The sequence below is a fragment of the Pristiophorus japonicus genome, chromosome 23 (genome assembly GCF_044704955.1).
Source record: "Pristiophorus japonicus isolate sPriJap1 chromosome 23, sPriJap1.hap1, whole genome shotgun sequence".
NCBI classification, from domain to species: Eukaryota; Metazoa; Chordata; class Chondrichthyes; family Pristiophoridae; genus Pristiophorus; species Pristiophorus japonicus.
Genome location: NC_091999.1, coordinates 26738558 through 26810646, shown reverse-complemented (window position 1 = coordinate 26810646; position 72089 = coordinate 26738558). Strand labels below are relative to the sequence as shown.

Here is a 72089-nt window from a genome sequence, read left to right as displayed (position 1 = left end):
TTTCATCTATCTTCCCTCCACTTGGGGTCTTCACTGTTCTGCCGAATTTCTGCCCCGCCTGGAGTACCCTCTATGTTGTCGAATGGTGTCCAATTCAGTCGAGTTTGTTTCTCTTTCAATTCGAGTATTGGTTTTCCTTGTGGCCCGCTGGTCTTCGCAAAACCTCCTCAGGCAATGTCCATCATTGTCCCATCGATCATTCCTCCTTTAGCTCAGGGGTTATAATAAACCCATTTATATCTGTCTCATCAAGTGGAGTAAAGCAGAAGTCAATATCCATAATGGTGCATGAGGTGTTCCTTTCTTCATTTCAGTTGCCGTGGTGGTCACACATCAATCTCCATATCCTCGTGAAACAGCGATAATTTTGTAGTCCTGTGTTAGTGGGGGTGATGCTCAAGGTGCACCCGTCCAATTGGTTATATCCACAGTCATCTTTGATCATTCGTAGTGGATCTCGACATAAAGCAACTTGGTTATTTTTATAACAATCTACATATGCTGAGACTCTTAGGACTGTTGTTCTCCTCAGTTACATTTCTGGTTTGTCATCACACCACACGCGAGTTTGAATCCTTATTTCTCCTACATTGTTTGGTATGAAGGATCTCCTGTTGTCACATAATACTGTGGTAGAGATAATAAAAAATCTATTTAAATGTCCGGTAACACAGCTGGCCTTTGAAACCCAAGCATGACTGTTTCTCTGCACCTCGCAGGCATGAGTCATGTTTTTGTCTAAGGTCCAGTTTGTAAATATATCGAGTGTTATCCAATCCGACACCTTTCTCTTCTGAAGCTACTCTCTGTTATGTTGTATTCCAGTGAGCAACCATGCTCCATATCCTGCACGTACTTGTTCTGTCTGTATGGTTTTACTTAAGTTGCGTTATGCTTTATTCATTTAGAGTTCTGGTGTGGTCTCGCAATGTGTGGGCCACTGTAATAATTCGCTTTATGCGCCATTACCCAGCTGTGCCTGTATCTTTTCATTATCCTTATCGCTTTCCAGCAATCCCAGTCAGGTTCATGCGAAGGCGTTAACTCAATCATCTATCGTGTGTAGGTCTATAGTTTCGCAACTCCCGCCACATACACGTATTCCGCCGTGTATTCTGCAGTGTATCCTGCCACGTATCCTGCCGTGTATCCTGCCTCGTACCATTTCGAGTATCCCTCTTTTTCCCCTGTCCCGTTTTTTTTTACCTGACTCTCTTTCCACATTAAACTTCATGGTTTTGGATTCAGCGCCTTTAAGTGCTCGAAGGATCATGTTTCTATACAGGCTTATACTGTTTAACCCGCAGATGTTGGGGTAGTTTTATTGTTTAAATTTAGGAATACAGTAATTATTCGCTGACGTACCCTGAAGTGTATCTTACCCTTGGTCTGCCTTATCAATTTCTCTTTTGCCCCAGTGTTCACAGTTGGACAGGTTTGTGGCGCTGGGGGTGTGATGGTCGAGGCCCTGGTAGTGCTCACTGTTGCTAAACTAGTGGATGGGGCCGTGTTGGTGGGTCTATCTCTGGAGATATCACTCCACCACCATTCATAGATGTTGAGTGAAATCTGCACCCCCTTCCCCTGGTGCAGTATGTTTGTCTTTCCTGATTAAAAACACACCGCGGTCTTATTCCCATTAATTATGGTTCTATATTATTGGCTCATCCCCAATGTTGTTTCGTTTCCTTGTAACGTTGTTTTATGCCCGTTATTTAACTCTACTGTTGCTCCGTCCGACACCATCAGTGTTTTTGATGTTTTATTAAACTAATGTCGCCCAAGTCCCTGTAATACAGGCCTTGCCATCCCTCAGTCTGTTGTCACTGATATGAGGCTGCATTACTCCACGTTATTTCCACGAGCTCTCGAGTCCTGCAAAAAGCAATATTTTCCGGTCGTCACTGGTTAGTTAGTGACCATGCTTTTTTAACTGGGTCCAGTGTTTCCACTTGCCGATACTCCTTATAAGTACCATAACTTACCATGATTACCTGATAGAGACCGATCTATTTGGATGCGATCCCGAACCTCTCTGTGGTCATCTCTTGACTGCCTATTTGGGGTGTTTGGAACTTCTGCTTCTTAGTGTCGTTCTCTAAATCCTTGATTTGCTGATCTCTAATCTTTGCCTCTATATCATGTAACTGCTTACAGAGTTCCATTACAGATTTCCATATTATTTTAGTTAAAAGGGTATCATTCCTATCGTTCGACTAGGGGTTGCCTTGAGCTTTATTTATACTCGGTGTATCCTGTCAACCCATCCCTTTCCAGTCTCGTTGATGTGGGATAGTTTTTGCCTAATCCCTAAGCGCACGCCTGTTTCATGATCTTCCCTGTGAAGTCTGAACTTTGATCTGAGTTCAGCTGCAGTGCCGTTATTTTGTTTGCTAGGATCCTGGCCATGGTTTCTACTGAACAATTCCTAGTGGCGACAGCTTCTACCCACTTCATAAACGTGTCTATTATATCTAAGCAGTATGTTTTCCCCTTGTTGCTGGATAAAGGTCCAGTAAAATCTACCTGCAAATTTTCCCAGAGTCCCTTCGGTGGGGGCTGATGTCCCATTTTGACCTTTACTTTCCCCCCTGGGTTGTATTTTGCGTATATCACTCACCTTCTGCAGAGGTCCTCTATATCTCTAGATATTCCCTTCCACCACCAGCATCTGGACATCAAGTTTATCATGTTTGTTCTACCTGTATGGACATACCCGTGGTATAAATTTAATAGGCTCCCCTGGATGCATTCCGGGGCCACCACATTCCCATCTTTTCTCCATATCCCGTCGGTCCCTTGTTTGGCCTTCTCTGCTTCCACCCCTCCTGTTCCTGCGGAGTGGCCTCTCCCTGTACCTCAAGCATAGAAATATAGAAACATAGAAACATAGAAAATAGGTGCAGGAGTAGGCCATTCGGCCCTTCTAGCCTGCACCGCCATTCAATGAGTTCATGGCTGAACATTAAAGTTTAGTACCCCATTCCTGCTTTCTCGCCATACCCCTTCATCCCCCTAGTAGTAAGGACCTCATCTAACTCCTTTTTGAATATATTTAGTGAATTGGCCTCAACAACTTTCTGTGGTAGAGAATTCCACAGGTTCACCACTCTCTGGGTAAAGAAGTTCCTCCGCATCTCGGTCCTCAATGGCTTACCCCTTATCTTTAGACTGTGACCTCTGGTTCTGGAATTCCCCAACATTGGGAACATTCTTCCTGCAGCTAACCTGTCTAACCCCGTCAGAATTTTAAATGTTTCTATGAGGTCCCCTCTCATTCTTCTGAACTCCAGTGAAGACAAGCCCAGTTGATCCAGTCTTTCTTGATAGGTCAGTCCCGCCATCCCGGGAATCAGTCTGGTGAAACTTCGCTGCACTCCCTCAATAGCAAGAATGTCCTTCCTCAGGTTAGGAGACCAAAACTGTACACAATATTTACTTCCTCAGGCCCAATTGTACATGCTCTGCCTTGGGCTTCCCCGGCCAGTGTACCTGCCACTCGCTTTGCTGCTTCATCTGTCCATGCATTCCCCTGTTCATACTGATCATTATTTTTTACGTGTGCTTTGATCTTTATTATCGCACACTCCTGGGGTAGGAAGGAGGCTTCCACTAGATGTTTCCCAATCTCCTCATGTTTAATCGGTCCTCCTCCTGAGGTCGTGTATCACCGTCTGCTCCAGGCTATCATATAATCAAGCTCTACTCCGAAAGCATATCGACTGTCTGTATAGATATTTACTCATTTTCCCCTCGCAAGCCTCAGAACCTCAGTGAGAACCACAAATTCAACCACTTGAGCTGATAGATTCTCTTCTAACCGTCCTTCCCCTTTGACCTGACAGCTGCTATCTACCACGACCCATCCTGTCTGTGGTGTCCCATTGATATAGCGCCGAAACTCATCTACATATAGATCCAAGTCTGCCTCCTCAAGCAGGGTTTCACTAGCCTGACTACTTCCCTCATCTTCTGTTGTGCTATAATGATGCTCCTCTCCCTTTGTAATGATCCACCCTGCAGGCGTCTTTTATTATTGTTACCATACCGTTGAGTGGTGTGGGGGGCGGGGTGGGGGGTGGCGGGAGAGGAGGGGGAGAGCATTATTTACCACCTCGCCATTTGTGCATCGAATACATTTTTAGCCTTCCAGTGTTAAGTAATTCTACTAAGGTACGCTGGGTTTGTAGAATAATGCACCCTGACATTATTATTGTTTCGTTAACTCTGATGGCCCAAGCCGCACAGTCGAGGGCAGCAACGCTCCTGGACCGTCCTGCAGCTACAGGTTGCGGTTTGTCTGAGTAATATGCCACGGTCTATGCCTGTCGCCATGTAATTGAATCACTACCGCGTTATTATGATGGTTAATGTGGTAGGTATAGACGTAAAAGGGCCTATTCTGGTCTGGTAGTCCCAGGGTTGGAGCACTTGTGAGAGTTTGTTTTAACCGCACACATGCAGTTTCTTGATCTAGGCCCCAGTTTACTGGCTCTTAGGAGGGTTCCCACCCTTTGACCTGTTTCTGAATAGGTTAGGCCACCTTGGCATATTCGGGAATAACATTTCTGCAGTAGTTTAATAGCCCAAGTACCTGCCTGACCCCTTTCACGGTTCCTGGTCTGGGGATTGATTGAATTGCTTCCTTACTGTCCTCGGGCATCTGTCTCTTCCCTTACGATATTATGTATCCCAGATTGGTTACTTCGCTCCTTCTTTCTCCTAAGTCTACTGGTTCCAAAATCCCTGACAATATTCGATGAAATATCCTGCAGCTGTTATTGAATCCCAGTGGTACCTTCGCCCATGTGTATTGTTATCCATTTACCTTGAAGACAAATTTTCCTTGAGACTCTTTGGCTAAGGGAATGGTCCAAGTTCCATTCACTATACCAGCATGGTGAATATCTTATGATCTGGATCCAGGCCATTAAATATTGTGGCTGGACTTACCACTATTGGGTGTTCTCCGGAAGTCACCTTATTCAGGGTGGTATAATCGATAGTCAATCGGTAAGACCTGTCGGGTTTCTTCATCAGCCACACAGGTGAATTAATGGAGGCTATTACATGTTTCAATATACTTTGCTCCTCTAATTCATGCACTATCTGACAGACCGCTACCTCAGCTTCGGGTGTTAATTGGAACTGTCGGTGAGCTTTGTGTTCGGGTCCAGGAATTTTGATGGGTAATATCTCTGCTAATCCATAATCTTGTTTGCATTGTGCCCACAGAGTCGGGTATAATTGGCACACGCTACCCCATACACCCTTTGTTTCCCACTCGGGTTGGATTATGGTTGTTCCTACCACGCGTTGCTGCTGGTGTCCCGGGTTTTCGAACTTAATTCGGTTTCTTGCTTATCTCCCAAAATTATCCGATTACGCTGAAGAGCTATCAATACCCCTATCTCCCTTAATGTATCGCTGCCTTCTGTATGCCTTCTTTATGTTGCCTTCTCTATTCTGACGGCACCAAAACTGAGCAGGTTGCATAACCCCTGTACTTCGACAACACCATCTCACTTCGGGTTGCTTTCTGATATCCCCCACTCTCTCCTTGTATGTTGATGGTCCTATGGGTCAGAGGCAAATCTAAGTTGGTTATTGGGTGTTCTCTGGTTGGGGCGGTGGTGGCAGTGGTACCAGTGGTGCTGGTATCTGTCTGAGCATGTCCATCAGATCTTCCCTGGTTAATGGTATTTCCATCTTTGCCTGTTTGTGATCTCGCCATCCAGCGCCTTCCTCATAACTCCAGCAATCTTTGGCCAAATGTCCAAGTTTACCACAATTTTGACATGTCCCTTTAGAATTGCTGTAACGTCTGCTTTTCTGCAGGCAATCCCTACTGAAGTTGCAAGCCTCTGGTGGTCTCCACTAAACCACCAGGACAGCGTGGTACCGGCCCTGCAGCCCGGCACCCAAAAGAGATTAACGGGCTCCACGATTGTGGCTCGGACCATAAGAACATAAGACCATAAAAAATAGGAACAGAAGTAGGTTATACGGCCCCTCGAGCTTGCTTTGTCATTCAATAAGTTCATGGCTGATCTGATCATGGACTCAACTCCACATCCCCGCCCGCTCCACACAACCCCTTATCCCGTTATCGTTTAAGAAACTGTCTATTTCTGACTTAAAATTATTCAGCATCCCAACTTCCACAGCTCTCTGAGTCAGCGAAGTCCATAGATTTACAATCCTCTGAGAGAATAAATTCCTCCTCATCTTTGTTTTAAATGGGCGGCCCCTTATTCTAAGATCATACCCCCTAGTTCGAGTCTCCCCCATCAGTGGAAACAGTCTCTCTCCATGCATTTTGTCAAACACGCTCATAATCTTATACGTTTCGATAAGATCACCTCTCCTTCTTTTGAACTCCATAGAATATAGGGCCAACCTTCTCAGCCTTTCCTCATAAATCAACTCCAGAATTATCGGAATCGACCTAGTGAACCTTCTCTGAACTGCCTGCAAAGCAATGATACCCTTGCGTATATATGGAAACCAAATCTGCACACAGTATTCCAGGAGAGGCCTCACCAAAACTTTTTATAGCTGTAGCAAGCCTTCACTGTTTTTATACTCCATCCCCTTTGCAATAAAGGCCAAGATACCATTGGCCTTACTGATCACTTGCTGTACCTGCGTACTATCCTTTTGTATTTCATGTTCAATTATGCCCAGGTCCCGCTGTACTGCGGCACTTTGCAATCTTTTGCCATTCAAATAATGACTTGCTCTTTGATTTTTTTCTGCCAAACTGTCTCACACTTTCGAACATTTAACTCCATCTGCCAAATTTTTTGCCCACTCACTTAGCCTTTCAATGTTCTTTTGCAGATTTTTTGTGTCCCACTCACACATTTGTTTTCCTCCCATCTTTTTATCGTCAGCAAACGTGGCTAGGTTACACTCAGTCCTTTCTTTCAAGTCATTAATATAGATTGTAAATAGTTGGGGTCCCAGCCTGATCCCTGCGGCACACCACTAGTTACTGGTTGCCAACCAGAGAATGAACCATTCATCCCGGCACTCTTTTCTCTGCTGGTTAGCCAATCCTCTTTACATGTCACAACCAAGTGAACTTTATCTTGTGCAGTACCCTTTGACCATGCCAGAGGGGGACATGAAGAGCTAACCCGAGAGTCGGCAAAACGAGGAAGATGATGTCGCCGGGCTCTGGCGACATTACCTTTAACTTCTGGCTGCAGCGGATGTCAGAAGCTGGTGTTGGCACCCACCCGCGCCAGCCTTGCGGGAAGCGTTCTCCAAATTCCCGTGCAATTTACCAGGAGCCAGGAGAGCCCCACACCCCTTGCTAAAATTGTCTTTTGCCCCGTTGGCAGCCCTGGAGGCACTAACGGGCCTCTAAAAATGGGCAATTTGGTCCCATCAGTTATGCTTTGGCACTCCGTGCTGAAAATTATCCTGGGTTGATCCATAGTTCTTATAAACCGGTGGGTATCCTACTAGTAAGTGTAGAAGTATGACATACTTGTACGTTCTGTCAATATTAATAAAGTAAACAAGTTCGAGAATACATGTGGTTATAGATTTTCGATATATATATATGTAGATAGAGAAATGGGATGGGAATGTGTGCGCGAATGCTCTGTTGAAGAGATGATGGATCCTTATACTTTATTAAGCGTGTAGCATCGGCTGCGTTTCATTTCGATTTACTTCAATGTTTAACACAAACAGCGATCTTTATAATGGGCAAAGTCGATGAAAATAGATTGGTGTGCAAAAGGGACTGGGATTGCCTGCGACACATTTTTTGCCTGGCAGCAAAAGTAGGAATTTACCCCAGTCCTACAATACTGATTCAGTATTATTATTCCTAGTTAAATAGAAACCGTTACTGAATTTGAGGAAAATAGATGGTTGAAGATTTGGCGATTTTTTATAGTGTAAAGTGAGCAGCTGTGTCACATCAAACTAAAGCGCTATAACGCCCTTTATGCCGGAATTGTGTAAGTAAATAGCAATGATTACAGTTAGCAGTTTCTATTAATGTAATGAAATAAATTCGCACAAACATTTGCCAAAACGTAAAAATGGAAAGTCACTTTCCTTTAGTCACCAAGAGCAAGCATAAATATGTTTAGCATATTATTATTCAATATTGCAATCGATAGATTTTTCATATTGGAGGTATCAAGGGATATGGTGATAGTACGGGAAGGTCGAGTTGAAGTCGAAGATCAGTGCTGTCCCTGTGATTTTGAAGCAACGGCCTCATTTACGCCAGGCCGGCAATTCGGGTCACCAAACGGGTGTCCCGATGCTGCTCCTGGATTGAGATCTCCCAATATCCGGACCCTACATTCCACGTGAATTTCCTGTTCATCACTCTTTCTATCTCAATGTTTTCTCAGAGTTTTTTATCACACTCAATTAGATGCGAGCATATTTTAGATGGAAATTTCATGCAGCTTATTGTTTTATATCAAACGTTCATCTATCACTAAAATATTATAGCTTCTCTTTGCAACTAAATATAAAATTTACAAGAAAAAACATCAAACTTATTCACAGTTTATTTAATTACGTGTGGCTACTAATGTACACTTTTTAAATAAATCTTAGCCAAAACTTGTTTTGTTCTACTGGCCTTTGACTAGGCCCTGTGCCCAACTCTCAACCTAACGACCGTTTCAAGACCTGTTCCAGCTTCCCCGATGAATGCCGACCCCACCGACTCCCTCCACGTTCATTATGTCTTAAACACTGGTCCTATGATACATGTTAAATTCTAATTCTGTCTACTCAGCCTCAACGATTTTCCTGTCAAACACATCACTCCTCGGTCTACTAGCCCGGTTTTATGCTGAACGTGCAAGCAGCATGTCTTCCCTGCCACCTTCCTTGCTCATCAACTTCTGGCCATCAGGTGTGTCTCAGAATCGAGCATCGCGAAATTACCCATTAACACTAAGCAGCCATACCTGAACAACGTTCTATCGAGTCAATAAACTATTCACCTTATTTGACAGTGATACTGACTCTCTCAATTAATAATTATTGTATAAATTAAACATAATCACTTAAGTTAACTTACTCGATAAATGTAATCATTGATTGAATAATTGATTTAACAACCTCACTTTTTAAAAATTCTATCCGATGCATGTGATCGTTCTCGTCTGATATCTTCATTGGTTTACAAAATGTTGTCTGTATTCAGTTTATATTCAGTCTTTCATTATCAGCAACGCAATCATTTCTGCTAGGAAACCCACTAGAAGCCGACGAAAGATCCAATTAAAAGGCCAAAATTAGCGCATTATGAGAAATAACAATAAAAAGTGGGTAACAAAAATGAACCAAAACCCTCTGAAATGAAACTGCAAATATTGCAGCTCTGAAAATAAACCATTGAGATGGAAATGCACAACAACTCAATCAGCATCTGTAAAGAACACAGAAGGAATCTGGCTTCGGTTGCAGGCCCTTCACCAGAAATGATAAATTCCTCACCAATGACCTACACATCAACCCTTACATGTCGAATGCTCCTTACAAACGGGGACCCACCTGTTATTCATGTGCAACTTTTCCATGTTGTCTTTTCATGCACACTGTACGACAACGAAAATATTGGAGATTGCAATCCCCAATAATTGTAGCAACTAATTAAATGGGGATAAATCCCGAGATTTTATCTCTAGTGGAATAGAAAATAAAAGCCAAGAGATAATAATGAAACTATATAATACAAGAAATTGCATTTATATTGCGCATTCAATGTAGTAAAGCGTCCCAAGACGCTTCACAGGAGCATCATACTGAGCCAAATATTCGGAACGATAACCAAATGCTGGATCAGAGGTAGATAGGTTTAAGGAGCGTCTTTCATGACGAGAGAGAGATAGCACGGTTCGAGAGAGAATTCCAGAGCTTAACGACTAGGGAGCTGAAGGCATGGCCACCAATGGTGGAATGAAGAACATTGGGGATGGGGGATAGGCCATAATTGAAGGAATGCATTCATGATCCAAGATGGTAGGGCTGAAGGAGGTTATAAAGGTCTGGAGGTGTGGTGCAATGGAAGGATTTGACCAACGGTGAGAACGTTCAAATCAAAGCGTTGTTCGACCAGGAACTCGTGTAGGTCAGCAAGCACAGGGCATGATGGATGAAACGGATGGTGGGAGTTAGCATACGGAAAGCATGGTTAACGAGATTTAGTTAAGAATACGGTATAAAGTATTGCAGTATAGGAAGGATAGTGAGGGAATAGAGAGAGAAAATCACGCGATGCTGATTGGCATGATGAGATACAAATATCAATAAATCTTCCAAAAATGTTTTTTAATTGATTAGAACCCTAATTATGGGACGATGTGATAGAAATGTTTCAAATTATGAAAAGATAGGACAAGGGAGCGAGAAACAGACTGCTTGCATTGATTGAGATATGTAGAACATGGAACACAAAAGGTCGATCCCAACTGAGCAGCTTGGTGTTGGAGCTGGAAATGAAAATCGACCAGCTTCCATAAGGACAAGTGATCAGCGATGCCAGTTTTAGGTAATAGCTGCAAATTGCAATCCTACCTCAATATTGAAAGTCAGGGCCGAAGAATTAATCTCAGGTGTTAGACACTGAATGTCAGGCACTGCGTATACCGGGCGATATATACACCTGGATGTTGTAAATTGCCTCCGTCCTTAGCAACACGGGAATATAAAAATCCGAAGGAACACACGGGTGCAATTAATGACGGGCTGTAGCGAATAGGCCACCTGTTATATGCTCAGTCGTAATTTCTTCTCCTTCGATGTCAATGGGCAGATAACCGGGAGAATTGTAAAACTGTTTACTGATTCCCTCTACCATGCAAGACGAATTTCACCCATAATCATTTCAAGCAGGCACATCTTCACTTCAAGAGGTAGTGTAAAGCGGCTGATAATGAACCTGCAGCTCGTTTTATGGCCGCATTTTCGCCTACCTCAGTGGCTCCGTGCAGGTTCCGATCTCGCTGCTGGCTCCAGCCAGTTATATAGATAAGATTATCCATTGATTAAGCTTGTTAAGCCCGCCCAGAGCATTGCTCGGGCGGTTTGAAGGAAGGGGGCCTGATGACGTCATTTGGAGACGCTTCATCAGACGGTTTCCTGAAAGGGACCTTTTCGAAATTGAATTTAATAGTTGTGCTCTGAGAGTTCCACAGCATTGAATTGCTACAAACAGTGACACGCACTGCAGAAAGGTGCACGGCTTCACCCAGGCTCTCCTATGCAGCACAGAGAGACGTTTTCGTTACTTACTATGGGCAGGGGCGACCTCCCCAGGAAACCAAATCAATACGGTTGCACATTGCAGTGGAATCAAAGGCAGTGATATCGTCAGCAGGACCAGACTGCAGTGGTGAAAATCTTTCCATGATCTAAGTGGATCACACACTTTATTGCAAAGCCATTCTCAACCTTATCCTGTTGTGCCACTCACCACAGCCCCATCACTTCCTGCACATTCTTACGCACATCAACTTTCCTTGCACATCCACCTATCCCTCTCTATCTACATTATAACTTCTCCATCTCGCTAGCCACGCCCCATACTCACCCTCATCCTGTTGCAATTATACCAACTAACAACACACAAGGATAGGCATGTGTGGTTTAGCCAATGATCATACAAGATTTCTTTTAATGTGCTGTCAAATATTGACACCTGTAATTTCATCACTTTGTGTTCTTGGACAGATTTATGCGCATCTTCAGATGTGATGCTCTGAGCTGTGTGAATGTTGAAACATAACGGTACCCCCCCGCAATGGCAACGATTGTGAAAGCTGTGGCTTGGGCACTGTAACGACGCTGTATGATGTTCTTTTGGAGTGGTGTCAAAATAGCGCATTATGTGACAGGCAGGATGTACAGCGTCTGCTGAAGTAAATCATGGTCAGGCCATCCCTCCCGTCCTGGTCAGCAATGTGGCCGAGTTCTGATGCCCTCTCTCCTGTGCAGCATCAGTTGATTGCGGAGAAGGATGTTGTTGTTGGTGCTGCTAGTGTTAATTGTGATTATGGTGCTGGCGCTAATCGTGATGTGATTCAGAGGAGCAAAGTGAGAAAGCTTAAATTTCCAAAGGCTAATGTAATAGATGGCAAATGACCTTGAGAGGACAGAAGTGATCTATCAATGGTGAGAGATTGTTCCAATGAGGTGAAACTTCCAATGAGAGATTGTTCCAAGGACGTGCAACGTCCACAAAGTTCAATGTGCCTCCCAAACCCAGTAAGCATGACGTTTTAATCTTGAAATGCAAACAGCTGTGAGATGGGAGTATTTATAACATATTTGTAGCTAGCAGGTAAAGAAATGAATTCATGGTAACAGATGGCCCGATGTCCTGCTTCCCGAGCCGTGTGAATCTCATTGAAAACCTGGCAAAATGGGAAGTTCAGCTCAACATTATTTTTAATAAACTCTTAACAAGGTCACAGTGACCTAAATTGCCTCGCCTGCTGCAGCGTGGCGGGTCTGTTGAGAGTTTACAGACACGACATCTGGGAAAGTAGCATGGCGCTCGGTCCCAACCCACTGTCAATGTTTTTATTTTGATAGCTGACTCTCCACCGATCCCGTCCTCTGAGCGCTGGCAAAACTCCAGCATCCCAATTAGTATTTCTATTGAAGTCAATGAAATAAAATTCGGGAGAGATGTAACACGGACTGCCAACTCACTTTCACCTTTTTCACAATGACACATATTAAAATTCTATCTAAGGTGATCTTGCTGAAAATTTGTCCTCAGATGTTCACATGTAGAATTATCCACACACAATCATTGGTGTTAAAAAAGTGGACAAAACATTATTTAAAAAATATAATTCAGTACAATGAACAAGCCGAACATAATGCTTGCTATTTGCAATAATCGCAGAGTACTGTGTGTATTTGAGACTCAACCACTGCAGCTTGTGTAAAACAATACATATAAATTAAAGAATGATGGAAAACTAGGATACCACTCACGAAGTGACTTTCTAACAAACAACTGGAGATGAATATGTCACATTTTAAATTGTCAGTAACAGCTGTAAGTTCATTCAACAATCATTTACAATTTAATGATTTAGTGCAATGACTCACCCGGAACTCCAATAGCTGCGAGAATAGGATAGTAAATGGCATAAAGTAGACCAGTTATCCGACCGTGCATATTCTATGAGAAGCGATGGTCTCTGCTTGTGAGAGTCAATCAAACAGATTCTCCATGACAGGCTCAAAGGGTCCTCATTTATATGTGTTGGAAATCCACAGGTAGACAATTAGTTTTCACAATTATTTACAGTTATTTGAACAAACAAATTCAGCACTTACTTTCCATTTTCATTGTGGGAGGAGGAACAATTTTGTTCGGACTCTTGGGATATGACTCCCAAGGCTCGAGATATCATGTGGCCCAGCTTAGCATCTAAAGTAATATCCCAGCAGTTTTTGCAAAACTAAGTACGGCTGACTCATATGGAATGTTCAATTCTGTGAAGCAGCAAAGGAACAACACTTCTAATGAGGCGGAACCAATCACAGCTCAAGGACATCTAGAACAGGCACGAATCAGAGCAACAGTGACAGTCACATGCTGCCGTATGTAGTTATGTAATGGAAGTTATACCCACACAATGCAAGTTACACCCCAGAATATGAGACGTACCCACACAATAAAAGGTGTACTCGCACAATACTAGGTGTACTCACAGAATACAAGATGCACAAATAAACAAAACATGTACTCACATAATAGAAAGCGTACTTTCAATATACAATTTGCAATAAAATAGTCCAAGTTGCACACACACAGTACAACGTGTACTTAGAAAATAGAAGTTGTACTTACCCATTACAAGGATCGCTCACACAATACAAGTTGTACTAATACAAAATAATGTGTCGGTAGACAATACAAGGTGTACTCACACAATATCAGCACTACTCATACAATACAAGGTGAAATCACACAATACAATGTATCCTCACAAAATACATGGTGTACTCACACAACACAAGATGCACAAACTGACAATGCAAGTTGCAGTCACACATTACAATGGATTCTCACACAATACATGATGTACGCACACAATAGAAGCTGTACTCACACAATAGATAATATATTCACACAATACAAGATGTACTCGCACAATAGAAGATGTGCGAACACAATACAATGTGTACTTATACAATGTGTACTCACATGCTTTAAAGTGTACTGCCACAATACAATATATATTCACACAATACAAGATGTACTCTCACAATACAAGGTGTACTCACACAATACAAGATGTACTCGCACAATACAAGATGTACTCGTTCTATAAAATGTGTACTCACACAATACAATGTGTACTCAAATATTCCAAGTTATTCTCACACAATAAAACGTGAACTGGCAGATTACGGGGTGTACCCACACAATACAGGCGTATTCACATAATGCAAAGTGTCATCACGCAATACAAGGTGTACACTAACAATACAAGGTGTATTCACACAATACAAGGGGTAATCACCATACAAGGTGTAATCACACAATACAAGGTGTATTCACATAATGCAAAGTGTAATCACACAATACAAGCTGTACACTCACAATACAAGGGTAATCAAAATACAAGTTGTAATCACACAATACAAGGTGTAATCACACAATACAAGGTCTATTCACAATACAAGATGTAATCACACAATTCAAGGTGTATTCACAATACAAGGTGTAATCACACAATACAAGCTGTAATCACACAATACAAGATGTATTCACACGATACAATGTTTACTCACATGATACAAGGCATACGCACAAAATGCGAGGTGTACTCACAAAGTGCAAAGTGCTCACAAAATACAAAATGTACTCACGAAATACAAGGATTACTCACACAGTACAACGTGTACGTACACAATACAAGATGTACTCATGCAACTCTGATTGTCCTCGCAAAATACAAGGTGTGCACACACAATACAATGTGTAGAAACATAGAAACCATAGAAAATAGGTGCAGGAGCAGCCCATTCGGACCTTCGAGACTGCACCACCATTCAATATGATCAGGGCTGATAATGCAATTTCAGTACCCCATTACTGCCCTCTCTCCATACCCCCTGATCCCTTTAGCCGTAATGGTCAAATCTAACTCCCTTTTGAATATATCCAACGAACTGGACTCAAAAGCTTTCTGTGGTAGAGAATTCCATAGGTTCACGATATTCTGGGTGAAAAAGCTTCTCCTCATCACGGTCCTATTTGGCTTACCCCTTATCATTAGCATGTGACACCTGGTTCTGGACTTCCCCAATATCGGGAACAATGTTCCTGCATCCGACCTGACCAATCTCGTCATAATTTTATATACTTCGATGAGATCCCCTCTCATTCTCCTAAATTCCAGGGAATATAAGCCAATTGAATCAACCTTTCTTCATATGTCAGTCCTGCCATCCCGGGAATCAGTCCGGTTAACCTTCGCTTCACTCCCTCAAAAGCAAGAAGGTCCTTTCTCAGATTAGGAGACAAAACTGCACACAATACTCAGGGTGTGGTCTCACCAAGGCCCTGTACAACTGCAGCAAGACCGTCCTGCTCCCATACTCAAATCCTCATGCTATGAAGGCCAACATGCCATTTGTTTTCTTTACTGTCTGCTGTACATGCCTGCCTATTTTAATGACTGATGTACCATGATGCCCAGGTTTCGTTGCACCTCCCATTTTACTAATATTTCACCATTCAGATAATAATTTGCCTTCCTATGTTTGCCACCAAAGTGGATAAGCTCACACTTCTCCATATTTTACTCAATCTGCCATGCATTTTTCCACTCACTTATCCGGCGAATTCAACCTGCAGCCTCTTAGTATCCTCCTCACAGCTCACACTGCCACCCAGCTTAGTGTTATCTGCAAAGTTGGAGATATTACATTCAATTCCTTCGTCTAAATCATTAATATATATTGTAAATAGTTGGGGTCCCAGCACTGAAACTTGCGGTATCCCACTACCCTTCATAATTAAACCCTTTGTCTTTCTCTACTGAATTCTAAATTTCTTCCAGTCCTCATGTTTGCTACTTTTTCTGGCCAATTTATATGCCTCTTCCTTGGATTTAATAATATCCACAAGTCCCCTTGTTAACCACGGCTGAGCCTCCATCCCCGTTTTATTTTAATGCCAGACAGGGATGTACAATTGTTGTAGTTCATCACTGTGATCTTTAAATGTCTGCCATTGCCTATCTACCAGCAACCCTTTAAGTATAATCCGCCACTCTATCCTAGCCAATTCATGTCTCATACCATCGAAGTTACCTTTCTTTAAGTTCAGGACACTAGACTCTGGATTAACTGTGACATTATCCTTCTTAATGAAGAATTATACCATATTATGGTCGCCCATCCCCTCGCATGACAAGATTGCTAATTAATCCACCCTCATTACACAAGACCCAGTCTAGGATGGACTGCTCTTTAGTTGATTCATCGACATATTGGTACAGAAAACCATCCCAAATACACTCCAGGAAATCCTCCTCCACAGTACTGCTACCAGATTGGTTACCCAGACAATATGTAGATTTAAGTCATCAATGATAACTGCTGTACCTTTATTGCACGCATCCCTAATTTCCTGTTTCTTGCCATCCCCACGCTCACTACTACTGTTTGGTGGTCTGTACATAATTCCCGAAAACATTTTCTGACATTTGGTGTTTCGCAGCTCTATCCATATAGATTCCACATCAGTCAAGGTAATGCCTTCCTTACTATTGTGTTAATCTCCTCTTTAATCAGTAACGCTACTCCACCTGCTTTTCCTTTCTGTCTATCCTTCCTGAATATTGAATACCAATGGATGTTGTGTTCCCAGCCTTGGTTACCCTGGAGCCATGTCTCCGAAATTCCCAATTACATTATATCCGTTAAAAGCTATCTGCGCTGTTAATTCATCCACCTTATTATGAATGCTCCTCGCATTGAGACTCAAAGCCTTCAGGCTTGTTTTTTTTAAACTTTTTGTCCTTTTAGAATTATATTTTAATATGCCGCTTTTTGATTCCTCTGCCCTCCACTCTTACTTTTCTCCTTCCTATCTTTTGCTTCTGCAGCCTTTTTACTTCCCTCTGCCTCCCTACATATATCCCCATCCGCCTGCCATATTCGTTTAAACACTCGCCAACAGCACTAGCAAACACACCACCAAGGACCTCGGTCCCGGTCCTGCCCAGGTGCAGACCATCCGGTTTGTACTGGTCCCATCTCCCACAGAACCTGTTCCAATGTCCCAGGAATTTGAATACCTCCCCCTTGCCCCAAACCTCAAGCCACGTATTCATTTGAACTATCCTGCTGTTCCAACTCTGAATAGCACGTGGCACTGATTGCAATCCTGAGATTCTACCTTTGAGGCCCGACTTTTAAATTTAACTCCTAGCTCCCGAAATTCATCTTGTAGAATGTCATCCAGTTTTTTACCTATATTGTTGGTACCTACATGCACCACGATAGTTGGCTGTTCACCCTCCCCCTCCACAATGCCCTGCACCCGCTCCAAGACACCCTTGACCCTTGCACCAGGGAGGCAACATACCACTCTGGAGTCTCGTTTGCGGCCGCAGAAACGCCTATCTCTTCCCCTTTTAATAGAATCTCCTCTCACTATATACCTTCCACTCTTTTTCCAGCCCACCTGCGCAGCACAGTTACCCCTGCTGCCATGAACTTAGCTGCTGCTCCCTTTCCCTGATGAGCCACCATCCTCAGCAGTATCCAAAACTGTATATCTGCCCTACCTTCCTTCCCCTGCTCTTCCTGATGGTCACCCATTCCCTATCTGTCTGTGTCACCTTTACCTGCTGTGTGACCAACTCACTAAACATGCTATCCAAGACATCTTCAGCATCGCGGATGCTCCAGAGTGAATCCATGCACAGCTCCAGTGCCTCAATGCGACCTGACAGGAGCTGCAGCTCGACACACTTCACGCACACATAGTAGCCAGTGTCCCTGACTTCCCACATACCACAGGAGGAGCAGGACACGGCTCTGGGCTCTCCTGCCATGACTTAACCTTTAGATTAACATAATTTGGCAACAATGCCAAAGGTTTCCTACTGATAAGAAAAGAAAAAAAAAAGAAAAAATGCTTACCAATCAACCAGCCAAAAACTTACCCGCTTGGCTGTGACATTACTCTTCGATTTCTTTTTAATTCTATTTTGCTTTTTGATTTTTGACGCTACAGCAGCTGTTCCTGCGACTGCTCTTCCTCCCGATCTGCTGCAGTACTTTTATCCGCCTCGATCCTCCCGCTCCCTCTACCTCCTCCAACTGATGCTCCTCCCGATCAGAGACAAAGGTTTACTCACATAATACATGGTGTACTTATACAATACAAGCTGAAATTACGCAATACAAACTATTCTCACACAATACAAGGTGTACATACACATTACAAGGTTTACGCACACAACCCCAAGGTGTACTCACATAATAAAATATGTACACATACAGTAAAAGGGGTGCTCATACAATACAAGGTGTACACATACAACAAAAGCTTTACTTTCACAATACAAGATGTACTTACACGATAAAACGTGTGCTCACACCATAAAAACTATACTCACACGATATAAAATGTGAACTCACACCATAATATCAGTACTCACAATATATAAGCTGTATTTATGCAACAAAGTCAGTACTCACACAATACAAGGTGTACTCACACAATAAAAGCTTTACTTATAAATACATGGTGCACTCCCACAATACAAGATGTAGTCACGCAACACAAGCTGTACTCATGCAACACAAGTTCTACTCACACAATATATCGTGACTTCACACAATACAAGGTGTCCCCACACAAAACAACATATACGGACAAATGTCAATCTGTACTCACACAACACATTGCATACTCACCCGATACAAAGTATCATCATTGGCAGTGCGTCGAAACGAGGATGACTTGCTTCCACGCCAAAAAGAAGGATGAGTTCACAGATGTTTCAATGAAGGACCTAATATTCCATGTTCCAAACTACATCCTGACGGGTGGAAGATGCTTGTGCATGGATTTTTTTAACGTGTGCTGGCCGTTACACACCAGCCGCCACGCGGGCTTGACAGAGCTAGGTCTTATTCCAGTGGCAAGGGTTATCCTAGATGTGCTCTGCTGCACGGACCTAGTGTGCACACTTATCACTGTGTGGTCTGGCCCGCGCTGCCCAATGGCCCCGAACTCACGCCTCTGTAAGCTACAAGGCTACGGACTAAGAGCTGGAAAGTGGGATTAGAATGGATAGCTCTCTATCAGTCTGCACAAACAAGATGGGCCTAAATGGCCTCCTTCCGTGCTGTAAATTTGTATGGTTATATAATGAGAAATAATTTACAGTTTCGGGGGTCGATAACCAGGTGTTTAAAGGCCATTCATTTCTCTCTTTCCATTTCGCTGTTAGTTAAAGATACACAGATTGATTTCCCCTCATTATGCATCTTTAGTTGTGAAACAAAAATCCTTCCTGTTAATAGAGAGCCACATTCTGCACTGGGGGAGACGGCGGGTAGCTTCAGCCTTTAAAATTCTCCTCCTCTTGTTCAAATCCCGCCAAGACCTCGCCACTCCCGATCTCTGTAACCTCCTCCAGCCCACCAACCCTCTTAATGAGGGAAAACATTTTCAGTGTCAGACGGCTCGGTAGCCAGAGGACACTTATTTAAGATGATTGGCAAATGAACCAGATGCCACACGAGCGAAAAACATTCAGTAGCGAAATGTTATGGCCTGGAACGCACTGCCTGTAAGGGTGGTGGAGGCAGATTCACTCTTTAAGTGCAAAAGAGATAAATATTTGAGTTGCAAAGATTTGCAGGGTTATGAGGCAGAGCAGTGGAGTGGACTAATTATACAGCTTAGGATGAGCAAGAGAGGAAAAAATGTTCCAGAGAAACTAGAACTGTCTGTAGAGAATGTATATCTTGGGCAGGCAGCTCAGTCCCATGGAATGCACATCCTGGGCAGGCAGCTCAGTCCCATGGAATGCACATCCTGGGCAGGCAGCTCAGTCCCATGGAATGTACATACTGGGCAGGGAAGCTCAGTCCCACGGAATGCACATCCTGGGCAGGCAGCTCAGTCCCATGGAATGCGCATCCTGGGCAGGCAGCTCAGTCCCATGGAATGTACATCCTGGTCAGGCAGCAAAGTCCCATGGAATACACATACTGGGCCATGTGGGAACATCTGGATGACCACGTTGCGGGAAGTGTCGCCAGCTCCCTAATTACCTGTAAGATGCCCTCCCCAACATCACTACTACGGTTTATATGTCTGTACAAAACTCCCACTAACGTGTATTGCCATTTGGTGTTCTGCAGCTCTACCCATATCGATTCCATATCATAAGGGTGCATTTTGAGCTCCGGGTTTCGCAGCTTGACCGGTTGCTAGCGTCAATGCAGTCTATCCGTGAAGCTGAGAGCTTTGAGGACACCACATTTCAGGAGGTAGTCACCCAGCAGTTTAAATTGTGCAGGCATAGAGGGAATGGAAGATCGTCAGACAGGCAAGGAGGAACTGACATGTAGGACAGGAATCCCCTGACTCATTAACCGCTTTTCAGTTCAGGTTAATGAGGAGCACGATGGTTGCTCTGGGGAGTGAAGCCAGTGCCAAGTCCACGGAACCATGTTTGGCTCAGCTGCACAGAAGGGAAGGAAGAAGAGTGGAAGAGCAATAGTGGTAGGTCACTTGATACATGGGGAATAGACAGACATAGAAACATAGAAAATAGTTGCAGGACTAGGCCATTCGGCCCTTCTAGCCTGCACCGCCATTCAATGAGTTAATAGCTGAACATGCAACTTCAGTACCCCATTCCTGCGTTCTCGCCATACACCTTGATCCCCCTAGTAATAAGGACGTTTGGCGGCTGCAGACGTGACTCCAAGATAGTTATTGCCTCCCTGGTGCCAGGGTCAAGGTTTGTCGTTAAAAGGTTGCAGGACATTGTGAGGGAACCGGGGGGAGGGGTGTGAATAGCCAGAAGTCGTGGTCTATATTGTCAGCAATGACAAAGGTCGAAAGAGGGATGACGTCCTTCAGGCAGTTTTAAGGGAGCTGGGAAGGAGACTAAAAAACAGGACCTCAAAAGTAGTAATCGCCAGATTACTCCCAGTACCACGTGCTAGTGAGTATAGAAATAGGAGGATCGAGCAGGTGAATATGTGGCTTGAGACGATGCAGGAGGGAAGACTTTAAATTTATGTGGTATTGCGACTGTTTCTGGGGGCGGTGGGACCTGGACAAGCCAGTCGGGTTGCACCTGAACAAAGCTGGGACCTAGTTCCTCTACAAGCTGGGGAGAGCCTCAGCTCGTTGGTGGGAACATTTTTGGACAAAATTTTGAGGGATAGGATAAATCTTCATTTGGGAAGACACGGATTAATCAAGGACATTCAGCATGGATTTGTTAAGGGAAAGTCGGGTCTGTCTACCGATTGACTCTCCTGTATATCCCCTCAAAAAATTTAATGAGGGCAGTGCATTTGATGTAGCGTATATGAATTCTAGCAACTATTTTGATAAAGTCCCACAAGGCAGACTGGTCACAAAATTATAAGCAATTGGGATACAAGGCAAAGTGGCAAGTTGGATCCAAAATTGGCTCAGAGTCAGGAAGCAAAGGTTAATGGTTGATGGGTGTTTTTGAGACTGGAAGGCTGTCTCCAGTGGGGAATCCATAGGGCTCACTACCAGGTCCCTTTTTTATCAATAATTTGGACTTGAATCTATAGGGTATGATTAGGAAGTATGCAGATGACACACAAATTGGCCTTGTGGTTGATAATGAAGAAGAAAGCTCTAGACTGCAGGAAGATAGCAATGGACTGATCAGGTGGGCAGAATAGTAGCAAGTGGACTTCAATCCGCGGTAGTGTGAGGTCTTGCATTTGGGGAGGGCTAACAAGGCAAGGGAATACATAATGAATCGTAGATTACTGAGAAGTGTAGATGAATAAAGAGACCTAGGAGTGCATATCCACAGACCCATGAAGGTTTCAGGACAGGTAGACATTATAAATACCTTAAGAGGATAACTAGAGAAAGAATGCGGCCTATTAGAGACCACAAAGGAAATCTGTGTGGAAGCAGAAGATGTGACTATCATTCTTAATCAATACCCTGCATTTGTTTTCACAAAAGAGAGGGGCGTTGCAGATTTTGCAATGAGGGAGGAGTGTGAAATATTGGACGAGGTAAACATAGTTAGAGAAGAAGTATTAAGGGACTTAGCAGCTTTGAAAGTGGATAAATCCCCAGGCCCAGATGAAATGTATTTCAGGCTGTTAAGAGAAGCAAAAGAGGAAATAGCAGAGGCTCTGACCATCATTTTCCAATCCGCACTGGCTACAGGTGTGGTGCCAGAGGACTGGAGGACCTCTAATGTTTAACCTTTGTTTAAAAAGGGAGCAAGGATGGATCGATTTATTAAAGGCCTGTCAGCCTAACCTCAGTGGTGGGAATTTGTTTTGGAAAAATCCTGAATGACAGGAAAAATCTTCATTTGGAAAGACATGGATTAATCAGGAACAGTCCGCGCGGATTTGTTAAGGGAAGGTCATGTCTGACTAACTTGATTGAATCTGTCCCCTCTTCCAGGTCATCTATGTATATTGTAAACAGTTGTGGTCCCAGCACCGATCCCTGTGGCACACCACTAACCACCGGTTTCCAACGCGAAAAGGACCCATTTATCCCGACTCTCTGCTTTCTGTTATCCAGCCAATTCTCTATCCATGCTAATACATTTCCTCTGACCCCACGTACCTTTATCTTCTGCAGTAACCTTTTGTGTGGCACCTTATCGAATGCCTTTTGGAAATCTAAATACACCACATTCATCGGTATATCTCTATCCACCATGCTCATTATATCCTCAAAGAATTCCAGTAAATTAGTTAAACATGATTTCCCCTTCATGAATCCATGTTGCGTCTGCTTTATTGCACTATTCCTATCTAGATGTCCCGCTATTTCTTCCTTAATGATAGCTTCAAGCATTTTCCCCACTACAGATGTTAAACTAACCGGCCTATAGTTATTTGCCTTTTGTCTGCCCCCTTTGTTAAACAGAGGCGTTACATTAGCTGCTTTCCAATCCGCTGGACCTCACCAGAGTCCAGAGAATTTTGGTAGATAATAACGAATGCATATGCTATAACTTCCGCCATGTCTTTTAATACCCTGGGATGCATTTTATCAGGACATGGGGACTTGTCTACCTTGAGTCCCATTAGCCTATCCAGCACTATCCCCGTTGTGATAGTGATTATCTCAAGGTCCTCCCTTCTCACATTCCCGTGACCAGTAATTTCTGCAATGATTTTTGTGTCTTCCACTGAGACGACCGAAGCAAAATAATTGTTTAGGGTCTCAGCCATTTCCACATTTCCCATTATTAAATCCACCTTCTCATCGTCTGAGGGACCAACATTTACTTTAGTCATTCTTTTCCGTTTTATATATCGGTAAAAGCTTTTACTATCTGTTTTTATGTGTTGCACAAATTTACTTTCGTAATCTACCTTTCCTTTCTTTATTGCTCTCTTAATCATTCTTTGCTGTCGATTAAAATTTTCGCAATCTTCTAGTTTCCCACTAACATTGGCCACCTTACACGCATTGGTTTTTAATTTGATACTCTCCTTTATTTCCTTGGTTATCCACGGCTGGTTATCCCTTCTCTTACCGCCCTTAATTTTCACTGGAATATATTTTTGTTGAGCATTATGAAATAGCTCCTTAAAAGTCCTCCACTGTTCCTCAATTGTGCCACCGTTTAGTCTGCCTTTCCAGTGTACTTTAGACAACTCTGCCATCATCCCACTGTAGTCCCCTTTGTTTAAGCGACTGTAATATAAATAGAGACAGGGTCTCGTGTAATAAAAATAGGGACAGGGTCTCGTGTAATATAAACAGAGACAGGGTCTAGTGCAATGTAAGCAGGGACAGGGTCGATTGTAATCTCAGCAGAGACAGGGTCTAGTGCAGTAATACATTTTAAATCTCTGGCTTGTGGTTACTGTCCGTCCTACCAGTGGTAAAGGTTTCTAACTATTTACTTGATTAAAACTCCTCATAATTTTGATCGCCACTATTAAATCTGCCTTAACATTCTCGGATATAAGGAGCACCGTCCCAGTTTCCAGCTGTTCTACTGATGCACCTCATGAACATCCAGATGAGGAGTCGCTAAGATTTGATCCCATTTTACAACAGTGCCAGAATATCATCCCAGGCAAGATAAGAGCATTATCCCCGGGAATTAAACCGATTGTGTAAGACTCGTCTCAGGCACTAAATTTTGGACACTCTGAACTAAATGACAAAGTCTACAAAATTAAGCTGTGACGTGCTAAAGCCCCGGTACAATGGGATCACTCTCACCTCTGAGTGAGAAGGCTGTGGGTTCTCAACCCCTCTCCAGAGGCTGAGCACCTAATCTCGGCTGGCACTCCCGGTACCAGTACCGAAGGAGAAGGGGAGGGGGGGCTATATTGACGGTGGAGCAGTCTTTCGGATGAGACGTTACATCTGCTGAGTCTTCACTCACAGTTGGATGTAAGAGATTGAATGGCACTATTTTAAATAGCAGGGGAGTTCACCCCGAAGTCCATTACACATATTTATCCATTAACCAGCATCGCTAAAGCACAGATTCTGTGGTTATTATCACATTATGTTTGTGGGAGCTTGCTGTGTGCAATTTGACTCCATGTTTCCTACATTATAAAAGTGACTACACTTCAAACATACTTCATTATAAAGCACTTTTGGACATTCTGAGGACGTGAAAGTCGTGAAAGTTATTTCTAAACGTCAACATTTAAAATACACGTTGCAATGGGTGACTCCTCTGGTCGCTGTTTTAACTTGTTTAGTTTAAGTGGCTGGATTCTTAAGCTAAATGGACATTCAGTGAATTACTGATCTGTTCAGCGAGGTTCCATTGACATTGGTAGCAGAATTTTCAGAATTGAATTATTAATTTTAATATGTTCCCTTTGATATAAATCACATCTCTTCTAATTGAACAAACCAAAAACCGATGTCACAGCTGGAGATATTTCCATTTCTTTGTACCAACTACCAATATTCATAAAATAAACCCGTGCTGTGAGTTAAAACTAATCAATAAATGACTTTGTGGATCTGCTTTTGCTGCCATGAACACTTCATGGAAACCTGTGAGGTGTTTATGTAAATAAACGCAGAAATAGAAGACCCAGATTAGAATAGTGAACGACAGAATAGAAATAAACAGATAAAGAAACGCTAATGTCTCAACGGATTCCAGCAACAATTGATGTTTGTGATATTTTTTTCAGTTATTGGTGAACAAATCAACGATGTTATCTGCGGCCAGAATGGGGCAAGATTCTAGTCACCGTATATAGTAACAGCTCAAATGTATTCGTGGCAATTCTCTGTATCCCCTCCCTCTCTGCCTCTCTCTACTATCCCCACCTTTTGACTTGCCTCTAAAGAATGCGTCATTATTTTTACCTCACAATAAGAAGTCAATGTCTAACAAAAATGTTCTCTAAGGTCTATTTCCAGGCCTCAAACCAAATTGGTGGGTGTGCGGAGAGGCAGCTTTATAATAAAATATGTCGTGTGAACTCAATGATCTTGGGTGTTTGATGTGACTCTGTAGCGGGAACTTTACTCTGCATCTAACTCCGTGCTGTACCTGCCCTGTGAGTGTTTAATGGGACTGTTTCGATGGAGCTTTGCTCTGCATAGACGAGTGATGTACCTGCTCTGGAAGAGTTTGATGGGACGGTGTAGAGGGTGCTTTACTCCATAGCTTACCCGTGCTGTACCTGCCCTGGGAGTCTTTGCTGGGACAGTGTGGAGGGAGCTTTACTCTGCATAGACCAGAGCTGTACCTGCCCTGGGAGAGTTTGATGGGACGGTGTAGAGCAAGATTTACTCTCTATCTAAACCGTGCTGTACCTGCCCTGGGAGTGTTTGATGTGACGGTGTAGAGGGAGCTTTATTGTTTTTCGACTCGTGCTGTACCTGAGCTGGGAGTGTTTGATGGGACAGCATCGACGGAGCTTTTCTTTGCATAGGCCCGCGCTGTACCTGCCCTGGGAATGTTTGATGGCACAGTGTGACATCACTATCGCAGAAAATTGATTTTGTCAGTGCAACTTCCTGTATATTGCATTTCGTGTTTACCTGTTTGACATCATCACGTCAGCAACACGTAAACAATGGGTGACGTAATTGTTTACAACAAAGCAACGTCATCAACGTGATTTGGTCGCCATAGCTACATCAGTGCGACGTCTGACCCTCAGCCAAATGGATTGCTCGATTTAACCTATATAGACACATCTATACCCCAGGGTCTAGTGCAGTAATAACCGAGACACGTCCAAGTGTAACATAGACAGAGAGATGATATAGTGTAATATCTACAATGACAGGGACCAGTGTAAAATAAAAAGACACAGCGTCTAGTGTAATATAAACAGAGACAGGGCCTAGTGTAATATAAACAGAGACAGTGTCTAGTGTAATATAGAAAATAAAGGCTCTAGTGTAATATAAACAGAGACAATGTCTAGTGTAATATAAAAAATACAGGGTCTAGTGTAATATAAACAGAGACAGTGTCTAGTGTAATATAAACAGAGACCGTGTCTAGTGTAATGTAAAAAATACAGAGTCTAGTATAATATAAACAGAGACAGGGTCGAGTGTAATATAAACAGAGACAGGGTCTAGTGTAATATAACCAGAGACAGGACCAATCTATTATAAAGAGACAGGGGATAGTATAATATAAATAGTGACAGGGTCCAACATAATATAACAAAGAATAACGTGCTCTAATACTAACTAATACATGAGCTCTTTAGTAGAAACATTGACATTTTCTAGTGCAATATAAACTGAGACATGTCGAGTGTAATATAAAGAGAGACAGGAACTAGTGAAATATTGACAAAAACATGGTGTACGGTCATATAAACAGAGACAGCGTCTAGTTCAGTAGTAACTGAGAATGGGTCTAATGTAATATAACGGAGGGTCCAGTACTGTGATAACTGATACAGAGCCGAGAATAATATAAACAGAGACAGGGTCTAGTGCAGTGTAACTGAGACAGTATCCACAGAAATAAAATTGATCCCGAGACTAGTGCAGTAATAACTGAGACAGGGCCTTGTGCAATCCGAAAAGAGAGATGATCAGATGTAGTTATAATTAAACAGGGTCCAGAGTAATTTAAACATATAGAATGCCTGGAATAATTTGATAGTAACATTCCAGCCATGCGAATCTTCATGTCTGTCTGACTGTCTATCTGTCTGTCATTCGGTCGGTCGGTCCATTCGTCTGTCCGTCCGACCGTCGATTCGTACTTCTATCCATCTATCTGTACTTCTATCTAATATTACACTAGAACCTGTCTCTCTTAAGACCCTGTCCCTGTTAATATTACACGAGACGCTGTCTCTGTTTATATTACCCGTGTCCCTGTCTCTGCTTATATTGTACTAGACCCTGTCTCTGTTTATATTACACTCAACTCTGTCCCAGTTTATATTACACTAGACACTGTCTCTGTTATATTAGTCTACACCCTGTCTCTGTTTATATTACAGTAGACACTGTCTCTGTTTTTATTACACTGGACCCTGTCTCTGTTTCTATTACACTAGACCCTGTCCCAGTTTATATTACACTAGACCCTGTCTCTGTTTATATTGTACTAGACCCTGTCTCTGTTTATATTATACTAGACTCTGCCTCTGTTTACATTACGTTAGACCCGCTCCCAGTTCATATAACACTAGAGACTGTCTCTGTTTATATTAGTCTAGACCCTGTCTCTGTTTATATTCTACTAGACCCTGTCTCTGTTTAAATTACACTGGACCCTGTTTCTGTTTATATTAAACTAGACCCTGTCTCTGTTTATATTACACTAGACACTGTCTCTGTTTATATTCTTCCAGACACTATCCCTGTTTATATTACACTAGACTCTGTCTCTGTTTATATTACACTAGACCCTGTCTCTGTTTATTTTGTACTAGACACTGTCTCTGTTTATATTAAACTAGACCTTGCCTCTGTTTACATTACACTAGACCCTCTTCCAGTTCATATTATATTGGACCCTGTCTCTGTTTATATTAAACTGGATCCTGTCTCTGTTTATTTTACACTAGACCCTGTCTCTCTTCATATTACACTAGACACTGACTCTGTCTATATTCTTCTTAACACTATCCCTGTTTATATTGGACTCGAACCAGTCTCTGTTTATATTAAACAAGACCCTGTCTCTGTTTTTATTACACTAGACCATGTCGCTGTTTATATTACACCAGACACTGCCTCTGTTTATATTCTTTCTGACACTATCCCTGTTTATATTACACTAGACCCTGTCTCTGTTTGCATTACACAAGACCCTGTCTCTGTTTATATTACACTAGACCCTGTCTTTGTTTATATTCTTCCAGACACTATCCCTGTTTATATTACACTACACCTTGTCTCTGTTTATAATACACTAGACCCTGTCTCTGTTTATATTACACTAGGCACTGTCTCTGTCTATATTCTTCTTAACACTATCCCTGTTTATATTGGACTCGACCCTATATCTCTGCTTATATTAAACTAGACCCTGTCTCTGTTTATATTACACTAGACCATGTCTCTGTTTATATTACACCAGACATTGCCTCTGTTTATATTCTTTCTGACACTATCCCTGTTTATATTACACTAGACCCTGTCTCTGTTTGTATTACACTAGACCCTGTCTATGTTTATATTACACTAGACCATGTCTCTGTTTATATTACACCAGACACTGCCTCTTTTTATATTCTTTCTGACACTATCCGTCTTTATATTAAACTAGACCCTGTCTCTATTTATATTACACTGGACCCTGTCTCTGTTCATATCACACAAGACCCTGTCGCTGTTTATATTCTTCCAGACACTATCCCTGTTTATATTACACTAGACGCTGTCTCTGTTTATAATACACTAGACCTTGTCTCTTTTTATAATATACTAGACACTATCCCTGTTTATATTACACTACACCCTGTCTCTGTTTATAATACACTAGACCCTGTCTCTGTTTATATTACACTAGGCACTGTCTCTGTCTATATTCTTCTTAACACTATCCCTGTTTATATTGGACTCGACCCTATATCTCTGTTTATATTAAACTAGACCCTGTCTCTGTTTATATTACACTAGACCATGTCTCTGTTTATATTACACCAGACATTGCATCTGTTTATATTCTTTCTGACACTATCCCTGTTTATATTACACTAGACCCTGTCTCTGTTTGTATTACACTAGATCCTGTCTATGTTTATATTACACTAGACCATGTCTCTGTTTATATTACACCAGACACTGCCTCTTTTTATATTCTTTCTGACACTATCCGTCTTTATATTAAACTAGACCCTGTCTCTATTTATATTACACTGGACCCTGTCTCTGTTCATATCACACAAGACCCAGTCGCTGTTTATATTCTTCCAGACACTATCCCTGTTTATATTACACTAGACGCTGTCTCTGTTTATAATACACTAGACCTTGTCTCTTTTTATAAAATACTAGACACTGTCTCTGTTTATACTACATTAGACCCTCTCTATGTTTATATTACACTAGACCCTGTCTCTGTTTATATTACACTAGACCATGTCTCTGTTTACATTACACCAGACACTATCTTTGTTTATATTCCTTCTGACACTATCCCTGTTTATATTACACTAGACCCTGTCTTTGTTTGTATTACACTAGACCCTGTCTCTGTTTATATTCCAGTAGACACTGTCTCAGTTTATGTCACACGACACCCTGTCTCTTTTTATAATACGCCAGGCATTGTCACTGTTTATATTATCCTCGACACTGTCTCTCTCTTTATTACACCAGATCATCTTTCCTTTTCAAATATATATTGATTTCCCTATTTGAAAGTTATAATTAAATTTGCTGCCATCACCCTTTCAGAGAGTACATTCCAGGTTATTACAACTCGCTGCATAAAAAATCTCCTTATCTCCCGTCTGGATTTATTTTTTCATTCATCTTAATCTTTGTGTTCTGGTTACCGATAGACCTGCCGATAGAATCCCCACCTTACTATCAACTCAATGAAACCCCTTCACAATTTTGAAAACATCTGTTAATTCTCCCCTAAGCATTCCCTGCTATAATAAGAATGAACCCATCCTCTCTCGTCTCCACAAAACTGAACTCCCTCATGCCTTGCACCAATCTCCTCTGCATCCTCGACAAGAGGCTGACAATCTTCTTAAAATGTGGATTGAAAAAAATGCAATCTTTATTTGCCCTTCAGATTATTTCTAAGGATACATGCTCCCTTTAAATTTGACTGACTGAGAAGCATTAATTATATTGTTTTACTTGTTTTGACAAAACGGACGGTGACTGAAATGCTCAGCAATATCCGTCTCCACATGACTCATGTATCAATATGATCACTGTCGCCACCTTCTGATAAAAGACATCTACTGCAAGCTCCAGAGCTTACTTTAAACATGATTCATAACACCCACTACAATAACTTGTTTGAACGTTTACCCAGAGGATTTTTTAGAACAAACCACAAGAGGTGCAGATGATCAGGAAGTATCAAGGGCGGAATTAGCAAAATTATTATTGCAAATTCACCTTCAGCTCATCATACAGAGCCGTCAGATTAGATAAACTTCCACAATGAATAAAAACCTCACAGGAACAATGGTGCAACCGTGGCTAACAAGGGAAGTTAAAGATAGTATTAGATTAAATTAACAGCCATGGAATGTTGACAAAAAGAGTAGTAAGCCCGAAAATTGGGAAGATTTTGGAATTCTGCAAAAGATGCACATGCAACTGATAATATGGGAGAAAATATAAAATTAAATAAGCTATCAAAAATCTACAAACAGATTGTTAGAGCTTCTACACGTGTATAGAAAGATGACTTAAATTAGCGTAATTTACAATACAAAGGTAGGTGGGACAGTAAACAGTGAGGAAGAAGTAAGGAGGCTGCAAAGGGATATTGACAGGTTAAGTGAGTGGGCATGAACATGGCAGATTGAGTATAATAGGAGAAGTGTGAAGTTCCGCACCTTGGTAGGACAAATAGAGATGCAGAATATTTTTTGAATGCTGAGAAACTGGGTAATGTTCTTATTCAGAAAGACCTGGATGGCCTTGTGCACGAATCACAGAAAGCTAACATGGAGCCAAAGTGAGCAATTAGGAAAGCAAATGGAAAGCAACATTTTATTGCAAAGGGATTGGAGTATTAGTAAAAAGAAGCCTTCATGCACTTATATAGGGCTCTGCTGAGACTACACCTGGTGTATCGTGTACAGTTTTGTTCTACTTATCTAAGGAAGGATATACTTGCCTTGGACGGAGTGCATCTAAGGTTCATCAGACTGATCTGATTCCTGGGACGGCGGCGGGGGCGGGGGGCTGTTCTATCAGGAGAGATTGAGTATCTTATGTCCATATTTCCTCGGAAATCACAACATAAGAACATAAGAATTGGGAGCAGGAATAGGCCATATGGTTCAGCGAGCCTGTTCCGTCATTCAATCTAAATTGTTAATATAAGTTGTGAACAATAGTGGACCCAGCACTGATCTTTGTGGGGTCCCTCTTTCTATCTCTCTGTTTATCTGTTTATCTATCTCTCTCTCTCTCTATCTATCTATCTATCTATCTATCTATCTATCTATCTATCTATCTATCTATCTATCTATCTATCTATCTATATATCTATCTATCTATCTATCTATCTATCTATCTATCTATCTATCTATCTATCTGTCTATCTATCTATCTATTACAGGGTTATGTGCAGTACTGATAATCCAGCTGACTGCTGCGACTGACATGGTGTCTGAGACTTTGCATATATTTCCTTTCCTGCAATATGTGAACAGTTACACACATTTACACAACGAAAAAATTTAACTTAACACCAGTTCTGTTATTGGGTAGATGTGTATATAAATAGGTCTTTTGTCAATGTAAATGTTTTGAAGTTGGCTTCCAGGCATGCGGTCAGTAGTGAGAAAACTGGCCTTTGATGGAGTGCACAGAACCCCAGATGCTTCCTGAAAATGACACTGGTGTTCGAGGCTCGCTGACGGCAGTCGGTTGGGTTACTGCCAAATATTGTGCGGGTCAGATTAGCGTGAACAAGAATGAGAGAAATATGGTATTTAACTATTTAAATATTACATTATTCAGTCGAACTTTTAAAATAAGAAACATTTTCCATAGTATAACATCTCAAGAATGATTTTACGTAAATTGCATGCTCACAATATTACAAAACAGGATCTGAAAATAATGAATTGATCCACACGGTACCTAATGAAAACTATTTCCAAATAAAGACCATTCTAAATCTTTCAATCGATTTATTCAGTACAGCATGAAGTGCTGGAGAGACGTTTAATGTCCTCACCCCACACTGTAATGAGATGAGTGGGATTCGCAAAGTAACTAAAACAGGTTGAATTGCCTTGAATATTCTCACAGAGAAGTGCCAGCTGCACTTCTTTAATATTCTCACAGAATTTTGAGCCTGGTCTAAACACATGTCTCCATTATTCGTGATCAGTAGCCGCGCAGGGTGCGGTGTAACTTGAACTGATTTGGATCCCTGAACAAGCCCTCTCATAGCCCGGCTACCAGTGGGTGGTGAAAGGCCCAGATTGTGATCTCTGTTTCTGCTGGAGATGAAGCATTTATTCCTGTGATATTCTGTAAGATACCACTATGTCCTGATACACCGTGTTCCTGTTACCCGTGTCTGTTACACATTCGGTCGCTATTAAAGTTAGCGGCAAGGATTTGGATGTCAAGGTTTGCTGATCACATTATCGATTCTGATTCACCAGCTTCTCTCATAAAACGCTGGTCTGAAGCGGGCGGCCCCCACTTTCTTATGTGTCTTCGTCAACTCACTCCTTAATCATCAGACAAGCAGACTTATTTTACAGCTAAATTTACAAACGGCTGTCTTAGAGTCACAGACTCAGGGGCAGTTAGTGAAATGCAGTGAGAGACAATTGTATAATGTGAGGAGTATGATCTCATCTCCAGAACAAAAGTGTAGCTTCAGCCAAGTACACTGTAAATAGAATCACATTACCCATCTACCGCACTCGGTTACATAGAGTGATATCAATTCAGATTATAGGGGATACTTTATTGGTACAGTTGCATGGATAGATAGCGGGAGATGTAAAAGCACAAACTGGCCGTGTCATTAGATCCTGATAATGTAATTCAATCTCAAAGATTTACATCCCCTGTGAAAGAGTGAGGAATAAAGGGATTTAATTTACAGTCCAGATGTGAGTCCATTCTGTTGGTGATGTGGAAGAAGTGACGTGGATCCAGAAACCGCTTCTATCAGGGAAGCAATGGGTGGCGTCTTTAACCTCGCCCCCATCTCCCAGGTATTTAGCTGCCGGCCACTGGGAGCGCAATACAACAGTCTGGGAGTGGGTTTGCTCAGTGAGTTCTTGCTGGAACCAGTCACCACACATTGCCAGGAGGATGAGGTCGGCGATTGCTTTCGTTCTGTTGCTGGCTTTACTTTCCCGTGAGTAGTTTTTATTGTCCAATTCTCTCATTGTTACTGTCTCAGTGCGAGTCTCTCTCTGAAATTTTACAGAGTCAGGAATCATTTCCCGAGGATTGATCCTCGGGATATTTTGATTATTTTTACAGGTGTCCAGTCGGATGTGGTGTTGACTCAGCCCGAGGCAAAGACCAGGATTTCCTGAGTCTCCCTGAGACTGACCTGTAAACCAGCGGGTTCGATTTTGGCGGCTATGGCATGAACTGGGTCCGCCAGGTTCCCGGTCAGGGGCTGGAGTGGCTGGTTTACTACTACACTCCATCGAGCAAGAATAACGTCCCAGGGATCGACAGCCGATTTAATGCATCCAAAGACACTTCAAACAACATCTTCACGTTGGACATAAAGAACAAGAGGAGCGAAGACACCACCATCTATTACTGTGCAAGGAAGGACTACGGGAGTGGGTCACGGTGCAATACAGAGTGAGCTCTCCATACAAATACCCCAGACAGGGAGTTTGCTAAAACCTGCGACCATTACCACGCCAGGAGCGTCGAAGGAACTGAGGCTTAAATAAAAATAATTAGAAATAAGTTATATATATATATATATATATATATATTTAAATGTATAACAGTTTTCTTCTTTATTACTATTGATTGCCATGTTGAACATGCACAGATGCTTGAGAAGTATTCCAATCATTTTTGTAAATATAATGAACGCTACAAAATGAAATATCTCGCTGATTCACTCTTACGACAGTCAGAATCGGGTTTTTAGAGCTGGGTGGAATTTAATCTCTGTATTTTACAGTTAACAGTCCGCCTGAGTATTTGACACAACGTGTCTCACTGTGTTACGCAATGGGCTACTGGGGACAAGGGACCATGGTGACGGTGACTGCAGGTAAGGAGCATTCACTGATTCAGTAACACTTTTATTTGTGTCTTTATTTTATATTTTTGTTTATTTTAATAATTATTTCGTTCACTGAAACTTGGGTTCGGTGGATTTTGTTTTGAGATTTTTTGCAATTATCAATGTGATTCTGCTGCAAAGTGATTATAGAATTCAACTGTTTCTCCACAGAAAATGTTGTTGATGTGATTTGGTATTTATTTGCTGCCGAGACTGTGTGTCTAGGTTACTTTAAATACTTTATGATTATTACACTGTTTGACGTTTCTGCAATGTTTAATCTTGGTGACCTCTGATTGCTGCAGTTTTTCTGATCGAATGCAAACATTGTGTTTGAATGTGTTTAAGAGAACATTGTAGGCACAAAACAGAAAGCTTAGCGATCAGTAAATAACCTAAAGGACTTTTAGTTTTTTCATGAAAATTACATTGTCATCTACTGACCGAATGTTCCCAAATGATCAGATTCAATACGTGAGCTGTAATTAAGAACTGAAAAATTAACATATTTCCAGCTGGAACACATTTAAATTAACATTATTATAACGTAGTAATATCACCAATTATTATTGAAATACGCTATAATATCAAAATTAACGTATTTAACATAATCCGTCGAATCACAATTCTCTGTCAGTATTTTATATTTCTGTTGAATTCAATCATTAGATATCTCAGTGTGAGGCGGGTTCGGTGATTGTGTAATGAGATTTTTTTGCAATGATACATTTGATTCTGCTGAAAGGGTTTATAGAATTACGGATCTGCTCCATGAAAGGTTCTGTCGATGGATTCCGCCCCTCAGCGATGTGATTTAGTATTGATCTGCTGAGGAGAGTTTGTGCCTGTGTTACTCAGAATACCTAGAATTAGTGAAGCTGTTTGGCGTTTCTACAATGTTTAATATCGGTGACAGCGGGCAGCAGCAGGTTTCTGATCGAATCCAAACAAGATATGTATTTTGAAACTGTTTTTAAACAGTAGGTAGGCAAAGAACAGGACGGGTTTAGACATCAGAAGTCATTGAAAGGTATTTTAACATCACAATTATTGAAGTGATAATTATATATTCAACTATTAATCTATTTTGACGATGCTGGTATATTAATATGTGAAATGTAACTAGTTGCCATCTACATAATTAACTTATTCAGGTTGTAGTTGAATTAAATTACTATTAACCAACCGATTATAATGCAATAATATCACCGAATGTTATTAAAATATGCTATTTGTCCAATGTTCATGTTCTGAATATTATTCGCCTTCAAAAATCCTGCTCTACACTGGGCACCATTAAGGGAAGCAGAAACTTTTAGAGGCTGGATACAGTTATTAATTATGCCTGCAATTATTTCATTAACAACATACTGATTCCACCGCTGTGTTCAGTTTGAGTCGGGAGTTCAATTACTTGCTACCTCCTCTTTACACAGATGAATGACTGAGTGCAATTAATTATAACTTAAAGCCGTGTTGCAAATTGCATTTTGTCAATTTAATCTATCTGCCGGGGTATGACATTCTCACTGTGTAGCCTAAATTTGTTATTGAATCAATATTGTGTGTTGTTTGATAGAATTATCACTAAGTTAACCTTGAACACTTTGCAAGAACAAAAGCTGAGAGACAGGCATCGCTGGCAGTCAAAGAATTGTTCATGTAATTATATTGAAATTCAAGGCAGATTCCGAATGCGTATGGCTGGAGACAGCAAGTAATCCATTGAAATTCAAGCAGATTAATTTACTTACAAAAGGTTCATCTTACTTTGTATTTGAAACAAAATCCTATCTCCCAAAACGCTGCTGTATGCGGAATAGAAGGTAGACAAAGCACAAACCATATCTGAGAGCTATGTTTAATTTTTATTAATATTAAATTGATGAACAAAGTCTCTCCTCCATTTGCACATTCAGTTTCAGTGCCCCAGATGGTCTGAATGAATTGTTATCCTCTAGTTTTACACTGACCATTCTGGAAACTATTTTCAAGAAGTAGCAGAATATATTTAATCATTAACTTACGGGCATTTTGTGAATAACTGGAGTGTTCAGCCAGGAACTCATTGAATGGCGGTGCAGGCTCGAAGGGCCTAATGGCCTACTCCTGCAGCTATTTTCTATGTTTCTATGAACTTTAAAAGATTGTCTGTGTTATTAAGTAGTGGAGGCTCTGCTACTGACTGCAAACTGCAAGGATGGATTTTAATTAATAAAACCATTTTTGGGGTTTAAGATTGAGGAGAATATTTCAGCTCGAGATTCCAGCATTAGTAAACAAGCGGTTTACTGCCCATCGGAGTTGTGACCCTGGCTGGACAGAGAACTATTTAAATTAGTCCACACCCAAATCCATAATGTGAAATGCTCTCTGCAAATAGACGCAGTTTATGCTATATTAGAAACATGCAGAGTTTAAAAAGGTGTCGGTCGAGAACGGGACAATAGTAGAACTGCGTGATTATTGTCAATTATTCAAATTTGATTCCATTTAAGTAAAAATAAGGTATATTTCAGAGTAGTCATGTATTAATATGCAGCTTAATATTTTAATATTGATTAATTGTTGTGGTAAGTTAAGTAAACCATAATATATCACAAGTTATCAGGCAGAAAAGGTTTTAAAAAGTTTAATAATTACTTCTATTTGTATGGCTGAAATTCAAGCACGTTAATTTAATTTCAAAAGTTCCAGGTAGGTATGCTTCTGAGGAGGAAGGGCCAGAATGGCACTCAGATTATTTTCAATATTCAGCTAACATGAACATTAAATTAGAATGTAACATCAGTGCTAATTCATTAAAACATAAGCGAGCACTTACAATTGTGTTGCATACTGGTCAGTATTACAATTATTGCAAAATTTCAAGCGTTGGAGATAATGTTTAATTCATTCATGAATTAATTTAGAAAACAATGCATTGATAACTCGGCTGTGCTGAGTTCGACAATGTGTCGCTGCAGATTTTAGTGAATTAATTTCCTATTTTGCCGCGATGATTTTACAGGTTATATTTACTGATGAAAACATATAAAATCAGTGGATGATTAGGTATCGCTGTATATGTCTCCTGGATTGTGACATTCTTACTCTGTCACCGAGTCCCGTGTGACGGGCAGCAAATTCCCGTGGAATGTGAATTATTTCCAGCTACTTGCTTTCAGGGAAGTAAATTTTTACACGGTTTACAAGATAGTTGACAGAGATGGGGAAATGGCTGGATGTTGAAGAGTCTCTCAAATTAATATCAGATTAATTTCAAAGAATCTGCAGCGTTGAGGTGGTTGGAAATTGACAAGAAATAAACTAGAAATCTAACATCTTCATTGAAATTAACAGATTGAACTGGTCTCTCTCTGCCTAGAGCACCCTTCTTGCACCGTTTGTGTCTGTTCTGTTTCTGTGCGCCTGCTCACTGTGTGAGCATCAGGAGTCCTCCTGACGGGTTGTAAACCTTCTGGGTTGTGATCCTGTATTGCGGGGAGTGTCATTTAATTCAGTTATTTAAGAAATTGGTATCTGTGAGAAACGTGAAAGATTGACTTTAAGGTTGAGGATTCGCCGTAGAAATGAGATCAGTAACCCAGATTGTGACAGTCAGAAGGAGCAGTTCCGAAACACCACGAGGAGACAGTCGAAGAGGCTTTAATCAGTTTCTAACCCGGTTGTACCTGCCCTGACAGTGTTTGATATGACTGCTTTACTCTGCAACTAACCCGTGCGTTATCTTACCTGGCAGTGCATGATGGGACATTGCAGAGATAGCTTTAATCAGTATTTAACCTTTTCTTTACAAGGACGTGGAACTTAATTGGGTCCTTCAATATAGAATGTCTTCTATTTAATCAGAGCTTTGGAGGGGTGGTGCGCTTTAATGGGACAGTGTATTGGAAGATTTTCATTGTACTCGTAATAATTGTGCTTAATTAATCGGTAAATTTGATAACGCATTTTATGGGGAGACATTTCGTAGCACATCTCTGCAGTACCTGAGCTGGGAATGTTTGACGGGATAGTATAGATAACATATTACTCTGTGTGCAACACTTGCTATACCTGTCCTGACCCACACGGCAGCATAGCGGGAGCTTTGCTCTCTTATCCGTGCTGTGTCTGACCTGAGAGTGCTTGGTCAGGCAATGTTCTAGGTACCGTTATCTGCGTCTAACAGATAGCAGATAAACTGCTCGTGCCAGATATATACAATAATTCGTCCCATTGCACAGATTAAAAAGCGCACATTCTTTGATGTTTATATTCTTTCTGAAAAAATGCCCAATTTTTTATGAGTTATTAATGTTTGAACATTTTGAGCATCAGATTACTAAAGAACATGATTGGCCTGATCCTCAGCTCACTTTCAGAACAAACAGTTTCAGGAAGTGAATAACGCTCGAGAAAGCAGCGCCTGTTCTGATCTGATGGGAGGTTACAAGTTATTTCCACAATTAAAATAGAGAATATCGAGACTCCCACTTCAAATAACCATCATGGGGACCTCATGTTTAGAAAAATTACGTTGTCCAATTCTTCCTGTGAAGGTTAAAGGCAGCGACAAACTGTGAGGAGATGCAGCTATTGGCCTGGGTCACAACACAAGGCACACAGTCACTGAGCTGCAATTTTGTGAAACATTTAAAGAGAGAGAGTCAACCTGCAATAAGTCATCATTCGCAATGAATTTAAGCTTTTCTAACAGCAAGCGATTGACCAATTTGCGTCAGATTTATAAGATCCCTTTATTTTAAATATTCTCTTTCATTATAACGAACAATAAAAATAGATCTGGTAGAGGTGTCCAAAATATGAAGTGTTTCCTTCCATGAAATCTAGAAGAACTATTCCCACTGACTTGTGTAGACTCATAGCATCACACAGCATTGGAAGAGGCCATTCAGGCATCGTGCCTGTGCCGGCTCTGAAAGAGCTGTCCAATTTAGTCCAACTCCCCAGAGTTTACATTGTAAACGTGCAAATGAGTCCTCCTGACGTACAGGAGATACTGCCTGGAGCATTCCTAAAATTAGCAAACCTCTGTGTGAATAAAATCACCTGAATTTCACCTTCTGATCTTTTCACAATTATTTTAAAACTGCGACATTTGGTTACCCACCTACTTTCCAGCGGAACATTTTCTCCCGACTTAGTATACTTAACCTGACATAATGTTGAATATCTCTCTTAGGTCTCCTCTTAACCTCTGCTCTAAGGAGAATATTCCAGCTTCTCCAATCTCTCCGCATAACTGAAGACCCCATCCCTGGCATCATCCAGGTAAAAGCCTCCCCTCTACACTCCCCAAGGGCTTGACATCCTTCCTACATTGTGGTGACAAAATTGTAAGCAATAGTCCAGCTGAGGCCTAACACGTGATCTGTATGTTTAGCATAACCGCCTTGTTTTTGTATTCAATGCCCCATTTACAAAGTCAAGTATCCCATACGCTTTCCTAACAGCCTTACCAGTTTGCCCTGCCCTCTTCAAAGATTTGTGAATATGTACATCCAGATCTCTCTATTCGTGCATCCGCTCAAAACAATACTATTTAGATTATATGCCTCTCCAACTTCCACCCAATGTGCATTGCTTCTCAATGATTCGCATTGAATTGCAATTGCCATGTCCCAGCCTATTTCACTGGTCCATCTGTCTCCTCATGGAGTCTGCTGCTATCATGCTCACTATTGGCTACGTTGCCAGGTTTTGCATCATTTTTGAACTTCGAAATTGTATTCCCTGTAACCAAGTCGATGTCATTTTTATATAACAAGAACAACAATGGGAATTGAAACGGGCCATTTAAGGAGTAACTTCAAATTAACCGGATTTTGGAATGGTATTTTATTCGGATTATTAATTGAGTTGCAGGAAGCAGGCTACTCAAGAGACATGCATATAATAGGATGGAATAGAGCTCAGATCACAGTGCGCTGAAGGACATCGCTCTCCCTCAAATGCTGAGAAAATAAGGAAGAAATTCGACTCAATCGCGGTTCATTTACAACTTGCATCTTAGAAACTAGACTATGGAAACGCTACCTGTTGAATTATGTGATAGGCAAGTTTGCAGGGTTTTTTGCGAACGTCCTAAGCCGGAATTCCGCTGTTACTTTGAAGTGCAGTCACTGTTGCTTTGTACGGATACACCGCAGGCAACGTGCACAGAGCAAATTTTCCCAAACTGCAATTAAATAAAGGACAAGAAATGGTGCTGATTGAGAAATAAATGCAGGCCGAAATAACAGGAAAAACGTCTCTGTTCTGCTATTGTATGATCCAATGAAGGCTTCTTTATTGACGAGTTGTGTAAAGGTTCTTGTTGTGTAATGTGATAGAGCTCGGTGATAGAGAGGTGCGTTCCTGACCAGCGCATTGACAGGTGCTTACGATAGAACTGACAGAAGCTCAAATGCCCGTGTAGTCTTTGATGGAGAAATGGTGGAATTAGTTTATTCTGCAATCAAATTTCGATTTGTTTATTTCTTTTGTAAGCACGGATTACAGAGTCTAACTTGTTCAATGGGCCATTCCTTCCCAGTAACACCGTCTCCCCCCACCCTCTGCGCCCTGCTCTCCTCCTGTGAACAACCCAGCACCGATGGCTCCATCACGTAGGGCTGTTTGGTGATGGACTACTCCCCTGACATCATCAGCCTTTTCTGGAAGGAAGATAAAGAGCCGATCACCACTGGATTGAAGACCTACCCGTCATTGCTCAAAAAGAATTGAACCTGCACCCTGAGCAGCCAGTTAACCATCACCGAGTCGGAGGTGGGGAGCAGCACAATCTGCTGCGAGGTTCGACGTGGTGTGTCGGTGTGGAACATCACAATGTCAGGTTAATGATGTGGGATACAGGGCAATCTGTGATAAGGTGAGAAGTTATGTTGAACTTGTATAGAAACTTGGTTAGACAACACTTAGAGTACTGTGCATAGTTCTGGTCTCCATATAATACTTAGAATACTGTGCACAGTTCTAGTTTCCTTATCACATTTAGAATATTGTTTACAATTCTGGTTTCCATCTCATACTTAGAATACTGTGTAAAGTTCTGGTCTCCATATCGTACTTAGAATAGTATGCACAGCTCTGGTCTCCATATCACACTTAGAATACTGTGCATGGTTCTGATCCCCATATCGCACTTAGAATATTATGCACAGTTCTGGTCTGCATATTACACTGAGTATACTGTGCACAATTTTGCTCTCTGCAAATGCCAGGTTGGTGTGAATCTGACAGCAAAGAACTTGTTAAAATATAAGGACACTTTGCATTTCTTACTCATTTATTTTGCAAGCAATGTCAATAAAATGCCTTCTCGTGAACGTCGTGAACGGATCATTGTTCCTCCAATTGTTCTCCTCTTGCCATGTTCCACTGAACAAATCATCAGCAGCAGATATGCAAGCGCCATGTGTTCAATCATCGAATTAAGGCCAAAGTCACTGACCATGAATTGGCTGAAGAGTGGACAACTCCTGGATTCGGGCTTCATCACCTCTCCCGCCTTTGAGATGAACGGAAACGTTTTGACGGCCAGTCGGCTGACACTCCCCGCCAGGGAATGGTTCACCGGCTCGGTCTACACCTGCCAAGTCACTCATGAAGGGGGCACACAAAGCCGTAACTTCAGCAGATCTCAGGGTAAGAGGCACAATCCAGGGAGGTTCCAGACCATTCTGAGCGCTGATCTCAGTCAGGACTTTGATTGAAATTAGTAGAAACAGAGGAATATTCCTAATTCCCAATCATGCAGTTTGTGTATTCTTGCGATACAATTTTGACTTTATACAGCGCCTTCAGCGACCACAGACTGAACCAAAGCGCTTGCCAGGCAATGAATTAAGTTGTGAAATGTGGTCACAGTTGTAATGTACAAAGTGCGGCAGTCACCTAGTGCACAGCAAGCTCCCACAAACAGCAGTGTGATAACGACCATTTTTTTTGTTTAGTGTTATTTCTTGAGGGATTAATATTCACAGGCCACAAGGGAGAACTCCTCTGCTTTTCATTGAAATAATTCCAGGGGAACTTTTACCTCCACCTGAGAGGCTAGATGGATTCTTGGTTTAACACATGATCCGAAATACGGCACCTCCGACAATGCACCAGGCCCCCAGCACTGCACTGAGAGACTCTGCTTACATATTGTGATCAAATATCTGGAGTGGGACTTCAACCCACGATCTTCTGGTTCAGGATTCCTCATTGCTCAGGATTTATTAACCTCGCCAAAGAAGTTTTCCCCTTGCTCTGGTGTCAGGCAGTGAGTGACGTGTCCTTAGTCTAAGGTATATCCTGAGTTGGCTGATCATTCCTACGAAATGAATTTAAGGAGCTAGGAGCTAAATTAAAAAGTAGGACCTCAAAAGTAGTAATCTCGGGATTGCTACCAGTGCCACGTGCTAGTCAGAGTAGGAATCGCAGGATAGCTCAGATGAATACGTGGCTTGAGCAATGGTGCAGCAGGGAGGGATTCAAATTACTGGGGCATTGGAACCGGTTCTGGGGGAGGTGGGACCAGTACAATCCGGACGGTCTGCACCTGGGCAGAATCGGAACCAATGTCCTCGGGGGAGTGTTTGCTAGTGCTGTTGGGGAGGAGTTAAACTAATATGGCAGGGGGATGGGAACCAATGCAGGGAGATAGAGGGAAACAAAAAGGAGGCAAAAACAAAAGACAGAAAGGAGATGAGGAAAAGTGGAGGGCAGAGAAACCCAAGGCAAAGAACAAAAAGGGCCATTGTACAGCAAAATTCTAAAAGGACAGAGGGTGTTAAAAAAACAAGCCTAAAGGCTTTGTGTCTTAATGCAAGGAGTATCCGCAATAAGGTGGATGAATTAACTGTGCAAATAGATGTTAACAAATATGATGTGATTGGGATTACGGAGACGTGGCTCCAGGATGAGCAGGGCTGGGAACTCAACATCCAGGGGTATTCAACATTCAGGAAGGATAGAATAAAAGGAAAAGGAGGTGGGGTAGCATTGCTGGTTAAGGAGGAGATTAAGGCAATAGTTAGGAAGGACATTAGCTTGGATGATGTGGAATCTATATGGGTAGAGCTGCAGAACACCAAAGGGCAAAAAACGTTAGTGGGAGTTGTGTACAGACCTCCAAACAGTAGTAGTGATGTTGGGGAGGGCATCAAACAGGAAATTAGGGGTGCGTGCAATAAAGGTGCAGCAGTTATAATGGGTGACTTTAATATGCACATAGATTGGGCTAACCAAACTGGAAGCAATACGGTGGAGGAGGATTTTCTGGAGTGCATAAGGGATGGTTTTTTAGACCAATATGTCGAGGAACCAACTAGGGGGGAGGCCATCTTAGACTGGGTGTTATGTAATGAGAAAGGATTAATTAGCAATCTCGTTGTGCGAGGCCCCTTGGGGAAGAGTGACCATAATATGGTGGAATTCTGCATTAGGATGGAGAATGAAACAGTTAATTCAGAGACCATGGTCCAGAACTTAAAGAAGGCTAACTTTGAAGGTATGAGGCGTGAATTGGCTGAGATGGATTGGCGAATGATACTTAAGGGGTTGACTGTGGATGGGCAATGGCAGACATTTAGAGACCGCATGGATGAACTACAACAATTGTACATTCCTGTCTGGCATAGAAATAAAAAAGGGAAGGTGGCTCAACCGTGGCTATCAAGGGAAATCAGGGATAGTATTAAAGCCAAGGAAGTGGCATACAAATTGGCCAGAAATAGCAGCGAACCTGGGGACTGGGAGAAATTTAGAACTCAGCAGAGGAGGACAAAGGGTTTGATTAGGGCAGGGAAAATGGAGTATGAGAAGAAGCTTGCAGGGAACATTAAGACGGATTGCAAAAGTTTCTATAGATATGTAAAGAGAAAAAGGTTAGTAAAGACAAACGTAGGTCCCCTGCAGTCAGAATCAGGGGAAGTCATAACGGGGAACAAAGAAATGGCGGACCAATTGAACAAGTACTTTGGTTCGGTATTCACGAAGGAGGACACGAACAACCTTCCGGTTATAAAAGGGGTCGGGGGGTCTAGTAAGGAGGAGGAACTGAGGGAAATCCTTATTAGCCGGGAAATTGTGTTGGGGAAATTGATGGGATTGAAGGCCGATAAATCCCCAGGGCCTGATGGACTGCATCCCAGAGTACTTAAGGAGGTGGCCTTGGAAATAGTGGATGTGTTGACAGTCATTTTCCAACATTCCATTGACTCTGGATCAGTTCCTATGGAGTGGAGGGTAGCCAATGTAACCCCACTTTTTAAAAAAGGAGGGAGAGAGAAAACAGGGAATTATAGACCGGTCAGCCTGACATCGGTAGTGGGTAAAATGATGGAATCAATTATTAAGGATGTCATAGCAGTGCATTTGGAAAGAGGTGACATGATAGGTCCAAGTCAGCATGGATTTGTGAAAGGGAAATCATGCTTGACAAATCTTCTGGAATTTTTTGAGGATGTTTCCAGTAGAGTGGATAAGGGAGAACCAGTTGATGTGGTATATTTGGACTTTCAGAAGGCGTTCGACAAGGTCCCACACAAGAGATTGATGTGCAAAGTTAGAGCACATGGGATTGGGGGTAGTGTACTGACATGGATTGAGAACTGGTTGTCAGACAGGAAGCAAAGAGTAGGAGTAAATGGGTACTTTTCAGAATGGCAGGCAGTGACTAGTGGGGTACCGCAGGGTTCTGTGCTGGGGCCCCAGCTGTTTACACTGTAGATTAATGATTTAGATGAGGGGATTGAGTGTAGTATCTCCAAGTTTGCGGATGACACTAAGTTGGGTGGCAGTGTGAGCTGCGAGGAGGATGCTGTGAGGCTGCAGAGCGACTTGGATAGGTTAGGTGAATGGGCAAATGCATGGCAGATGAAGTATAATGTGGATAAATGTGAGGTTATCCACTTTGGTGGTAAAAACAGAGAGACAGACTATTATCTGAATGGTGACAGATTAGGAAAAGGGGAGGTGCAAAGAGACCTGGGTGTCATGGTACATCAGTCATTGAAGGTTGGCATGCAGGTGCAGCAGGCGGTTAAGAAAGCAAATGGCATGTTGGCCTTCATAGCAAGGGGATTTGAGTACAGGGGCAGGGAGGTGTTGCTACAGTTGTACAGGGCATTGGTGAGGCCACACCTGGAGTATTGTGTACAGTTTTGGTCTCCTAACCTGAGGAAGGACATTCTTGCTATTGAGGGAGTGCAGCGAAGGTTCACCAGACTGATTCCCGGGATGGCGGGACTGACCTATCAAGAAAGACTGGATCAACTGGGCTTGTATTCACTGGAGTTCAGAAGAATGAGAGGGGACCTCATAGAAACATATAAAATTCTGACGGGGTTAGACAGGTTAGATGCAGGAAGAATGTTCCCAATGTTGGGGAAGTCCAGAACCAGGGGTCACAGTCTAAGGATAAGGGGTAAGCCATTTAGGACCGAGATGCGGAGGAACTTCTTCACCCAGAGAGTGGTGAACCTGTGGAATTCTCTACCACAGAAAGTTGTTGAGGCCAATTCACTAAATATATTCAAAAAGGAGTTAGATGAGGTCCTTACTGCTAGGGGGATCAAGGGGTATGGCGAGAAAGCAGGAATGGGGTACTGACGTTGAATGTTCAGCCATGAACTCATTGAATGGCGGTGCAGGCTAGAAGGGCCGAATGGCCTACTCCTGCACCTATTTTCTATGTTTCTATGTTTCTATATACGCAACGGCAATAGGAGTCTGGAATCCTTTACTGCTAACTGTCCAGGAACCCACTGCAAGAATGGGCATCTACCCTATTCAGAGTACTGAGCCCAATTCTGGGCTCTGCACCTGAGGAAGGATATACGTGGAGGTGCTAAACTGCATGTTTACCCGAATTATACCGGGGCTAATAATGTAAAATGATCAGGTGGCGAGTATGGAACGTTAAGAGATGATCCAATTGACGTGTTTAAGTTGATAAATGGAATTGATCGAGTTGATATAGAAACATTGATTTAGTTTGATGGGAGAGTCCAGAACAAGTAGCAGAACCTTAACATTAGAGTTAGGCCGTGCACAGGTGATGTCAGAAAGGAATTTCTCAAAGGAAGAATAGTGCAAGTCGGGATTTCCCTCCCCAAAAGCTGCTGACACTTGCTTTCTATTGAAAAGTTGAAAACTGAGATTGATAGATTTTTGTTCGGCAAGGTTATCATGGGTTACATAGCCAAGGCGTGAAGATGGTGTTGAGTGTTGATCAGCCATGATCTAACTGGATGGCGGGACAGGATGGATGGGCTGAATGGCCTTCTCCTATTCCTATGTTGATATTAATGCCCTGAGGTCATAGTGCTTTCTGAATCTCTCTCACCAGACATGATAAATGTTCAGTAATTACAGATATTAACAAACTACCTCACCTCATTACAAATGATGCCCCACCACAAAAGATTCCTTGCAACTCCATTCTCCGGACCTTGCACTTCTCCTCTGACGTGGGATGTGACTGGTTCCTGCACATTTTCATCGCAACAAAAATAGCAGCAAAAGACTAGAAACTTAACTTTGTTTCCTGTTGTCCCATAAATCCTGCAATTAATTTGACACTGGTTTTGAACCAGTATAATGCTGGTGTCGACCTCTTGAACTTGGGGATTATCGGGCATCAGCTATTATACGCAGTGGAGATGCGTTTGGGTGCAAGAATCTATAGACGGGCGTAAAGGAGCAAGGGATTGCAGGGAGAGCGCCATTCAGTGCCTATCACAATTGTGTCCCAATGTATTCCCATTGTAGGCCAGGTATTTGCTTCACAGCCCATTACAGGTGGCTCTGGCTCAAATACACAGGAAATATTACAGACCTCCCAGAATCGTTGCCAATTCATTGCCCTTCCATAACGAAAGTGTTCAAGCAATAGCGAGAGGTTGATATCTCAAAAGTGAGTTATTCCCCTTGAAAGAGTTAAGGCTAATTATTGGTGTCCTGATTCTGAAGATGCGGCTTTTCCTTACTTTCATTCCTGTTTCGCAGTGGATGTCCCATGCAGCGATTAAAAATCACTCTTCGCCCACCGTCACTGGAACAGGTTTTACTGGAGGCCACGGTGACCTTAACGTACGTCGTGTCTGACGTTCCTTACGGGCTCACCCTGACCTGGACCCGAAAAAACGAGACTTTGAAATCAGAGATTGCCGTCCAACCCGGAGAGGATCCCAACAGTGTGATCAGCAACTTAAACATCTCGACAGAAGACTGGCTGAGTGGGGATAGGTTCTACTGCGTGGTGAGCCATCAGGATATGTCGACTCCTCTCAGAGATTCCATCCACAAGGAAAAGGGTGAGCGGGGAAATTGTTGCAATAATTGAGACACTGCGACAATTTCGATGCGTGTGCAAGGGCCAATTGATTATATAAAGTGTTTAATGGCTACTCTGATCATTCAGGTTGGTAAATCCACCAACTCAGCACTCTGGGACCTGACATTATGTATTTTAGGGGAAACTGGATAAGTCCATGAGCGAGAAAAAAATAGAAGGGTATATTATTAGGTTTAGATGAAGTGGGCTCGTAGGAGGCTTGTGTGGATCATAAACACCGGCATAGACCAGTTAGCCAAATCTCATCGTTCTGTGCATTAAATTCTTTGTCATTTTCCAGTCCAATGCTTCAAGATTTCAGAGAGAAAGATTACATTCCCTCGGATAAGGGATGGAAAACCAGAGAGGCAACAGAGGGGAAAAGGAAAAGCGTAAAAAATTAAACGCAGTGTCCATTTCTCTCACATCTAACCACCGGAAATTGGCTGAATTTAAATGAGGAAGGCGAGTTGTGGGCGTTGATCTCACAGGCCACCAGTGAAAACGGGAGGATTGGAAGCCGAGTGAGGAGGTCGCGGATCGCGGGGGGTGGGTTAGGCAGGGACCCTGGATTCAGGAGGTAGGTGTAAGGGCAATTACCACCTGGGAGCAGCAATCTCCACCTTGCTGTAACTGCTGAGATTTACAAAGTGTGTCAAACCGGACCAGCGACTGTTAAACACCAAATGGTGGTTAAAATAGAGGATTCAAGTCTCATTTAAATATATTACTGAAATATAATATTACAACCGGAAGTGAGCGAGTTGAGGTAGGGATTCTAATTTTTACCAATTTAACAACCACCACGCCCAAAATGCGCCCGCTGTATTGGGTTGAAATTCCCCCATTGTCTCTGGAACTAACCAGTTCATTGGCCTTTGTTGTAACTGTTCTACAGCGAAAGATCCGCGGGAAGCGGCCGTGTCTGTCCTCCTGCCCTCAGCAGAAGAAGTCTCTGCTCAGAGGTTGGTCAGCCTCACCTGCTTAGTGAGAGGTTTCTCCCCCCGAGAGATCTTCATCAAATGGACCGTCAATGACAAGCCCGTGGATTCCGGCAACTCCATGAACACCGAGTTGATGGCGGAGAACGGCAGCAGCTCCTTCTTCATGTACAGCCTGCTATCCATTGCAGCCGAGGAGTGGGCGAGCGGCGCCTCTCACTCCTGTGTGGTGGGACATGAAGCGATCCCATTGATAATCACCAACAGAACCGTCAATAAATCCAGTGGTAAAGCATTTCCCTTGTTCTGATGGACACCTTCATAAGAACATAAGAACATAAGAATTAGTAACAGAAGTAGGGCATCTTGCATCTCGAGCCTGCTCCGCCATTCAACAAGATCATGGCTGATCTGGCCGTGGACTCAGCTCCACTTACCCGCCCGCTCCCCATAACCCTTAACTCCCTTATTGGTTAAAAATCTATCTTTCTGTGAATTGAATACATTCAATGAGCTATCCTCAATTCCTCCCCTTTGCAGTAAATTACACAGATTCACAACTCTGTGGGAGAAGAAATTCCTTCTCAACTGAGTTTTAAATTGGCTCCCCCGTATTTTGAGGCTGGGCCCCCTAGTTCTAGTCTCCCCGACCAGTGGAAACAACCTCTCTGCCTCTATTTTGTCTATGCCTTTCATTGTTTTAAATGTTTCTATCGATCATCCCTCATCCTTCTGAATTTCAACGAGTAAAGACCCAGTCTACTCAGTCTATCATCATAAGGTAACCCTCTCATCTCCTGAATCAGCCTCGTGAATCGTCTCTGTACCCCCTCCAAAGCTAGTATATCCTTCCTTAAGTAAGGTGACCAAAACTGCACGCAGTACTCCAGGTGCGGCCTCACCAATACCCTATACAGTTGCAGAAGGACCTCCCTGCTATTGTACTCCATCTCTCTGGCAATGAAGGTCAACATTCCATTCGCCTTCCTGATTACCTGTTGCACCTGCAAACTAACATTAATTGCCGGTGCTTTTAGTGTCCCCCTCCCCTTTTATAGGGGGCACTTGGAAAAAAATATGTTTCTGTGCCCAAAAACCCCCCCCAAAAAATACCACAAAAAAATAAAAGGGCCTGTAAATGTGTGGTATTTCCCCCAGATCGGGGGGAGGTTACGGTTTAATGTTTTTTGTTTACTCCCAAAAAGAGTTTCATGCACAAGGACCAATGGTGGAGCTTTGGAGGCGTGGCCTATGCACTTGGAGCCTAGCTGCTGTGAGAGAAGGAACTCCCTGCTTTAGCTCCCGTCTGGAAGGCCTGGAGTGAGCCCTGAGACCAGCCCAGGAACTGGAGGAAGGAAGGGGCTTCATTACCATTCATCTAGAGTGAGAGGAGGAGAGCAGAAGACTGCAACACCTTCATTATTTCAACAAAGATTTGGAGAGAGGGGGGAAAAAGAACAACAACTTGCCAATGTGGAAGGAGGGAAAGACTTCTTCAGCCAAAGGTGGGTGTGTTTTGGTGCATTCACCAAAAAGACTTTGTTGTATCGGTGGGGGGAGGAAAGATGACCAATCGAGGGCCAGAACATCGCGGGGGGTGTGTGTGTGTGTGGAAGTGTATGTGGGGGTCTTGACTACAGCTAGGCCCACACACCACTGAAGCACCCCTCCCCCATTGCCTAGCCTGGGATAGCTGGAGCTACCAGGCTGAAGAAACTAAATCACCCTAATTAACATCGTTGGGAGTGTGTACCTGTGTGGCTCCAGCTGCCCCAGGTGAAGACATCTTCTGCCCCACCCGAAGTCAACCCCAAAGACTGTTTTGTTTGCCATCTGGGGAGTGCACCCACCCATTACTGTGAGGGGAGATCTGCCCTTGCAGCCTCCCTCTTTCCCACAACCCCTCACTCTATCTCTCTCTCTGTCTCTCCCCTCTCTCTCTGAGAGCCCTTCCTCCCAATTGGAAAAAAAAAAGACAAGAACAATTTAGACAACTGAGCAGAGGGAGCAAGGCCCCTCCCCAAATGCCAACTAGGGGAGAGGAGTGCCTCTTTCAGAGCTCCCGCTGTTAAATATTTAAACGAGGCCACTTAAGACAATTAAGGCATGTGACTTTGGGGTGGGTGTAGCCCTGAAAGGGACCCCGTGATGGCGACCCCATCCACGCCGGTGGCAGGGCCAGCTAGGACTTATGCGCAGGTGGCATCCACATCCACGGCACCTCCTGCGCCTCCTTCTGCCCTGCCACCATTCAGACTGATAACTAAAAAACACGGGGTCAAGGGCTACACTAAACCCGCAATGAGCATTGAGGAGTGCGTGCGGGCGATGGCTGGGGTAGTCGGCCCCTCGGCCATTGTCGAAGTCTCCAAGATGTCTGGGAAGGCCGTGTTCTTCCTGGGGTCAGAGCGGGCGATGTCCCTGGCCATTGAAAAGGGGCTCATGGTGGGCGGGGTGTTCCTGCCGGTGGACCCTCTCGAGGCCACCGCGCAGAGGGTCATCATTTCAAACGTCCCGCCCTTTGATCCCGCTGAGCTCCTCCTCCCTCATCTACACCAAATGGGGGAGGTAAGGTCGGGGATCAACCCCATACCGCTCGGCCTCAGGGAGAACAGCCTGCGCCATGTGTTCTCCTTCCGCCGCCAGCTCTTTGTCCGGCTGGCGCGGGAGGAGACGACGGAGGGCAATTTCAATGTGGTGCACGATTGGACTGCCTACCACGTCTTCTGGACGTCGAACGGGTTGCGGTGCCATGCCTGCAGTGATGTGGGGCACGTTCGCAAGAACTGCCCCGCCTCCAAAGCCGCCAAACCACCGAGGGTGGCCAAGGCTTGCGCCGCCGCCACACCTCCCCCTAGTAGCGTCCACGTGCCGGGAGCCGTAGGTGCGCGGGCATCGTCGGAGGCCATTGTTTTCACGGCCTCCGGCGGGGGGGGAGGGACAGCGTCCGACCGGAAAGAAGGCACGGAAGAAGGCGAAACATCTAGAGGCGGGACCCCACAGTGCGCCAGACAATCTGTTTACCGCGCTCGGGCCAACCCCGTCACCGGCGAGCGCGGGATGCCCTGAGCCCGTGCCTGAGCCCTTGACCAGTATCACAGAGGCGCTCGGGCGCGGGCAAGAAAAGAAAAAGGGGGTGGGTGGAGCGGGAGGCCTCGGCAGACATGGAGGTCTCCCTGCCTCCACGCCCTCCCAGGAACAAAAGGAGGCGCCGCTCCAATGAGGCGGAGGGGGAACAACATCCCTCCGCGGAGGAGTCGGTGCCCGCCGCGTGTCCCGCGTCCCCCACCAGCGCCCCCAAATTGCGCTGCAGGCGTGAGGAATCTGTCCCCGGGGAGGGTGAGGCAGTCGAGGCTGCCCGGCCTCTGCCTCCCGGGGATGGTGTGAATGATCTGCCTGACGAGGGGGGCGACGGGCCAGCGGTGGAATGCGTAGCCGCCGAGTCGAGCGTCCCCGGGACTGAGGCAGGCGGGGCCGAACAGTCCGAACCTGAGCCCGCCCAGATATTAATTATCTGCCCCCTAGAGTCGCTCGGCCCGGAAGAAACTGAAAATGGATTAATTTTAACGATTCTGTACACGCTGGGCCGGGGGGTGGCGGCGGGGAGGGGGAAGAACAACAACCTTCGCCACCTACTTTGGAGCTGGGGTACTTGGAGGACCTGGAACATTACTTTGACCAGGTCTCTCCGTGTTCCGCGGTTCCTGGGGCGGAGGAGGAAACCCTTCCGCTGTTGGTTCCCGACCCAGTACCAATTTTAAAAGAGCTCAGTGGGGACTCCTCTGCCGACGATCCTGGGGTGGGATTGGGGCAGAGCCAGGGCCAGATGGAGCGGCCGGGCCGTTTGCCATACCTCGTGCGGTCGACGAGCCGGCTGCTAGCGGCGACCTCCCGGAGGAGGACGGGGACTCGGTGGAGGACGCGGGTGAAGATCTCGAGTCCATCGCCAGTGAGGCGGTAGATCTCCTCGTGACCGCCGCTGAATCCCCCCTCATTCCCGTCGAGGAACTCCGGGACTTTTTGGTCCAGCGCCAGGGTCGCCGCAACCGAACCCATCTGGCCCGAGAAAGATGGTCTGAGCCGGGGCTGCTCATCGCTTCCGTCCGCGCCGCCGCTAAAACCATGGCCGTGGGCGGGCCCTTATCAAAGGCGCAAGGCCTTGAGCTGCGCCGGCTCAAAAGGTTCCTCACTGGGCTGCTGAAGGAGTGGAGGTCAACAAACGACTCCACTCCCACCCCCCACAATAGGTTAGGTAGAGGTTGCACTATGCTCTAGTCATGAAGATAACCATAGCCAGCCTCAACATCAACTGCAGCAGAGAGGCACGACGTAGATTTAACAATTTTTCGCTCCTGCAGGAGGGGAAATATGCAGCGTGCTTCCTGCAAGAAACCCACACCGTTCCGGGAGACGAAGCCACGTGGATCCTGGAATGGCAAGGAGAGGTCCGCATGAGCCACCTCACTGCCACTTCTAGTGGGGTGGCCATCTTGCTGGCCCCGCATTTTCAGCCGGAGATCTTGGGGGTCGAGGAGCCCGTGCCAGGCCGCTTGCTGCACGGAACGGTTCGCCTGGGGGCGTGCCGCTCCACCTCGTGAACGTGTACGACCCTCAGCCCGGCCCGCAGCAAACGCGCTTCTTCGAAGAGGTGTCCGCTCTTCTTGGCTCCGTCGACGTCGGCGACTGCATTGTCCTCGGGGGGGATTTTAACTGCACCCTCGAGGCCAGGGACCCCTCCGGTGCCCCGCAGAGCATGACGGCGATGGAGAAGTTGTGGGACCTGGTCGGGTCCTTCGACTTGGTGGACGTCTGGCGAAATCTCCACCCAGACTCCAGCGCCTTTACTTGGGTGAGGCCTGGAGTTGGATGGTCCACAGTCGACCGCCTTTACCTGTCTTGGGCGTACGTTTCCTGCGTCCCGGCAGCCTCCATGCGGCAGGTACCCTGTTTGGACCACCACCTGCTGCGGGCAGAGCTCGCTTCGCTCCGCGCGAGGACGGGGTCCGCGTACTGGCATTTTAACAACCAGCTGCTGGAGGACGTGCGGTTCCAGGACTCGTTCCGTCGTTTCTGGGCCGACTGGAGAAGGAAGCAGGGGGGCGTCCCCTCCTTGAGGCTATGGTGGGACGTGGGCAAGGCTCACGTCCGCGTCTTCTATCAAGAGTACGCGAGGGGGTCGACCAAGAGGCGGGCGGCCAGGGTCGGGCATCTAGAAAAGGAGGTGCTCGACCTGGAGCAAGTCGTCGGGGACCCGGCCCTGCGGACGGTGTACGAAGCGAAGAAGGACACGCTGAAGGACCTGCAGCTCGTAGGGTCCCGAGACGTGTTCGTGAGGTCACAGATCCAGTTCCTGCGGGATCTGGACCGCGGCTCCGCCTTTCTTCTACTCGCTGGAAAAAAGACAGAGTGTCCGTAAGCAGCTCTTGACGCTGCTGGCCGACGACGGCTCTCTCGTCTCGGATCCGGAGGACGTCAACAACAGGGCCATTGAATATTACGGGGCCCTGTTCTCTCTGGAGCCGTCCAGCGAAGAAGTGCATAGAGTTTTGTGGGAGGACCTGCCGAAGGTCAGCCCGGAGGGCGCCGAAAATCTGGAAGCTCCGCTAATCCTGGCGGAGCTGACCGGCGCCCTCGACCGGCTCTCGAGGTGAATATCCCCGGGTCTGGACGGGCTGACCGTGGAGTTCCACAGGGCGTTCTGGGAAGTCCTGGGAGGCGACTACGCGCGGGTCCTGTGGGAAAGTCTGGTGACCGGGGAGATGCCCCTCTGTTGGCGCAGGGCAGTCATTGTCCTGCTCCATAAGAAGGGCGATCTCCGCCTCCTTAATATCTGGCGCCCAGTATCCCTCCTCAGCACGGACTACAAAATCATCGCCAGGGCGATGTCTGCTCGCCTTGGTGCCGTGCTGGACCACATGATCCAACCCGACCAGTCCTACACGGTCCCGGGCCGGACAATCCACGATAACATCCATCTGGTCCGGGACCTCATCCATTATTCCCCAGGAGGCTGGTCTGCCGGTCGCCTTCCTATCCCTCGACCAAGAGAAGGCGTTCGACAGGGTGAATGATGACTATCTGCTTGGAACTCTGCGCGCTTTCGGGTTTGGGATGCATTTCGTCGCCTGGATCCGACTTTTATACGCCGCCGCAGAGTGTCTGATTAATGTTAACGGGTCCTTGACGGCGCCCCTTCGCTTTGGGAGAGGGGTGCGCCAGGGATGCCCCATGTCCGGCCATTTATATGCCGTCTGCGTGCAGACTTTCCTGCGCCTCCTGCGGACGAGGTTGACGGGACTGGCTCTGCAAGGGCCGGGCGTGGAGGTCGTCCTCTCGGCTTACGCCGATGACGTGCTCCTCACGGTAGAGGATCCCGCTGACCTGCGGAGGATGTGTGAGTGCCAGGAGATTTACTCAGCCGCATCCTCCGCCAGAATCAACTGGGAGAAATGTTCCGGACTCCTGGTGGGTCAGTGGCGGGTGGACTCCCTGCCGGAGGAGCTCACGCCTTTTGCCTGGAGCACGACCCATCTCCTCAATCTGGGAGTCTACCTTAGCCCCGACGAGGAAGTGTGGGTGGCGAACTGGCAAGAGCTGGGGGCCAAGGTCGCCGCTCGCCTAGGGCGCTGGACAGGACTGCTCCGAGTGCTGTCCTGCAGGGGTCGAGCGCTAGTCATAAACCAGCTTGTGGCCGCCATGTTGTGGTACCGGCTGGTCACTTTGACCCCTCCACCTGAGTTTGTCGCCAAGATACAGAAGAAGCTGGTGGACTTCTTCTGGAACAACAGGAAGCACTGGGTCTCTGCCGCGGTCTTGAGTCTCCCGCTTGGGGAGGGCGGTCAGTTGTTGGTGTGCGTCAGCGCCCAGCTCGCGACTTTCCATCTTCAGACCCTGCAGAGATACCTTTACGTTGACCCCCCTCCCAGGTGGTGTGCTCTGGCGATGTCTTTCTTCCGCCAGCAGCACGGCCGCAACTACGACACGCAGCTCCTGTTTGTGAGTGTGGGGGTCGTCAGGACCGCCCTCCGGGAGCTGCCTGTCTTTTACAAGGAACTCATCAGGGTCTGGAACAAAGTCTCCACCAAGCGGAGCTCTCCACCGGCTGGAGTGGCGGCCGTCCTGCAGGAGCCGCTGCTCGGGAATCCGTACCTCCACGACCGAGGTTTTAGGTGGCGATCGGATGAGCGTGCTTTGGCTGGTGAGGTGACCAGGGTCAGGGACCTGCTCGATGGCGGAGGAGCGGGTTGGATGGTGCCAGACATGCTGGCGCGGCGCCTAAATTCCGCCAACGTCCGCCGCGCGGCTGATGCCATCGAGTCGATAAAAACAGCTCTGGGCCCCGACACCATTAGGTGCATCGAGGAGGCTCAAGCACGCGGGGAGATCCCATCCGAACTGACCCCCGTCCGGACGGAATTCCTCATCGGCGCCAAACCCCGGAACCTCCCTCGGGGGCCGACGCCTCACAACTTGAGCCGCCTCGTGGAAATCCCCTCCGTGCCTTTCAGTTCTGCGCGGAGGGGTTTCCTGTACGGGCTGCTGCTGCACACTCTCAACTTTGCCATCCTTGCCTGCCGTCTGGACACGCCATGGCGTACCATCTTGCCGTCCAGAGGAGGCGGGGGTCCCCGATGGAGGGCACTCTACGCAGGGGTCCTCCCACTATTTGCCGGGGACTTGGCCTGGAGGGTGATGCACGGAGCAGTGCCGTGCAATAAATTTTTAAGCCGGTTCACGGGCTCCCAGGCCGCCTGCAATTTCTGCGGTCTGGAAGAGTCCGTGTTCCATGTTTTTATTGAGTGCACGAGGTTGCTGCCCCTGTTTTGTTATTTAAAGGAGCTGCTCCTGAAATTCTGGCTGCACTTCAGTCCCACACTCCTGATCTTCGGGCACCCTGTGCGGAGGGGAGCGGGTAGGTCCGAAGGCCTCCTCGTAGGACTGCTCCTGGGCACGGCCAAGGGGGCCCTCAGCCGGTCCAGGCAGCAGGCGATCGAGGGGGTCGTTCAGCCAGACTGCCTGCCTCTCTTCCGCGCATACATCCGGTCAAGGGTGTCCCTGGAGATGGAGCATGCGGTGTCCACCGGTACGCTCGTGGCCTTCTGCAAGAGATGGGCACCGGAGGGACTGGAGTGCATCATCACGCCCGGCAACCAAATTTTAACTTGATTTCATATTTTTAAGTTAATTTGTTTTAATTGCCGGTGCTTTTAGTGTCCCCCTCCCCTTTTATAGGGGGCACTTGGAGAAAAAATATATTTTTGTGCCAAAAATAAACCTTGTAAATGTTGGTGTTTCCCCCAGATCGGGGGGCACGGGTTAATGTTTTTTGTTTGCTCCTAAAAGAGTTTCATGCACAAGGACCCCCAGGTCCCTCTGCATCGCAGCATGTTATAATTTCTCCCCATTCAAACAATGTTCCCTTTTGCTGTTTTTTTTTCCCTCAAGATGCATGACCTCACACTTTCCGACATTGTATTCCATCTGCCAAATCTTATCCCATTCTCTAACCAATCTAAATTTCTTTGCAGCCTCTCTGTGTCCTCTGCACAACCCGTTTTCCCACTAATCTTTGTGTCATCTGCAAATTTTGTTACACTATACTCTGTCCCCTCTTCCAGGTCATCTATATATATTGTAAACAGTTGTAGTCCCAGCCCCGATCCCTGTGGCACACCACTAACCACCGATTTCCAACCCAAAAAGGACCCATTTATCGCGATTCTCTGCTTTCTGTTTGCCAGCCAATTCTCTATCCATGCTAATACTTTTCCTCTGACTCCACGTGCCTTTATCTTCTGCAGTAACCTTTTGTGTGGCACCTAATCGAATGCCTTTTGAAAATCTGAATACAGCACATCCATCGGTACACCTGTATCCACCATGCTCGTTATATCCTCAAAGAATTCCAGTAAATTAGTTAAACATGATTTCCCCTTCATGAATCCATGCTGCGTCTGCTTGATTGCACTATTCCAATCTAGATATCCCGCTCTTTCTTCCTTAATGATAGTTTCAAGCATTTTCCCCACTACAGATGTTAAACTAACCGGCCTTTAGTTACCTGCCTTTTGCCTGCCCTCTTTTTTAAACAGAGGTGTTACATTAGCTGCTTTCCAATCCGCTGGTACCTCCCCAGAGTCCAGAGAGTTTTGGTGGATTTTAACGAATGCATCTGCTATAACTTCTGCCATCTCTTTATCCCTGCGATGCATTTCATCAGGACCGGGGGACTTTTCTACCTTGAGTCCCATTAGCCTGTCCAGCACTACCCCCCTAGTGATAGTGATTGTCTCAAGGTCCTCCCTTCCCACATTCCTTTGACCAGCAATTTCTGGCATGGTTTTTGTGTCTTCCACTGTGAAGACCGAAGCAAAATAATTGTTTAAGCTCTCAGCAATTTCTACATTTCCCATTATTAAATCCCCTTTCTCATCTTCTAAGGGACCAACATTTACTTTAGTCACTCTTTTCCGTTTTACATATCGGTAAAAGCTTTTACTATCCGTTTTCATGTTTTGCGCAAGTTTACCTTTGTAATCTATCTTTCCTTCCTTTATTGCTTTCTTAGTCATTCTTGTCAATGAGAATGTCTCGATTGCATTTCAGTTCTTAAATAAAAAACAATAAAGGGCTTTTCTTCCATCGTGAGTTAAACACACAGCCACTCAATTAATTATGTTTCCTATTTTGGCCAATGTGAGGGCTGTTTATCTGAAGTAGGGTGTTTGCGGATCTCGGTCCCAAGGCTTGTACAGCCAGCGCTCCCAGCTCAGATACAGCATGAGTTAGAAACTGCGTGCAGTTCTCTCATTACAGGATTCCTGAAGGTAACTTCAGCTGAGAGGGAGTAAATGGTAATTTTAACTCACTATACCTCTCACACGCACCAGCGAGAGGAGAAAGGGAAACGTATAATTCATGTAACCCCCACTGCCACTCCCGCAGGGAGATGGGAAGTGAACCACTCTCTTTTTAATGCACTAAGTTGCCATCGTACATTCTAACCCATGATCTAAAAATTTTAAATTTGCCATATGAGTATTATATTCTGAAATAACTATTTATTCCACATAATATTTTTAAATAGGCTTGGGGGTGCAACAGTCCCTGTTAATTGTAAACTAACATGTTGAATTCTAATGGGCCATGTCTAAACTGGTGACTGAATCCTCTCCGAGTTTCTCACAGTTGTGTCCCTGATGTTGCTGAAGCCCATCGGTTGAATTGTTGCATTCGTTCGGCTGATATCACATTGCGCCTCACACAGAACACATTTACACAGAGCGGAGGAGAATACATGTGAAAGTGAGTTTGTGTGTGTTCACATGTAAGTGTTTTGATGATTTTGTATATGTTTGTGTTTTTGTGTAAGTGCACAATTACACATGAACGCACAAAGACTTACATATGAAGACATACTAACAACCTGAAACATAATATTATACATAACTAGAATCTAATGAAAACCACCATTGTCAAATCCAGTTATTGGTACTCTCTGAAACTTTGAACAAAACAATAATACACGTCAATCGAAACGTACACTAACACAACGGAAACTTATACGCACTTACACAAGCATAGACACACATATCAATCCAGACACACACTTACAAAAAACACACTTACACACATTTACAAACATATCAACACATACATCAATCTACACACACATTTACACAAAGCACACACACACTTACACACACATAAACACACACATTATTCCACGCACACACACTTACACAAAACACATTTATACACACTTACACACACATAAACACACACATCTACCCACACACACACTTGCAAAAACACACTTACACACACATCAATCCACACACACACTTACACAAAACACAGAAACAGACTTACACACAGGTAAATACACACGTCAATCCACACACAGACTTGCACAAAACACACACACACTCGTAAACAAATGCATCAAATCAAATACAGATTTACACAAAACACACACACACAAACACTCACCAAACATGAACAACATTGAGACATAACCATACACTTATTGGAAAACACATACCTCAACACACTTACACAAGCATGGATATGCCTATAAATCCAAACACAAACTAACACAAAACACACACACACACACACTTACATGTGAACACAATGTTACACGAAAACTCACACACACTTACACCTCAACATAAACAAACATTTCGACATAACCACACATATACATTTACAAACATGAACAAAGCAAAATTTTAAAATTGAGTCATTATTATTTTATCCATTTTTGTAACTGCTGATAAAGCTTCATTTAGAAATAGAAAGATCAAGGCCAAAATTATTAATCAATAACATAAAGGTATACATTGCGTACCAGTTCTAGTCATATTTTTGTAAAGCCAAGCTCAGTAATGAATTCTGTGTGACCATGGTCTGTATAATTGTTCTCAGAGAACTGATTCCTGCCACAGAGAGGGAGGGAGATAGAGATAACATGGAAAGTCAAAGGCAGTAGATAATATGATCTACTGTAAGGCTACAACAGCTGTAAATTTTCACAGCTTTTGAATGGGAGAAAAATGGTATAAAGTAACAGCTCTTCTACTCAGAAGGCAGTGCGAATCAAGCGAACAGGAGATAAGGAGTCGGCACCACGGTCAGCTCGAGAGGACGCTATCGAGAATTAGGCTGAGACTATAATTTGTTAAGTATTACTTTTGTAACAGAATGTAATTTACTTGATAAAACACTGTTTTTACTCACTATACCTGTATTAAAAGTATTTGGTATGATGTGAACAAGAGTCTCCCAGTTTGAATTAAGTATATACCCTGGAAATAGCTGAATTGCTATAGTTAGCAAAGCGGCAAAAAGCTGCTCATTGGTTAAAAACTACATCTGGCGACCACGAAGGAACAAAACAAAGAGATATTGAACAAAATGCAATATACTCAATAATCAAGTTAATTGGGAACTCTTGTAATTTTTTCTGTCTATTTGAAAACAAGTTCTTGTGTGTCACCAGCAGATGCAAGGCAGATCAAATCTTGTGTAAGGTTGATTTACGTCAACTGCTAGTGACTGTTATCTTCATTAAGGAAGCTTACTTAAAAATATTTAATTTTCAGATGCCGGAGGAGTGTCTCTTGGAAGAGTATCAGAAAAAGTTAGAAAAAATATGTGACAAAACGCAAGTGCAGACACTGTTGCTAGATTGCCTAGGGAAGAATCCGAATGTATCCCTTAAGGATACGGTCACTTTTATTGATGAACAGATTAAAGCTAAGAAATGGAAGCTGGGTAAGGCGATGAGTCTAGTCACCTGTGCAGCTTCGTACTTCGCAGGACGTCAATCAAAGGTCAAGAAAGAATTAGGGGATAAAATATCAGAACTGGAAAAAAGAATTCGGCTAAGAATGAAGAATTGCAGAAAATAGATTCAGACATTAAACAGAAAATTGTGAATTTGCAGAGTCAATTTGCCTCAGCTACTGCAGTAATGCAACAGCAGAGTATCAATGCAATTCACGTAGGGGCTGCAATGTAAACACTTAGGAAATCTTGAGATTTAAAAAGAAGATCTAAGCAGAGAGAATAAACGTCTCACCAAACAATTAGAGGACTCATGGGGAACAATGATGGAGGCTTTGCATCGACCCCTTCAAGGGATAAATTATAAGGTTGCAAATAGGAGCTCAGAATTATGATGAAGGTCTTGAACTTATAATTGCTACGTAGGTAACACTTGCTTATGTAGGTACAGCGCAAATGTATAACGCATTGAACTGAATCCGTAATCTCTGTAATACTTAAACAGCCGGTCAGCAGTTTTTTTACGTCCATGAGGAAGAGATAAATAAGCAAGTACAGCCACTCTAACCGTCGGATAGACTGGGGTAGAGGGAAAAATGGAACAAAACAATGATGAGAGATGGACTGTTGCATTTACCACTCAGAGACCGTCGGATAAGAGTCGACAAATCAATGTAACTCCGCTGATATCAATAGACCTATCGATGATTTTGCAGGAGGACAGCTCCTCTCCAAAACCTGTATAAGTTATGCTTGAAAACTCTTGTATTTCGGAGGTTCCACGACTGAACCTTCCCTTGTAATTGCTCGTAATAAAAGCGAGTTGATCCTGGGATTTCGTGTGTTCACTTCCGTGGTCGTTATACAGTGGGAGAAAGGTGAGGTGTCGATGAACTATATCAGTTAGTCCACGTGGAAGAAGAGAAGCCTCCTTTTTAAACCCAACATTTGGCGTCATGAACCGGATGCAGACCTTCCGACCTGGATCACGTGACTGCTAAATGGTAGTGAGCATGTTTTTTACCACATGCAGCTGCAGCATTTACGGGGAAGGAACTAATTTGTATGAAGAATTTGAAGGGGTCAGCTGTAGGACAACTTATAACGAACCAAAGATGGTTGAAAACCAAGGGTGGGATAGGTGTATGCCTGAGAAAGAAGGAATGCAACCGCATGGGGAGTGGACCCCAGCGATCGTTATGGGAAATATAAGGTGTATGTCCTGAAGCATGACGTGGTAATCACACAGTGAAGCTGGTATTGATCGTGTGCGGTGCAAACAAGAAGGAATACAACCTAAACCGTGGGGTGGGACCCCAGGATCCTAGGAAAACTGGCCAGTGGGATAAAATGCGAGCTGAGATAAATGGAAAATTAATAAAAGAAAAGAAAAATGTTGGATATCAAATTGAATTTACAAAGGACAGTCTGTTTTTATCAAAAGATAGAAATTTGACCTTGAAAGCTGCAGAGAAACAAAGATGTTGAGCAAAATGGACTGGAGGAAGATCATCAAAATACAAAACCTAATTTGAAGAAACGAGATTTAAATTGGCTGTGAAAAGGATATTGGTTGAAATATAAAAACTTATGAGTTAAACGCGACAACACTTTGTGCCGAGGAAGAGAAACAAAGATGTTTAACTATGGACTGAAGTAAGGTCATCAAAAAATTATTAAGTTCAGATTCAAAAGGGGGAAACGATCTAAGCTATGTGAACTCAGCACAGAAAGAAAAAACTGGGAATTACAGGATTCTTAAAAAGATGGACTGGCACCGAAGTTTAGATTTTGTGCCGAGAGAAAATAAAACACAAGATTTGCTCAGTGAACGGGACCATAAAAAAACAAAATGCTGGAATGTATATAGCTTGCGTGGAAATTGGATTTCTGTAAACAAAATAGCTATTAAAATGTGTGGTCTCGCTTTAAATCATATGAAAAACTCGTTGGCACGTATTTGAATTGGGTGTGTAGAGAAATTGGAGTTTAATCTAAAATGCTGCCTTTCCCGCTGAGAAAGTTTTATTTTGACAACTTTACCAATAATTTCTGCTATTTTAACGGATTCCTAATTTCTTATCAAGCTTTGAAAGCACAAAGACTTGGGGTAATATTTTCAGATGGATACCCGAAGTCACGTAATGACGCCAGACCTTCTTACAAACCTGTAGTGGAGTTAACCCTTTCCATTGAAAGATATTTTATACTGGACATTATTAGTTTGGATTTCTTAATAAAAGAAAAAAGACTCACCTGACAGACAGAAGAAATGTGGGGATATTCAGAATGAAAACAAAACGAAGAAAGCCTATGTAATAATACTCACCTGCTACAGAGGACACATAGATACTTAAACACATCAAATTCAAGAGTTAGAAGCTAAGATAAATAAGCTGGCAGAGAAAAAGACAGGACCAGATAGATAGTGCAGAGCACAGCCACAGCACCATCACCTACGGTAATAGAGATAATGTACCCCAAGTTGGGTAAGTGCAGTCCACAACCCCAACCTAACAGTCAATCAGACAGGGATAATGAGTTTGGAGTAGAGGTGGCCCCGGCACATGATAATGGCTATTTATCAGTGGCACTGATACGCACGACCACCATTCGCTCCAGCGGATGTAGAGCAGCCCACATTGCCATATAGGAGGTGCCCCTCAGCCCACAGGAGACAAATTCTATTGAATAAGTTACCACCCGCTAAAGCAAAATAGTAGAGATACAGAACTCTGACAAAAGACTGGAGTAGAATACTGTGACTCAAATGGCAGGGAAAAGGTTTGGGGAGTACGGGGAACGAAAGTGGATTGAATACAAAAACCACTCTGGGGCTGATGACCGCAACAGAAATGATGCAGCATTCTTGAAAATGTTTAAGGATGGACTAGGAAAGGCACATCAAAAGATAATTAAGTGAGTATTTAAGACAGGAGATGATTATGATAAAACTTTGGAATGGGCAGAACATGTAGAGTGGTTAAAGTTAGAACAAGGGATAAATGAGCAAAAATAGCAGCAACAGCGTTAGTAGCAGAGACGAAGGAGGAAGAGACAGACTCCCGCGCAGCTCCACTGATATGTTTAAACTGCAATCAGGAAGGTAACTTCAGTAGGGATTGCCTGCAGAAAAGCAGACGTTACAGCAATTCTAAAGGGACATGTCAAAATTGTGGTAAACTTGGACATTTGGCCAAAGATTGCTGGAGTTATGAGGAAGGCGCTGGATGGCGAGACCACAACAGGCAAAGAAGGGAATACCATTAACCAGGGAAGATCTGATGGACATGCTCAGACAGGTACCAGCACCACTGGTACCACTGCCACCACAGCCCCAACCCGAGAACACCCAATAACCAACTTAGATTTGCCCCTGACCCATAGGACCATCAACATACAAGGAGAGAGTGGGGGATATCAGAAAGCGACCCGAAGTGAGATGGTGTTGTCGAAGTACAGGGGTAATGCTACCTGCTCAGTTTTGGTGCTGTCAGAATACAGAAGACAACATAAAGAAGGCATACAGAAGGCAGCGATACATTAAGGGAGATAGGGGTACTGATAGCTCTTCAGCGTAATCGGATAATTTTGGGAGATAAGCACGAAACCGAATTAAGTTCGAAAACCCGGGACACCAGCAGCAACGAGTGGTAGGAACAACCATAATCCAACCCGAGAGGGAAACAAAGCGTGTATGGGCTAGCGTGTGCCAATTATACCCGACTCTGTGGGCACAATGCAAACAAGATTATGGATTAGCAGAGATATCACCCATCAAAATTCCTGGACCCGAACACAAAGCTCACCGACAGTTCCAATTAACACCAGAAGCTGAGGAAGCGGTCTGTTAGATAGTGCATGAATTAGAGGAGCAAAGTATATTGAAACATGTAATAGCCTCCATTAATTCACCTGTGTGGCTGATGAAGAAACCCGACAGGTCTTACCGATTGACTATCGATTATACCACCCTGAATAAGGTGACTTCCGGAGAACACCCAATATTGGCAAGTCCAGCCACAATTTTTAATGGCCTGGATCCAGATCATAAGATATTCACCATGCTGGATATAGTGAATGGAACTTGGACTATTCCCTTAGCCAAAGAGTCTCAAGGAAAATTTGTCTTCAAGGTAAATGGATAACAAAACACATGGGCGAAGGTACCACTGGGATTCAATAACAGCTGGAGCATCTTTCATCGAATATTGTCAGGAGAAAGAAGGAGCGAAGTAACATATCTGGGATACATAATATCGTAAGGGAAGAGACAGATGCCCGAGGACAGTAAGGAACAATTCAATCAATCCCCAGATCAGGAACCGTGAAAGGGGTCAGGCAGGTACTCGGGCTATTCAACTACTGCAGAAATGTTATTCCCGAATATGCCAAGATGACCTAACCTATACAGAAACAGGTCAAAGGATGGGAACCCTCCTAAGAGCCAGTAAACTGGGGTCCAGATCAAGAAACTGCATGTGTGCGGTTAAAACAAACTCTCACAAGTGCTCCAGCCCTGGGACTACCAGACCAGAATAGGCCCTTTCACGTCTATACCTACCATATTAACCATCATTATAACGCGGTGGTGATTCAATTACATGGAGACAGGCATAGACCAGTGGCATATTACTCAGATAAACCGCAACCTGTAGCTGCAGGACTGTCCAGGTGCGTTGCTGCCCACGACTGTGCGGCTTGGGCCATCAGATTTAACGAACCAATAATAATGTCAGGGTGCATTATTCTACAAACCCAGCGTACCTCAGTAGAATTATTTAAAACTGGAAGGCTAAAAATGTATTCGATGCACAAATGGCGAGGTGGTAAATAATGTTCTCCCCTCTCCTCTCCCGCCACCCCCCACCCCCCGCCCCGCCCCACTCAACGGGACGGTAACAATAATAAAAGACGCCTGCAGGGTGGATCATTACAAAGGGAGAGGAGCATCATTGTAGCACAACAGAAGATGAGGGAAGTAGTCAGGCAAGTGAAACCCTGCTTGAGGAGGCAGACATGGATCGAAATGTAGATGAGTTTCGGCGCTATATCAATGGGACACCACAGACAGGATGGGTCGTGGTAGATAGCAGCGGTCAGGTCAAAGGGGAAGGACGGTTAGTAGAGAATCTATCAGCTCAAGTGGTTGAACTAGTGGTTCTCACTGAGGCTCTGAGGCTTGCGAGGGGAAAATGAGTAAATATCTATACAGACAGTCGATATGCTTTCGGAGTAGAGCATGATTATATGATAGCCTGGAGCAGACGGTGATACACGACCTCAGGAGGAGGACCGATTAAACATGAAGAGATTGGGAAACATCTAGTGGAAGCCTCCTTCCTACCCCAGGAGTGTGCGATAATAAAGATCAAAGCACACGTAAAAAATAATGATCAGTATGAACAGGGGAATGCATGGACAGATGAAGCAGCCAAGCGAGTGGCAGGTACACTGGCCGGGGAAGCCCAAGGCGGAGCATGTACAATTGGGCCTGAGGAAGTAAATATGCTTGAGGTACAGGGAGAGGCCACTCCGCAGGAACAGGAGGAGTGGAAGCAGAGAGGGCCAAACAAGGGACCGACGGGATATGGAGAAAAGATGGGAATGTGGTGGCCCCGGAATGCATCCACGGGAGCCTATTAAATTTATACCACGGGTATGTGCATACAGGTAGAACCAACATGATAAACTTGATGTCCAGATGCTGGTGATGGATTTAGAGAACGACACTAAGAAACAGAAGTTCCAAACACCCCAAATAGGCAGTCAAGAGATTACCCCAGAGAGGTTCGGGATCGCATCCAAATGGATCGGCCTCTATCACGTAATCATGGTAAGTTATGGTACTTATAAGGAGTATCGGCAAGTGGAAACACTGGATCCAGTTAAAAAAGCATGGTCACTAACTAACCAGTGACGACTGGAAAATATTGCTTTTTGCAGGACTCAAGAGCTCGTGGAAATAACGTGGAGTAACGCAGCCTCATATCAGGGACAACAGACTGAGGGATGGCAAGGCCTGTATTACAGGGACTTGGGCGACATTAGTTTAATAAAACATCAAAAACACTGATGGTGACGGACGGAACAACAGTAGAGTTAAATAACGGGCATAAAACAACGTAACAAGGAAACGAAACAACATTGGGGATGTGTCAATAATACGGGACCATAATTAGTGGGAATAAGACCGCGGTGTGTTTTATAATCAGGAGGGTCAAACATACTGCACCCGGGGAAGGGGGTGCAGATTTCACTAAAATCTATGAATGGTGGTGGAGGGATATCTCCAGAGATAGACCCACCAACACGGCCCCATCCACTAGTTTAGCAACAGTGAGCATTACCAGGACCTCGACCATCACACCCCTAGCGCCACAAACCTGTCCAACTGTGAACACTGGGGCAAAAGAGAAATTGCTATGGCAGACCAAGGATAAGATACACTTCAGGGTACGTCAGCGAATAATTACTGTATTCGTAAATTTAAACAATATAACTAACACCAACACCTGCAGGTTAAACAGTATAAGCCTGTATAGAAACCTGACCCTGCGAGCACTTAAAGGCCCTCAATCAAAAGCCATGAAATTTATTGTCGAAAGAGGGTCAGGTAAAAAACGGGACAGGGGAAAAAGAGGGATGCTAGAAATGGTACACGGTGGGATACAATGCGGGAGTTGGAACACTATCGAGCCAGACACGATAGATGATCGAGTTAACGCCCAAACACAAACCTTACAGGGATTGCTGGAAAGGGATGAGGATCATGAAAAGTTACAGACACAACTCGGTAATGGCGCAGAAAGGGAATTATTAAAGTGGCCCACACATTGCGAGACCACGCCAGAACTAAAAATGAAAAGAGCAGAAACGAACTTAAGTAAAACCATACAGACAGAACTATTATGTATAGGATATGGAGTATGGTTGCTGAATGGAATACAACATAACATTGAACAGCTTCAGAATAGAAAGGTGCCGGATTGGAAAATACTCGATATATTTACCAACTGGACCTTAGAAAAAACATGACTCATGCCTGCGAGGTGCAGAGAAACAGTCATGCTTGGGTTTCAAAGGCCTGCTGTGTAACCGCACATTAAATAGATTTTTTATTATCTATATGACAGTATGATGTGACAATCGTAGATACTCTACACCAAACAATGTAGGAGTAAAAAGTTGCTTTATTTCGAGATCTACTACGAATGTTCAAAGATGACTGTGGATATAACCAAGTGGACGGGTGCACCTTGAGCATCACCCCCACTAACACAGGACTACAAAATTATCGCTGTTTCACGAGGATATGGAGATTCATGTGTGAGCATCACGGCAACTGAAATGAAGAAAGGAACACGTCATGCACCATTATGGATATTGACTTCTGCTTTACTCCACTTGACGAGACAGATATAAATGGGTTTATTACAACCCCTGAGCTAAAGGAGGAAAGATCGACGGGGCAATGATGGACATTACCTAAGGAGGTTATGCGAAGGCCATCGGACAACAAGGAAAACCAATACTCCAACTGAAAGAGAAACAAACTGGACTGAATTGTACACCATTCGTCAACATAGAGGATACCCCAGGCAGGGCAGGAATTCGGTACAATAGAGAAGACCCCAAGTGGAAGAAAAATAGAAGAAAGAGAGGATACCCCAGGCGGGGCATAATTCTAACACCGAGAAAATATTGGCTAGAAAGGACTTATACACGAACTATGCTGGACTCATTGTACTGGTTGTAGTGCAAGGGAACTCACCTTGCTAGTATTATCCTTTAAAAAGCTGCAACCGACGTAAGAGGCAGGCCCTAGTCCGTACTATGGATAAAACATTGAACAAAGGGAAATCAGACTGTCCGGCAGAAAGGACATACATAGTACAACCTTGATGGGCAAACCAACAGATAGGTCCAGGAGCTCGGGAAGTAGCACTACCCAGTAAAAGGTCACCCCTGGAAGCTCACCCATGTGGAATTAATTGCGAAATTGCCTATCTTGGGCATATAGCCAAGGGCCATTAGGGGGAATCGTAAAGGATAAATAATAAGGTTGTAGATATGGGGTCAGAATTATGCTGAAGGTTGTGAACTTATCAATTACCTATGTATGTAACACTTGCTTATAAAGGTATAACACGCTTATACGCAGCATATTATAGCTTAACCTTAGTAAGACTTAAGCAGCCAAAATCAGCAGTTTTCTTTACAAGTCCCTGAGAAGAGATAAAGAAGCCAGGACAACCGTACCAGACATCGGATATACTGGGGTAGAGGGCAAAATGGAACAAAACAAAGATGAGAGATGGGCTGTTGCATGTACCACTCAGAGCCCATCTGATAAGAGTCAATAAATCAATGTAACTTCGCTAATAGCAATAGAACTATCGATGATTTTGCAGGAGGAAAGCTCCTCTCCAACACCTGTATAAATTATGCTTGAAAACCCTTCTATTTCAGAGGTTCCAAGATTGAACCTTCCCGTGCATTGCTCGTAATAAAACCAATAAACCTGAGGTTTCGTTTGTTTACTTCCTTGGTCGTTATACAGTGGGAAGCTGGGCGAGATGTCGTTTAGCTCCATCAGTTAGTCCACGTTAAAGGAGAGAAGCCTCCTTTTTACCCCAACACCTCCCCTCCTCACCCCTCCCCTCTCCTCTCTCCTCACATCTCTCCTATGCTCGTCTCCTCTCCTCTCCCCTGCCTTCTTCCCTCCTCTACTCTATTCTCCTCTCCTATCCTCGCCCCTACCCTCTCCTGTCCCCTGCCCAGTCCTCCCCTCTAATCCCCTCCCTTCTTCACTCCAATTACCTCTCCTCTCCTCTCATCACATCTACTCTCCATTCCTCTACTCTCCCCTGCTCTGCTTTCTTCTCACCTCTCCTCCCCTACACTCTCGTCCCCTCCCTGCTCATCTCTACCCTCCTCTCTCCGCTCGTCCCTCTTTTCCTGCCCTCTCCACAACTCTCCGCCTCTCGCCTCCCCTCTCCTCCACACTCCTCTCATCTCCTCTCTACTCTGCTCACCTCCTTTTCCTTTCATCTTCTCTCCTCCTCTCCCCTCTCCTCCTCTATCCGCTCCACTCGGCTCATCCCTTCTCCCATCTGCTCCTCTCTCCTCTCCACTTCTCTCCTCACCTGTTTTCCCGTTCTCTCCTCTCTCCTCTCCCATCTCCCCGCCTTTCCACAATTCTCCTCCCCATTCAGCTGTTCTCCTCAACTCTCTTATGTCCTCATTTTCTCCCCTCTCGCCTACCTTCTCCATGCCTCTATTCCATTCTCCCCTCACCCCGACCAATTTCTCCTCCCCTTTCCTCTCCTCCATTCTCCTCTCATCTCCTCTCATCTCCTCTCCTCTGCTCTCTCATCTCCAATTATCTCCTCTCCTCCCCTATCCTCTCCTCCCCCCTGTTTTCAAGTCGCTTCTATCTCTACTCTCTTCTCCACTCCAATCATCTCTACTCCGCTCCCCTAAATTCTCCCCTCTTCTCCTCTCCCCTCTCCCCTCCGTCTCCCCTCTTCTCCCCTTTCATTTTAACTCCTCTCCTCAACTTGTGTCCTCTGATGTTCTCCCCTCTCTTCTCCTTCCCGCTCCTCACGTTCACTCTGTTCTCCTGTACCCTCTCCACTCCTCTCTTCTCCACTCCTCTCCTTGCCCTCCTACCCTCTCCTCCCATCTGCTCTCCTTTCCTCTACCCTCTTTTCACCTCCTCCTCTCATTCATTGTCTTCTCTCTCCTCTCCTCTCCCCTAACTTCACCACCCCTCTTTTCCATTCACCTCTACTCACCTCTCCACTACCCACTCTTCTTTCCTCTCCTGCCTTCTTTTCTACTCTCCTCTCTTGTCCCATGTCTCATCCTCTCCTCTCCTCTAATCTACTACCCTCCTCTCTCCTTTTCATCTTTTCTCTCCTCTCCTCTCATCTCCTCTACTCTCCTCTCCGTTGCTCGACTCTCCACAGCTCTTCTCCCCTCCATTCTCCTCCCCACTTCCCCTCTCTTCTCCCCTCTCCTCCCCTCCCTTCTCATCTCTTCTCGCCCCTGCTCTCCCCACTCTATTCCTCTCTTCTCCTCTGATGGTCTCTCCTCTACTCTCCCGCCGCCCTTCCCCTCTCCTCTGCTCTACTCTGCTTCCCTCGCATCCTCTCTCCTCTCTCCACTTCACTCCATTCCTCCCTTCTACGTTCCGCTCCTCTCCTCCTCTCCCCTCTCATCTCTCTTCTCTCCCCTACCTTCTCCCCACCTCTATTCCACTCTCCTCTCCTGCCATCTCCCCTACACTCTCATCTCCATTCCCCTCCTCTCCTCTCTTCCCCTCTCCTATCTTCTCCTCTGCCCTCTTTTCTCCTCTCTTGTCCTCTCCTTACCTCTTATCAACTTTTCTCTACTCATCTCTGCTCTGCTCTCCTCTCTACTTCCCCTCTCCTCTATCCTCTCCTCCACTAAACCCTTCTCCCCTTCCTGCTCATCTTCTCTCTTTCCTCCTCCAACCTCTCCTCTCACCTCCTATCCTCTACTCTGCTCTGCTGTCTTCTCCACTCCACTCATCTCCTCCCCTCACCTCTGCTCTCCTATTCCCCTCCTCTGCTCTCCTCCACACTCATCTCCTTTCGCCTACTCCCCTCCCGCCTCCTGTCCTCTCTCTTCTCCCCACCTCACCTCTCTGCTCCTTTCATCGCATTTCCTCACCTCCAGTCTCTCCATTTCATGCTCTGAGTAAAATAAACGATAGCATGGCGTGTGACTATCTGCATGGCATAGGTCGCCATGAATCCTTACTGACCATTGTATTAACAGCACACATGTATCCTTACTGACCATTGTATTATCTGTCCCCATGTACCCTTATTG

The 72089-nt window shown here is 44.3% G+C and overlaps 1 pseudogene; it reads left to right on the top strand.

Annotated features, from left to right (window-relative positions):
* Window positions 1-33995: 33995 nt before the first annotated feature.
* LOC139235452 (Ig heavy chain C region, secreted form-like) lies at window positions 33996-62133 on the top strand (annotated as a pseudogene).
* Window positions 62134-72089: the final 9956 nt, after the last annotated feature.